This window comes from Plectropomus leopardus, chromosome 7 (assembly GCF_026936395.1).
Source record: "Plectropomus leopardus strain MGB_pleo_1.0 chromosome 7, ASM2693639v1, whole genome shotgun sequence".
In the NCBI taxonomy this organism is placed as follows: Eukaryota; Metazoa; Chordata; class Actinopteri; order Perciformes; family Serranidae; genus Plectropomus; species Plectropomus leopardus.
In genome coordinates, this window is record NC_142182.1 from 25,748,382 (window position 1) to 25,820,470 (window position 72,089).

The 72,089-nt window shown below is 38.3% G+C and overlaps 2 protein-coding genes across 3 annotated transcripts; one reads left to right on the forward strand and one right to left on the reverse strand.

Annotated features, from left to right (window-relative positions):
* Positions 1-6,966: 6,966 nt before the first annotated feature.
* On the reverse strand, positions 6,967-9,096 carry LOC121950375 (cyclin-dependent kinase inhibitor 1C). Its single transcript, XM_042496356.2, has 3 exons — positions 8,396-9,096; positions 8,120-8,237; positions 6,967-7,669 (listed from the first exon to the last, which is right to left on the reverse strand). The coding sequence occupies exons 1-2, from the start codon at positions 8,925-8,927 to the stop codon at positions 8,122-8,124; spliced, it is 648 nt and encodes a 215-aa protein (XP_042352290.1). The 5' UTR covers positions 8,928-9,096; the 3' UTR covers positions 6,967-7,669; positions 8,120-8,121.
* A 6,084-nt stretch (positions 9,097-15,180) lies between these two features.
* Positions 15,181-48,125, forward strand: ptdss2 (phosphatidylserine synthase 2). Of its 2 annotated transcripts, none has more exons than XM_088080317.1 (13): positions 15,181-15,297; positions 17,108-17,454; positions 22,515-22,616; positions 27,154-27,236; positions 31,625-31,692; positions 32,740-32,874; positions 33,978-34,028; positions 35,523-35,636; positions 37,366-37,484; positions 38,197-38,311; positions 38,882-39,027; positions 40,079-40,264; positions 44,138-48,125. In XM_088080317.1, the coding sequence occupies exons 2-13, from the start codon at positions 17,228-17,230 to the stop codon at positions 44,289-44,291; spliced, it is 1,500 nt and encodes a 499-aa protein (XP_087936443.1). In that variant the 5' UTR covers positions 15,181-15,297; positions 17,108-17,227; the 3' UTR covers positions 44,292-48,125. The 2 variants fall into 2 exon arrangements, with proteins under 2 accessions (XP_087936443.1, XP_042351891.1); XM_042495957.2 differs by lacking the exon at positions 15,181-15,297 and adding an exon at positions 16,314-16,561.
* The last annotated feature ends 23,964 nt before the right edge of the window (positions 48,126-72,089 follow it).

Here is a 72,089-nt window from a genome sequence, read left to right on the forward strand (position 1 = left end):
TGATTTGATGATGCCATATAAACCTGATGCCAAAAGATATTAATATATTTTAATCTAAATATAACTGATATCTAATAATAAAGAAAAGCTTTCAAGATGCAACATGGAACAAATGTTTACAAACCTAAATTCAAAGACCTCGGTTTGTTTGAGGTCAGTTGCCGAAACTTTTCTTTCAGAAAGAAATTTCTTACCATCAATAATCACATAGCATCACTGGCTGTAGTGCTTTCTAAGGGAATGCAGCACTCATAAACACACGCACCATATGTTCATGGTAATCTATTGATGGTTCCACAACGAGAGGGCAGTGTTTGTGTGACTGCAGCTCAGGGTCAGCTACAGGATCAATCAAACTGAAATCAGTGTCTTTCTCAAGGACATATTGGCAGCTCAGACACTCACTAACATAAATGACCAGGTCCTTCAACTGATGATGTTTGTTCAGTGTTGAAAGAGGGAAAAAAAAATGTATGTTGACTTTCACGAAAAGTTCCTGCTCTACATGTTTACATGTACTTGTGTTAATAATTATTAATTAAGCTGTTGCTATAATGTCTCGTGGTGCAGGAAAATATCGGTAAACAAACGCTTAAAATAGCGTAAGAATACGATGGGTGTCCATAAATTATTGTAAAATGTCTGACTTCAGGGCACAAAGATTGCAGTATAAAAAAAAAATAATAAAGCCTAATCACATGAAAGATGATGATGCACACGTACTGTTATCCATGGCTGCATTTTAGACTAAAGATATTTGCACTGCAACTGCAACTTCTTCACAAATGTACTATCCCTCCATTGCACCTTCTGTACATACATTTTATATTCTTTATATTCTATTTTTTCATTTCATATTTTTAAACTGCTTCTATATTTTTATCTTATGTCTTATTCTATTTAAATTCACTACTTTTATTCTTCCTTTATGTTAATTGTTTTACACCAAAACACAAAGTCAAATTCCTTTTATATGTAAATGTACTTGGCAATAACACCGAATTCTGATACAGATTCTATTTCAATCATAAAGACTTTTTGTACTTGTTAATTTTTTTTTCTTGTTCTTTTCTCTTTTTTTTGACATTTTGGACATTTTGGATATTCCTGTGGTGGAATGAGGATGATGGAATTTAGTGCTGTTTGACATCAAATCAATAGCATGACCTTTTAACCTGTTCAGGAGAGAAAACTGGCAGGCCCTTAGAGAATAGACATCCTTGAATTGATGGTCTTTACATTGGAGGAAATGTCCACCTTAAGTCAATTAGTCAAATGTTGTACCCTAAAAATTCAGCAGCAGTCAATGTTTTTGGGGTGAAGTTTATCTTTAAATGCTTTTATCATATTTTTTGTGTCATGTTGTTTCTCACAAACAAGAAACTGAATGGTACAATGCAACAGATTCAACTAAATGTTTCAGGTAAATATTGGGCCAGATTACTTGTTAAAAATTGTATTTTTTATTTTATTTTTCATTTTTGCAATGTGCTTCCATTGATTGTCCCAAATTCTTGAAAGCCTCTAAAAGCTGCAGGTCAATAGTGAATTCTTTCATATGCAAAGTCCACAGACTAAATGCTCACTGTACTCCTGCTGAAAGAAAATTAACATTTTGGCTAAAAGATTAAAGGCCTAAAAATAATAATTTTAGCAACTTAAAAATATGGGGGTGTAAATGTATCTCACTGTGTCAGTTTTCGGTCACTTTCCCAATCTAATTTAGAAAAATAAGTAATGTTTACAGCCGGACCCTCACCAGCTTTCTAATAGGCCTATTCTACATTCGGCTGTATATTTTTGCAGTGCAGAGTGGACGCAGTCCAGGCATTAAGCCGCTCGCTCCATCACGTTGTGAAACATTGTAAAGGATCTGCTTTTCTTCTGGGCAGTGTTAAATCCGATCCCCTTGATGCGTGGGGAGAGCAAAGTGAATTAGAGATTGAGGTGGGAGGCTGATTAAGCCCCCCTCCCCTCCCTCCCTCCTCCTCCCTTCCAACTGAGACCAAAGTCGCGATGCAAAGAAAAGGAGGAGACGGACAGAAAGAAGATATTTGAAAAGCTGCCACGAGTTCCCTGTCACACCGCCTCCTGCGTGGATTGAGCCGTGCTCTTTGTTATCCACAGGCATGAATACTGAGTGGATGTAAAGAGAAAAAGGCCCAGAAGAAGGAAAAAAGGAAAACGTTGGGGCAAGTCTGCATTTAGAAGAACCCAAAACAAAAATAAGATGATCTACAAAATGTCTGTAGGGCCTAATAGCCTATTGGTCAAAGGGCCTTACTTAATTTGTTGACTGTTTCATTTGCTCTTGTGTCAACATGACGTTCATAATATATGGCATATAATTTAAGAATATAATGCTAATACTGACTGATACTGAAGCCCTTATATTATTATATACAGTTTCTAATCAACTTTGGTATCGTTATGACATCATAGCGCTATATACCCGCGTAAGACCTGTGTCTTTTATGCTCAGATAACTTTTACTTCGAATTCTCTAAACCCTGCTGTCTACCAACGAAATTTTCGGGACCCAATCAATGATATTTGCTTAATGTGAGCTTTTTTATATGGTTTATTGTATTTATATTGTGATTCTTTTGTGCATTTTACTGTAACCATGCTTTGTGGTGATGTAGGCTAATAAGAGCACTTCGGAGGCTTCCTCTGCACCCCAAAAGAACAAGAGCTAATGAGAAATTAATACAAATAAACAACTTAACAAACAATTTGAGAATACCATATTTGCACTATTGCGAACAACGTTGTCTTCTTGTTATTGCACTGCACTCCTGATGCCGTTTCATTGTCTCAAATGCTCTCCTCATGCACTCAACTGGGCATTATGACATGCAGTCTTCCTCTTGGTGGTCAAATAGCAAGACGTTTTTTTGTCTATACCGGATCTCCCTGTGAAACATCCAGCCCTATTAATCAAAGTCAACAAGCGCAATTAAAAAACTATTTTTTAAAAATAAATCTTGTTTATAGTAACGCCAAGAGAGATTTTCTGGTCACATTGAGCTACTCATGTGACTCCTTGTGCTTTTGAATTCCTAAAACAAAATCTAATCAAGCCCAAACGAACCTCTGCCTGTGCTGTCATTATGTATTTTATGTTATTGTTTATTTTATGTATTTATTTAGCCTATTTAGAATAAGGCTGGTTTGACACGCACGCACACTCACACACACACACACACACACACACACACAGACACACACATAAAGACACACTGAGAGAGAGAGAGAGAGAGAGAGAGAAACACACCCAAACAACAGATCCTCCTCCGGATACAATCACCTTTATGCAAACACGTGGGCCTCTGTCTGCCCACTTCACTCCTGGAGCGGAGGTAGGGTGGGGGAGCACAGGTGTTCAGCAATCCAACAAACACCCCCCACCTCCCAAACCAACCTACACACACTTCCATGCCATTTAAAGATCCCAGGGCGCAGCTTCTAGACCCAAATAGAGAGAAACAAATAGGAATAACTTCAGAATTTTGACGAACTGTCTCATGAAGTCTGAATCGTCCTTTATAATCTACGTCAATCGAGAAACAATTCTACCCATATGCAGGAAGAGCGCCAAAGAAAAAACAAAAAAGGCTTTTAGTGCGTAAAGTAGTTCCACAGGCCCGTGCTTCAGGAGGTCAAAGAGGCTTCCAATAAAATATATCCAGATTAGTTTATAGTTTAGTCATTATGTTCATTCATTCCTTAAATCAACTAAAATAGCATAGCAAGAGGGAATAATTAGTTAACTCGCCTTTATTATAGAAAATATCTGAAATGAATATTGTAATCTATCTCATTTCAAGAAAATCTAATTTTACGTGTTTTAATGAGACAGGCAGCCCTGTGGGGTTACATTGTTTGCACTCTCCAATAAGTCCTCGATTGTTTTGATCTGCAGCTCTCTAAACACACTCAGACCTGAATCCAGGCCTCTTATTCGTTACGCCATAGGTTAAAAAAAAGAAGTCTTTTTTGGGGAGGGGGGTAAAGGGGGTCAGGGAGCTTTAACTCGGTGACAAAGCCTCATTTGCAGGTCAATGCGATGGCACACTCGCCTCTCTTCTCCATCCAGCTCGCCATTGTTCCCTGTCGCCTGCGCCGATGCCAGATGGTCATGGAAAATGCTAATTCCCCCTGGCTGATTTTCCTCTTTTCTATATTTAATTGCAGCCTTTGCAGGCTGGCCCGTTAATTGTGTGTTTTCAGAGGAAAATGCTATTTAAGTTTGGTTTTTTTTTCTGCCTGAAATTATATAAAATTTGAATCAAGCCTGAAAGCCACTGTATATGTCAAAGTGGCTGAAAACTGCAAACCCAGAAAGGAGAAACGTTTTGGAGGAACCGAAGACATATTTGCAGTCAAAGTGATTAATTACTAAATATAGAACAGACTCTGTACAAACTCACACAGAGGACGCATTGTGCCTGAAATAGATTAATTTTGAAGATCAACTCCGACACTGACTATATTTATTTAGCATTACGCATCACTTTTTTGAATAGAATAAATCTAATTATCCACCAGGGTGGACATTTGTAGTAGTAAAACGAACATATATAGAACAGATCATTAGAATAACTTTACACATTAGATCAATTCATGTCGGTGTCTGACTGAGGTTTAAAAGTCATCAATCACCCTTTTCAGTTAAAAAGATAGATATATTGTAGATATAAGAAACATTACTAGGTGGATATTATTTTATTCGTTCTTTTTTTTAAACTTCAAATGCCTTTTAACACTTTGTTTCTAAACAAATCTCACCGAATAACTGTCTGCCTTCCTGTTTTATTTGTACACACTTTTATTTTGAAAATGGAATGCCTGTTTACAAAATCTCATAAAGTAAATTAAAATTAGATCTAAATGAAAGAAATGAAGGCCCTTTGATATAAAGTGCTGTACCTTCAATGTAAAAAAAAAATATTGTACTTGTTAAGGTTTTATTGATGCATTTATGTGTTTTCACAAAAAGTCAACTTAATTTTTATCACTGAAAACAGCACCTCTCAGTTATAATACATGCACGGTTTATGTACAGATTTTGAATCTTAATTTAACTTATGAAAGAAATTAAATTTGTGTTTTTACTGATGACTTAGACAAATAAAACTGAGGTTGTGAGTTAAAGGTCAGATGGGAGAATGAAGGACTCATGATGCTGATTCTCTCCATCAGCAGCTGCTTGTTTAATTATATTCTATTGTGGTGGACTTGTTAATGAGGTCTGTATGTTAGCTGTCATCTCTTTCCTTCATGTCCATCATACACACTGCAGGACTCAATTAAGTTATCATACAGAATATTCTGCTATTTAAACTGTAAAAATCCATGCAGCCAAAAAATATTAAGGCCATGGCACATAAAGTAATATTATTTATGACAGATCTCACTTATTGTGATGCATGGTCAGTATGCTTATAATGCTTTATTGTTTAAAAAACAGCTAGATTATTATTTTTTTATTTTAAAAGGAAAGCTTGTTGAGTTGAATTTCAGGCCTTAACCTATGACCTCTACAGCAATGGCTCAAATTCAATACCTTTTTGAGAAAACGAAGTTCTATTTATTGGTACAAATTTTATATAGTTTCACAGCTGTAGAGACAAATAAAGGAAGATGACCCTTTTAACTCTGAGGGGGGACTTGAGCCCTTGAATGTGTCCAGTCTCCAGCACAGGGGGGACTTCATTAAAGTAACACATGAACAGCTGTTGTCTTTAACATGTAAACTATTGAGATTTTAAAACTACACTGAATGGCCTCACAGCTCCCCGTGGGCATATGGGCGTTAATTAGCTGGATATAGCCATAGATTAATTATAATATTTTTTTCGCCCATTCGTAGCAATAGAGCAGTCAGACAAAGTGTCTTTTGTTCTCTGATGCAGGACATTCTGTGGCTGACTGAATGGGTCTTGGCTATGTCTACATGGATTTGCCATATGGCAACAAAAAGGAAAGAATGGAGCCGGAGAGCGCTTTGTGTTGGAAATCAGAACAAGCCCGTCAGAGCTTATGGGCTGCATAGAGCTGACAAAGTCACTCTGGCCATCAAAAGTCTCCATTTTCATCAAAACATTCATGTCACACAGTCAAAGCAATTCAAACAAATGGTGGAAACTTATGGAAAATTATGAAATGTGCCTTTTGTTTCCGTGCGCACTGAAAGTCCAGGCCCACGGCGCATGCATTCACACACTGCTGCATTTCTTTCAATTAAGGGTAAACTTGCAAGTATGACCTGTTGAATGGTGTGTTTCAATAGACGAGGACAATTACAAAGACTAGTAGTTTTCTTTTTCCAGCTCTGGCAGGTGGCCTCCACGCCCGGTGTATCCACGGCGGGGTAAACAGTGTGTGTGAGTGGGTCTTTAGAGGGCTTGTTGAGTGCGGGTGGATGTGGGGGTGTCTTCGTGGCGGACAAAGCGGGGATCCAAAGGCAGCTGCTGCTTCTTTAGAGGGGCGAAAGGGCCTTTAAATCCTAGCCTATATCCCGCAGCTGCCATGCGGCCCAAGGCTGCACGTCTGAATGCGTTTTCCCCCCGCAAGGTACACGAGCGCACAGAGGCAGACGGATACAGGCGGAGCTCTATGAAAAGTAATGTACCTGAGCCCCCGGGGCAACTGAGTCATAAATGTCGGTAACACTGCGTGGCTTGTAGGTGGTGTTTATTGAGCTTTCTTTGCAGAAATGTGTGTATAAAAAGCATCTGAGATTAATATTAATACCTACAGCTAATAAAGTGAATACAGCCAGCTTTCACTGAATGCACAATAAGGCTGTTATTTTTCTAAATTTAAAAAAATCACGAGGCAGAAGGCAGACAGCACAAAGTCTCTTTTCTCAGTTTCAAGATTAATTTGACTCACATCTAGTTTCAGTACAACCACAACTAAGCAAGTGTCAACTGGACAAAAACACACCAAGAAATCTGCTTCAAAGATGAAGTGAAAAATATTTTATTCTCTTTTACCAGACATAATTAGGGCACTTGTATGAAACCACAAAAAACGGCTCAGAAACACAATGACACCTTATTTTTTCAAGTGTGGACTACTATAGGAAAGCTACATGATTGCAAAACCTCACAAAAATAACACGAAGAAATAATAAAATAAAATAAAAATATGCCCTTTGGCTAAATCAACAAGGCATTTAACAAATATAAAGAAACATAAATAAATTATAAGTTAGAATAGTCTTAAAATATACATTAACAGAGAAAAGACAGAACAGAAATAAACGTTTATAGGCTATTGTCTCTATAAAGCTGTACACTTTTGGCCAGTGTAGACAATTCTTTTAAAGTAATTTAGGATTGCACAGATGTTAAAACATTTAACACTGTCGAGTGGCTGTATGCAAAAGCAACAATGAATGCTACATTTGTACTGGATAGAAGTCATTCGGCGTAATGTCCTCTCTTCTTCTTCTTCTCCCTTCAACCGTTCAGTCCTGAGAGTCTGGTCCGGCGTTCAGGCTGCGCTCCGCCGGGGCGCACCGAGCCCAAGCCACCGGCCGGTCGGGCTCTTTTTTCCCCCCACACACCGTTGTTTCTCTTCTGCGGCGCTTAAAACGCAGGGAGAAACATCCTCGTCTCGATCCTCAAATTTCGCAGGCAAATAGTGCAAAAGACACCTGGGGGAGGAATAAAGCACGATGAGATTTCAGAGGAATCAGTCATTCCGGGTAAAAAGACACGAGTCAGCTTTCTGAGGAAATAGGAGATGTAAGCTCAGCGGCAGGCGTCACCCTTTACCAGAGCCTTTTCCCGCCACATTGTGACGCACATCCCCCTCCCCCAACCGCTGGTGTTACTACAGCTACTACTATCACTACAACTGCGATTTCACCACCACAAACTCTCCCCACCCCCCTTCCGAGATAAGACTGTCTGCGCTTTTTTGGCTAATCATTTCCAGTTAACAGGAAAAACAAAGCAGTTATTATTTATCATAAGGCGCCCTTTAAAATAACTGTTAATAATAATTAACAGCCGTATCATATAAGGCATAACAAAGCAAGGCTGTCCAATTGGGCGAGATTTATCCATTTTTAGCAGTTTCGAAAACACGATAATCTTCATACCTTCAACGGATCCTCTTTCGTGGAGTCTGTTCCACCGGGATTGGAGACTTGGATTGTTGGCAAGCGTTCAGATCATTACATTTTTTATCAGCAGGCCTCTTTCGTTTGACGAAGAAGTCTGCGTGAACGGGAAAGACAACACACAAATAAACACATAAATCCACTTGAGCCAAAACAACGCACATAAGAGAGCAGCATATGAGGTAATGTGGATACAGAGCGCAACCCTGAAGCCGACAGTACACGCAACCTGGACATTTCAATGTTTTTATTTACCTGTAATGTGTGTGTTGTTGTTAGTAGTGGCCGTCCTCTTGCGTCTGACACACGGGACCTGTTTATGAGCCGGCTTCCCTGAGTTCAGCTTGTCTGTGCGGTTCTCCTGGTTAACTTCCACCGGGCAGGGAGTGCTGCTGCTCTCGGGCACGGCCAAGCGCTCCTGTACATCCATGTCAGGGCTCTCCGGGAGAACAGAGTCCATGGATGGCATGTGCTTGACGGGTGTCTCCGGCACCCTGGTCCTGCCACTCTGTACAGAGTCCTGATAAAACACCGGGGTCTTATCCACAGGCACCTCTTCCCACTTGTAATCCCCATCCAGCGGGGTGTTTGTCTCGAAATTAAAGTTCCATCTCTGCTGGTCTCGTTCAGAAATCTCCCGCAGCTTGGATTTCATCTCCCGGCTCAGTTCGTCGTGATCCACCGGTCCGAAAAGGTTGCGGCAGACGCTGGTGCGTCTGTGGAGAGGAAAGGTCCTCCTGGCCACCAGCCTATCCAGAGCGCTGCTCGATAACTGGACGTTGGACATCTCCAAAATCTTTCCAATGAAAACACGAAAAATGCAGAATAAGATGCCTTATTTAGCTAATTGATCCCTGATGAAAAAAAAGTCGGGTGTTGTTGTGCGTGATGTGTCTCTTTCTCCTCTCCTTTAACTCGTCTTTCTTCACCCTACAGCTCAGTTTAAATGTACCTTCTCCCTGAGATGTGAAGTATATAAACTCCCAACTACTCCTGAGTTACAGCAGCCACCTCGGGCGGCTTTCTCATTGGTTGCTTTAAGTCCAACCCTCTCCAAATACACGCACAACCCCCACCATGATTTCCCATCAGCCCCTGTTGTCCATTTGGCTGTGCGCCGAGCAGAGCGCAGCGTTTTGGTTTTTCTCTCGGTTCTCTGATAATACTGAGCGGACTCTTAACCATTTCAGCGTCAAACTGATGGAGCTGCAGATTTAGGGTCGCCTTTGGGCAATTACACAAGCAGCTGGTGGTTGTGCATCCATGATCGGACACGACTTTGTTGTGTTGTGCGTTCGCTAACTGACTTATAGGTGATCTTAGAGTTGAGTTGAGAGAGTTGTAACAGCCTTGATCAGCAGTTAAATGAAAAGAAATGTAGAGGGGAAAAAAAACTCACCGGTTGCATTCTTTGTCCGATATTTGACCTCATCACGTAAAGTAGCCTACATGCACCCTCTTGTCCCAACACACACTCCCTTCTTTTCTTTCTCTCGTCACAATAACACTCCTCGGGTTATGAAACGTCCTCGCTCAGCTGTCTGCGAGGATTTTGCTCTGAGAGAGCTACTTTTTACGCACATGGGTAATGTAAACAACAGTAAAGGAAGACTGGTTCACAAATAAAACATGCTTTCTGCCCAGCTGAGCAGTAAACACGTATTAACCAGCACTGTTCTGAAATTGTGCTGTTTTTTTTTTATCTCATTGCCCTCTTTTATGCTTTAAAGACATTACTACAGTCGATTTTAATTGTGATAAACAACCAGCTACCTTTCAATACTGCCAAGAAAATTAAGTGACAGAAAAGAAAAATACATGCTCAACTTACAGTAAGAAAAAGGTGTCTGCAATATAGGATTAAAACAGGTGTTGACCTTCAGTGTGGAGGAGTAAGTTTACGCACAAAGGTGTAAATCACTGCGGCCATGACACAATCAGGCTAATATGTACGTGCGTGTGTGCGCTTAGATGATTATTCTTATTAAATTATAGGTCATGCATCATTATTAAGTGTGTACATTCAGTTCAAAATGAACTATCAATGTTCTTACTGACAGAATAATACCATCAATAACTGCAGTGCGTGGTATCTCCTGCCTGCTCTCATCCTGATCCAGTTATGACAACGCCTTTTCAGTGGATATTGGGTTTACATTGACCCCTAGTGGCTAAAAATTAATACTACAGTACGACCTTGTTAACCCTTTAAAACTTGACCAAATCTGTTTGATTTCTTTCCAAAACACGAGAAGAAAGCAATGACAGAAGAAATGACCCGAACATTAGCAGGAAATTAGTAAAAAAATAAAAAATAGAAAATAGAAGAAAAGTAATAAATTAAAAACAAAACAAAAAATGACATGGAAAAAAAGTACTTAAAATGATACTAATTCTGCAACATAATTTTAAATACGTAATTAAGATGGTTAACAACAACAACAACAACAATAATAATAATAATAATAATAATAATAATTAGCTTTTGAACCTTGGGCAAATTGGTGTGTCCTTCAAAGACATTGGAGAAAAAATGGGTAAGAAGTGGTTCACAAATTGTAATAAATAAGCAGATTTAGACTATTGTTTCCACTGTTTTTTATGTTCCGTTCAAATTCTACATATATATCACATGATGTCATACTTGTGAGCTCACTTTGCCACTTTTACATTAGAGTGTTAAACATAGTTGCACAATGCCCAATGTTGACACTTAAAAATACTAAATAAGCATATAACTCATAAGTTTATATTTTAAAGTATTTTAGATTCTAGTGATAAACATTTTAGCATAATGCTTTTTTTTTTTTTTTTTTTACATTTTTAGATGCTTATCATTTCATTTTTACTTAATATGCCGACCTCTTTAAATCATTTTCACTGTAATGTGACTGTGAGGAATTCCGTTTTCCCTCTAGGCTTGATTAAGTATTTTTGACACTTATTTTGATTATACAGCTTATCAGATTTGATTTGATGTCTTTCAAATAAATTCAGATATCATTTAAAGTTGTTGCTGATCTACACATGTTTGGCCTATTTAAAGTTGTTGCTATTCTTTAATCATGAAAAATGACAAGATCGACATTGTTAGTGTCTTATGTAAAGGTGAGCTATGATTAATGCCACACCTACAGAGTGATCATTGTCACTATTTTGGCCCTGATCAAAAACATGACACCAAAGCATTCCTTCTCTGTGATCGAGGCAGGCAGAACTCTCCATGTGTTGTTCGTTGGCTCCCTCTAGTGGCGAAATACACTCACTAAAATTTAGCCTTTTACAAGCAGAAAAGAGAAAGATATGCATGCAGAAACCCAATTTCTCTTAAATTATTGGGGGGAAAATCTGCTTTTATCTCATTGATATTACTTTTGTTCTGAGATCAAAACATCCCTGAGCAGAATATTATCTGTACTTGTCATATCTCATTACTCGGTTTGAAACTGGTTACAGATGTACTTTGTCAGGTTGGAGAAAGACTCATGTTCCTCAGGCATATTCTTTCAAACAAATCCTATCAGCTAATACTTTAAAGGCCATGAAAATGCAAAGAGACATTTTTCATTAGTTATCTAGGGACAATAATCTCACAGCTTTCATCAGAGCAGCAGGTGAGTCAACTGGAGTGATGTATTTTGGCCTGATTCTCTCTGACAAATGCAGCAGTATGATTCTTTTATCTCTCTGGTTCAACAGGTTAGGGAGTATATTGCAGTCACTCACACTCACACATATGTGCATGCATGCACGCACGCACGCACGCACACACACACACACACACACACACACACACACACACACACACACACACATTAACCTGCTCTTTGACAGAAATGGAAATACCTTGAGGACTAAATGCAAAGTTTTAAAGGCTTTCCAAAATGTTTTTGGTTTTAACTGACAAAGACAAAAACAGGTTTGGACAGCAGCATGTCATTGACGTCCAAGAGCCGTTGAATGTGCTGCAGCTTCTGTCAAAGATCCAACGCATCACTGCAAAACCTGGACCCAAGAAAAAAATGATAAAGCAGGATTAGATGCACACAGTGTCTCTATCAAATATACACAGTTTTTCTTCCTGTGAATAACTTTATTGTGTATTGGACAAATAAAATAGATACATACAATTATATTTACAACACATAACTAATTCTAGAGGTGGGACCAAATCATAGTTTGCAATTCATGAGTAAGTCTCAAGTCTTTGCATTCAAGTCCCAAATCAAGACCCAAGTGTTAAAGGTTGAGTTCCAAGTCCTAAACAAGTCATAATATCCTCTTCAACAAATGTAATTTTCAACTTTTCCCAATGGCCCCAGTAACTTGAACTTCATGGTTCTCTTCTTCAATTTCATTGAAGTGTCAGCCTCAATGAACAACATTACTGTTAGTTTAATCAGGGATAGGGTAAGTATTCATGCACATGTTTTAAATAACAGACTTTTTAAAAAAATATTTAGGACTGGTGGAAGGTATCACATATTTTCAAGTCAAAGTTTCCAGTCCAGGTGAAAGCAGGAGTCACAGAAGTCCAAGTCAAGTTGCAAGTCTTTTTTGTTTTGTCAAGTTGAGCCTATTTTCAGCAGTTTCACACCTTTTCCTAATTTACATAGGACAAAACATGTCACAAATGACATAGTATATCTAATTGATATGACAACAGACAAATTTTATTTATATTTTTCTGGTATTACATTATGTTTAACATGTACATACATGTACACTGTATGTTTGTACCTTGGCTTGTATCATGTTCTCTATCTTTGTTTGCACATCATCTTTATTTGTTTACTCTTTTGTTTTGCACCTGGACCTGAGAAACACAATTTAAATTCCATATGTACTGCACTGTGACGAGTGACAAAAAAAGTCTCAGGTGTCTCCTTTTTTTCACATTTTTCTTGCCTGCTTTTAAAACACATGGTCAGTTTCTAGATAGGTGATTTGTACTCTTTGCAGAAATACTACTATAGTTGGACATTGTTTTTATTTGTTTGTTTAACTGAAAGCCCACTACACCTGGACAATTCACCTGAGCAAACTCATCCTTTTGATGTCACAGAGGCACTGCAGGCGTCACCACAGGGACCTTTAGAAGGAGGATGAAAAGTAATTCGATCCCACAGCCACATTACACCTATAAAACAATTTTCTCTGCATGCTGCCTTTAAGTTGGAAACTAGCCATTGTTTGACACACCCAGCTGGAGTGATTTCCTGAATGAGTTAGCCACTGTTTCCTACCTCATGGTCCGCCCTGCCAAATTACACATTTTTATCTGTAAGCTCATAAGACCTTTGTTTTAGCAGCAACAAGCTACACAAACACATGAGTAATTACATCTTTTTGATGATGAAACTGCAGTTGTGCCAAGAGCAGAAACAGAAACAAAACAGGTTAATTTACACCCTAAGCTCATTTATTTTATATAATACATGATGCTGATATTTTTACAAACTTTTAGAACGGGAGTGTTTGTTATTTATGAGGGATTGGTACAAAAAGGGGGAGGCATGTCAAATATCTTTTTAAGCACTAGGGAGGGGTTAATGGTTTTTATTTTGGTTTAGGGGAGGGGTGTGCAAATTTAGATGATTGTATTTATTTTGTGTCTATTTTACCACCTATGTGGTAAAAAATGCAAAATTTATCATAGCCAGAAACTGTAAAAATGGAAGTTATTGTTGGGTTACCACATTTATTATCATTTCTGTCTTTGGACACATCATGTGCAATGAATGCTTTCATTAGGGGGATTTTTTTTTTAAAAATCACTTTACTAGTAATAACTTTAACTAGTAAAAAACACATCTATGGCAACCTAGAATATTAGTTTATAGTCTGAAGCTGTTATAGCCATTGGTTAGTCCATTTCCAAAAGCTGTATATCAGTCATCCAGCAGAGTTATATTTCAGCCAAAACATGCCCTGGAATGCAGTAACCTGTGCCCAGTGCTTTAGACATATTTTTACAGAGTTGCTTGTTCAGTAGCTAAAAATAGCACCTGCATGTTTTCATACTTCCACTCAAGTAAAGACCTAAATTGAAATAAACTGTGAAAAGGCACTGTTTGCCCCTGACTTATGCGGCTCTTTTGAAGATAAGACTTTATAGATATGTGTTTTTGTCTTGCTTGCCTTGAGCTGGATTTGAACTCTGCTACTCTGCAGTTTGTAGTGTGTAAAGGGCAGATTTGTTTGGCGGGAAGTTTTGTAGGCCCTGTTTTCAAATCTCTTTGTAAATATACCGTGTTCTGATTGAGAAAGATTGTCAATATATGAAAAGAATATTATTTGTTTGGCACCAATAAATGTCTTCAAAGGAGTAGCATCGCTCAAGGGGTTTTGTGTGTGAGTGCTAAGTGTTTTATATGCTATGCAGTCAAACATTATAAACTGAGTTTAAACAAATACAGAAATCCTTAGGCTACTCCTGCCATTCATTTACCTTTACAATAACAAAACATCTGCCCTTACAGTTTATGACCCTCAGTGAGCCTCGTCCACACTTCAGGGAATGTTGCCATTGGCAGTTGACACTTCTTTGCCAATCATTTCCTACTAACACCAAACAAACAGATGTACTCACCTTTCTTCCTTTTCCTTAAAATAAACTCAAAGGGTCAACTTTGGTATTGGGCATTTGAATACTATAATAGCAATTGATATAACTTCCACACTGTTTGATTAACAATCAATCATAGGTCATGACTGAATGTCAAACCTAATTTTACAAAGACCAAGCAGGGCCCATGTATCTGAGACAGATGTAGTATGGCAAAAATTGCAACAATTTCCCCTGATATGTTACTAAGAAAAAGTATGAAGTTTTCCTAAATAGAAATACTTTAGTATAGAAGAGACTTTTTTTCCTTTTTACCTCTGGCCTGGAGTCCCCTTGCTCTGGTTACACAACAGCAAGATAAAGTTGGTTATGCCATGTGGTGTCAGCTGAGGGATTTTTCCAGCTGAAAAATAAAGTCTTGCAGAGAATCTTCTGGGCTAAATCTCTGCTAACAAAACCTGTTAGTGTAGTCTTAGCAACTGTTATGACTGCCTAACATTGAAAAGCTCTTAAAAGTGCATCTTTATAGTTGTTCAAAAACAGAAAACTGCTGCTCCATTTGTGGGCAAATCAAGCTGTTGAAGATTGGGTGAGTTTAAGCCACACTGCCTGACAGAAATTACATTTAATGCATCTTACATTAAAAGCAACCAGGGTCTCCAAATGTCTATATTTTTTAATTGAATAAATGATATGATTACAGTGCTATAAACATGAGGTTTGAGGATAGAAAGGTGAAAAAAAAACATTTCTAAAGGGTTTTATATTATGTAACTAACTTATGGATTGCCTGGTTGTGGAAAACTGCCTGTGTCTGTCTTATGTTTGCCATTTGTGTACATAATCATGTTTGCTGTATGTTTTGAACAGTGTTTCTTTGTGCTAACTAAAATGTGAAATGCATGTTAAAAAAATGTGTTACTTGTGTTATGTTTAATTATTGTTTTCAGAGGTGTTGAATTGTGTGGACTTAATTGTTCAATGTAGTAATGTGCTTTAGGGAACAGCTAATGGAGATCCAAACAAATAAACAACTGAATCTCCTGAAAAAAAAATGGGGTTGTTAAAATCCTAATTATGAGATTTTATCATAATCATCATCATCATCATCATCATCATTATTATTATCATTGTTGTTGCTGCTGCTGTTGTTGTTGTTAATAATAGTAGTAGTAGTAGTAATAATAATAATAATAATACATTTATTTATTTCTGCTAATGACAACAGAGACGTCGTCAAAGCGGAAGTGACGACATACAAATTTACCCCAAACATTTTAGCGTGTTTTTGAGAACATGGTTTCACATTAGCTCATTCAACAGCTTCCAGAGGTAAAGTAACCTGCATATAACCTATTGCTACTATGGGATTTTAAAACTTTAACTGACTCATCAACTGTTATAAACAAAGCGTCTAAACAGATGATCGTCAGCTAAACCCGCCAGATCGGTCATACTGTGAAAGTAACGAAAGTAAGAAAAGTATTAAAAGCCACACTTCCGAGTTGGAGATTTTTATTTCAAAATAAAATTATTCTCGTGTCAGGCTACATGGCATCTTTTATTATGAAGATAATAAACCGGATGCGGTATTGCTGCTGCTGTTAGCTTGATACCAAATACACTCCATGCCCATGTGTGTCTGGAGTGTAGCCTGCATAGTCTGTGGTCTGGCGCGGTCTGTGTGTTTGTCACTTGACTAGAGGCAGTCTCCAGGCGGAGTGTGACACTTTTTACAACGAAATTGTTTTTTTTCCCACTAACAAAATGGATTTTAAGCGTTCGTACCGATGTAGCGCTAGCAGCTACTGAACTCATCCGGACCTCAGTCAGTAATCCCATAAATTCAACTGGTAAGCAATGTTAGCTTAATTGAACCGAAACACTATTAGCTAACGTAAGGACAATATCTAACGCATAAAAGGTGAAATGCTGTCTCGACTACGGGTGGTTTTAGTCGGTTAATTGTTAACAAGCTTGTCTCTTAACTTAGCCTTGTTAGCAAGGTCAAATAGCCTGCTAACGTTACATGTAGTTAGCTAACACAGTTAGCCTTCGCACTCATCGGAGTGCATCCGTCGCTAACGTTACTGTGATTTGCAACAGCAGAAAGTCATTTTTAAAAAAAACCATACGGTGGTTATGTCAGAGGGTAGTCGTCATTGTTGACACCTGACAGTCTTGCTGCACTCATTTTTGTTGAAATGGTTCAGGTAGGCGGTACTAGAGAAGAAGTCCGGGCAAACTAACGTTACATATCTCATATGAATCCACATAACTGTACAGAGCCGTGCTGGGCGGTGTTTAGGAGCCAGCCGCCGAAACTACAGGACGTGATTTTCAGGTTATTCTGTCCTTCCTATAGTCTTAGTAACGCTCATTTCCTCCGACCACCTCAGGATGCTGACAGTCACTTGGGTGGGGCTGACGCAGATGACAGTACACCGGAGCAGAGCCCAGGGATAAACCCACCGCACAGGATCAGTTTAAATCACCGAGGGCGGTTGGCGGGTAAAGTCATGACCAAGCCCGAGTCGAAGAAAAGCGGTGTGGCAGCGATCAACGCTACCGGCAAGTGCGCCACATCCGCTGCCCAGCAGATCAAGAACGGCTCCGTCGAGCCGGGCTGTCCGGACCAGAGTACGCATATCAAAGCTACTGTGATGAAGCAGACTTCCAGGGAGAGCATCCATCGGAAAAACACGGAGTGTGAAGTCTATGACGACGGGACCAACACCTTTTTCTGGTGAGAGCTTTCTAGCAATGTCAACAATTCAAATGCCAAATACTGAACGCTGCAGCATCTGAGGTGACAGTGTTGTCGATCAGTTACTGCAAGATAATTCTTTAAAAAAAATCACAGTCCCTGCAGAAAAAGACATGACAGCAAGGCTCTGTAGCTTTCAAGGTGAACTGAAAGACAGGCCTAAGTGACCTCCATTAGTCACAACAAATACTGTGACCTTGTGCCAAATATTCAGATGCACTGTGATTGAAAAAGTCTGAGATCAAGCTGAAATGTGATTTGGTTGAATTGTTCAAATGCAAAGAATCACCGAGGTGCACAGTATGTCTGTTATGAAGGTGTTCTGCTGCCAGGCTGATTTAGAAGCTTACATTGCACATCCGAGAACAGAGCTTGTTGTTGACAAGCAAATAGCCAGTACCCCAGCCTGCACCTTCAGCAGTGAGAGGTCCACGGCAGAAGATATTCTGTCCATGCAGTAAACTGGAGGAGTGAGTTCTGCATGCAACCACTGACACAAATGTACACACACACACGCACACAGAGAGGCGGAGGATGTTGACATGTGCAGGATGCAGGTGTTGTGATGTGTGGACTTGAAGCTAGTCTGGAAAAGTGACATTCTGTTTTGCAGCCTTCTTTAATGTATCACTGCCATATCTACTCAACCTGTCGCTCCAGGAATATTTAAGCCCTCTTAGGTCTATGTGTGTGTGCCATCACTGCTTTGTGTGTAAAGCAAGGGGCCGGAAGAATCTGCTATGCTATCCAATATCTTTGACCGGTCCTCCCAGAGAGAAAGCTTAATGAGAATTTCTCATTACTGTGTTACGGCTTTGACATCCAGGTTACCTGTTATTATAGTAATGGAGGCAATAATGTGAACCAAGACGCTAAGATACTTTGTCTATTACTGTTATTAAAGTAGACTATCAACCCTGCAGTATGTAGAGGAGTTTCTAATACATGGCTTCCCTATTTATATATTAGACTAAAGACTAGAAAAACAGCTTAGTTTATGCAGTATGATACTACAGCACTGCAAACTGCAGCATCCAAAATGACCATATAGTTCAATCAACACTATATACACTCTATAAAACAATTCAACTCATACTAAATATCGTAAACTTTTAGGGTTTGATGTTGTGTTGTATTAAACTGCATTTGTTTTAGCTTGGTGTACCTTATTAAGTGGCAACTACAATATGATAGATGCAATATAAAGATATAGTATTGAAACATTATAACCTTGGCTAACCAGCTCTGGTTAATACTTCTGGTGATATATGTGATTACTGGTAAGGACTTTGGCCTTAACAGTGGTGTTCAGCACTTCCAATTCAATGTCTATCATCAGAGTCCTTCCTTCCTGTTATTAAAAATGTACATTCAGCAGTTACTATTTTTCAGAACTGTTACATTGTGATTGAAAATTTTTCGGAGCTAACTGTGATCAATCAACTATCAAATTAATTTGCAATTAATTTTATGGTTTACAACTAATCCATTAATCATTGCAGCTTTAGAGCCAGTATCTTACTGTCTCGTGCTCTTTGTTGTTAATTGATAACTAAAATTTAAATCTGTTCAAAGGCAAGTAAGAATTGACTTAAGGCAAGTAGATTTCTGACCCATTTGCCCGACTGTGCAATTGAAAGATTCATTAATGTTTAACCCTGACATTGATTGTGTTGTGGGAGTCTGTCTCCTAAGCATTGCACCAAAGAACTCTTTGTTGATTGTAACAGCTTCCTCTGGTTGTTAAGGAGGGTAACCATGGGGCATGCAACCTGCCTTATTAGCACTCAGTGAAGGTTGGGGTTAAGTGTTTTTTTTCCTAAGAAAAGAGGAATAGCTTGGTAAGACCCTTATATAGAAGTCCGGCTTGATGAAACAAAATTTTGTGCTGGCACACCATTTTTGATTTTTCCCTAAATAGCATGGCTGCCCACACATTTCAGAGGCTTCTGAGAATGATATGTGAATTTTGACTGCAGACAGTGTCTTGGAAAAAATGTGGGGTTGTTTTGTTTTAAGAAAAGAACTCTTCAGTTATTAGGTTATTATCGGTAGTCATTAGATTAGTAACACCCCCTGAAAGAAAATTGAGATCTTAACAGCATATAACAACTGTCAGAAGATAAGTGAACCTGTGATTTATAACAAACGGAGGTCTTGGAAATCAGAGGCTGCTGTGGTCAAACACATAAAACGGACAGTTGAGCTTGTTGCATTACTCAAGTCACATTTTAAGCTCAGCAAGTCACAAATTATTCGTCACGTCTATCTCAACCCTGCAGTCAGCCTCAGGACAACTTTAGGCTATTTTTGCGTGCTCTGATTGATATTCTGACTTTTATTCAATCTGCAGCTTGTTTTATCTGGATGTTCAACCTCTGTCTTAGTGGTAAATGTTGCTCTAAGCTTAGTCTGCCTCTCAGTTACACGAGGCTGGTATTTCCGTTGTGTCTTTTTACTCTCCGTGGAGTTGTGGTTGTGTGGTTGTTAGGCAAGAGAGAAGCAGGCCCTTCCCTTGTGTCTCCTGCCAAACAGGTTGGATAAGGAGGTGGAACAGGGAGAAAATGCTAATGACACCTGGCATGCCGTCTCCGTGACTCAGACTCTGAGCCACAGGGTTGGCAGAGGGGGTGACGTTATGCAGTTTGACTGATGACAGCAGAAATCTCATACAAAAATAGCTCTTTAAAAAAACAAAACAAAACATTGCTATATTATTCACTCTGAAATAATAAGACTGGTGTGGGTTTTATAATTTTATTCAACTCTCCAGAAGAGACCACTGTGTGTGTAACTGCAGTCTTATGCTCTTGCCTCTGTGCCATTGACCTCGATTGCTGTCCCCAAAGTATTAAAACCACATTTAAAAAAAACCACATTGTTGTGTGGGGTGACATTTTCCTTAATGACAGTAAACATGAACAGTGTATTATGAAACAGCTCCATGAGTGCATTATCAACTCTCCAGAGAGGCAAATGTCACCAAGCATGCTCGGGGACGTGGTTTCATGATTATGCATTGCTTTGCTAGTGTGATGAGCTCTGAGAGAAACAAACTACACTGTGTCAATTGTAAAAACCCCTTGCCCCCCTGATGAATGGAAGTCCAATATTCAGAATCCTTTTAGTGCTGGTTTAGAATCTTAACCAGAGCCTGACCAAAAAAGCATCACTGACACTGTCAGCTGATTTGAGTTTATTATTTTATTGCAGGTTAGGGCTGGGCAATATTTTGATAAAATAATGTGAGACGAGATAATATATAGAACATATCTTTGGATTTTCCAGTGTGATCTCAATTATTAGTGTCAGGGCCAATCAAAGCATTTTTTAATTGATCGGGACTGACTATATTAAGCTTATGAAAGCCTGATCCAATCCTTTGTTTCACGTAAATTGTCACACAGGTACTTTTTTACTAGTGAAGGTTTTTTCCACAGCAACGTGGAGTAAAACCATTGTTAACACTACAGCCCCCCAAAACACCCCTCTGATTGATTCTTGTTACTCAGATTGGGATCAGGGGCAAAAAAAAAACTTTAGTAGAACATCCCTAGTAATATCATGAGTGTAGTCCCCCCCCCCACTGATTTTGAAAGCTTCATAACAGTGAAATGATGTTATTTACTTAACTTACTAGATTGTTCTAGCTGTTCTGTTACTTACCTTTACCCACTTATTCCTTATATTCACATTACTGATGATTATTTATCAAATATCTCATTTTGTAAAATATTTTGTGAAAGCATCAGTAGTCAACCCTACAATATCCTTGCAACATCAATATTGAGGTAACAGTTAGCCCTGTCCCTGTGTGTACGCATTTGGGTGGACTCTCACAGACTCCCCTGAACCTGCAACATGTTGCTGAAATGCAAGTGAAATTGCTTTGTAATTGACTTTACCTAAAGCGACAGTGCTTGCATGCAATTTTGCACATTGTCTTGTCATTAGGTTAACTAACACTGCTGGCTGCAGTATGTTCAGCATGTTCCTCACAGTGAGATTTCTAGTTTACTTTAAAGTCACATGCTCAAAATGTTGTTTGGTGTCTGTGTTTTAACAAACATCCATGGGGAGTTTTCAACAGCTTTTGTACCCTGAGCAAACACAGAATAGGCAATAGGTCAATCGTTTGAAAGTGCTTTGGTCGGCCCTGATCCTGACATCATAGACTACCTTTGGACAGCACAGGAAAAAATAAATATTTGCTGATTTCAATGGCCTTCTGATCGAACTGATCATCCAAAGTATAGTAGTAAACCTTGAACTGACTTTGCCATTGCGCCAACCTTAGACAGACTCTCTCCCTATAGATAATCTTGCGATTATGTCCTTGTCATTTTTCCAAAGTTCATCCAAGTGCTTAATCCTTTGCCCTCTTGCTCACTTTTCCCCTTGAGTTAAGATAGCATAGATGTATATCTGAGCGTGTAACTTTCATGCAATATAGGCTGAGGTTTGTTCCCTGGTGATTTGGGAGATACGAGCCTATGACCAACATTGCCACCTTTAAACTTAAGTTTAACTTGTTTATCAAAGTATGCAAATGTTAGAAATTTAACAGTCCTGATACACCCTGCTGAGGTTTTTACAGTTCAGTCAGGCAGTCCTCCAGAAAATTCATGCAAAATCTATTTTTGACTTCTGACGCTCCATTTAAGTGAAAGAAAATGAACTTATTTACTGTTTTGCACAACCTCTTTGTATCTATTTTCAGCTGATGTAACCCAGTTTCTCAACAGTTTCTCAGTTTGGACTGATTTGTTTCATCTCATCTCCACTCCCTTAATTTTATTCACTTCTGATTATTAAATAGCGAAATGCAGGAAGCTTTGTTAAGACGCTTTGTTTAGTAATCATCATGTGTTCTCTGCTCAGACTGCAGTGCTTTCATATTGCTCGGCATTGTTCTCTGATGACCTCTGATATCTATCAGCTGACTGTTTTCTCTCCTCCAGTGGCTTGTATTGAATTTTCCTCTTTACTAATGTTATTAATAACCCTCTCTCTGTCCCCTTTCTCCCTCTTTCCTGCAGGCGAGCCCATACTGTGACCGTGCTGTTCATTCTGACCTGTGCTCTGGTCTACGTTACGCTGTTGGAAGAGACCCCTCAGGACACAGCCTACAACACGAAGAGGTCAGTAGACTACACACGTCATTTCCTCAGTGTCCTCAAAGCCAAATTCTGCAGGAACCAGGAGGCTGTCCAAATAAAACCCACTTAATCCACTGAGACCCTTTGATTAGACTAAAGTTTGAAAGTCCTTTAGCAGCAGTTTATCTTGACAGAAAACTTGTTGTGTTAGTGAACAGCACCACTAATCATTTCAAGGTTTTTTAAAATTTTTGCTTTTGAATGTTCAGTCATCCTTGGTTTAGATTTTGATTTGTTTTCCTGCTCCTTATAACCAGACACTTGTGTCTTCATGTAATATTTTGTCAGTGCAGTTTCAAAGAATTTGCCCCTGTGTGTGAAATTCAAGGGAAAAGATAATAATGTCAGTCTTTTGTGGGTCATGTCACATTGCCATTCAAAGTCAGATGAACAGGTCACATAACAAAACCACCCAATGAGCACCACAGTTTTAATCTCACATTTAACACCGTTTGGCATGAAGCCACACAGCCACAGCAACATGGGTGACGTGCAGAATTCATCGTTTCAAACTTCTTTGGTAACATTCACCTTGAACCCAGTTTGCTGTTTCAAGACCAGGTGTAGGTTTTCATGGAAAAATCAAACCCTGATGACCATACAAGGAGAAGCATGAATGTCAGATCACCATTTGTTTAGTAAAACATTTGAAGAGTAGCTGTTTTGCTTCACTCTTTCAACACATAGAAAATATGGGATCCAGTATATTACATTTGCAAATACCCAATAGTACTAAAAAGTGATACAATGAAGTTGGTTGTGTTGGAAACTTGTTGGCGACTGTACTGACTAGTCAATGCTTCCTTAAACAGGGTGTGGAAAATAAAAGGCAAGACAGCAGAAGTCAAGTAAATTTATTTATTTATCTCAATAGGTTGAGAAATGTGCTATCTGTCTCCTTCTTATATAAAGCAGTGCTTCCCATACACTGATTTATTTGTGCCAACCAGGCAATATCAACTGCTGCATATATTTTTTTTGTTTAACTATTAATAAACCAATAGCTAAGTAACTATTCTGACCATGTTTGTCGCCACTGTCATAAAGATTTGCCAATGTTATTGATCAACATCTGCTCACATCCACTGGGATGATGCCATTAAAAAAAAAAAGTGTAGTTCAGTGGTATAAACATATCATGAGCTTTGACTGATGGGTCAAAAAGTAACAAACAAGTGTCCTTAGTATGTTATTAATAACTTAGTATGGATGCTGCTCAGAGGTTGAGCGAGTTTTGCTCTCAGAAGATTGGATGTTCGATCCCCGGCTCCTCCTGTCAACACGTCGAAGGGGTTGAACTGAAATGTGACGAAATCTGTGTCTGCTGATTACAGCATTATTTGATCACGCTTTGTGGTTACCACTGTTGCCTCACAGCAAGAGGGTCCCTGGTTCGAATCCCAGTTGGAACGGGGTTCGGTCCGGGCGGAGTTTGCATGTTCTCCCCGTGTCTGTGTGGGTTCTCTCCAGCTTCCTCCCATAGTCCAAAGACATGCAGCTCAGGTTAATTGGTGACTGTGAGTGTGTATGGTTGTTTGTCTATATGTGTCGGCCCAGGGTGTACCCCGCCTTCCGCCCAATGACAGCTGGGATTGGCTCCAGCCCCCCCACGACCCCTACGAGGACAAGCTGTACAGAAAATGACTGACTGACTGATCACGGTCACAAATGTGCCTGGATGTTAGAGTGGTCTGACATCACTTTATTGTAAAACACCATAAAAGTACATTTGATTGTTACTAGTTTTGGCTTGTTATACTAAGCTCCCGTTTTCAAATGTGATGTCCTTCCACTGCCTCTTTTCAATGTGGTATAGATAGATTTATACCTGACCTGGATTTGCTTATTTGTCCTGAGTTTTATTTCATCATGTTGTTCAGGAGTTGACAACAGATTTACACTAGTCTGATGACAGCTATCTGAGCTTTGATACAGGAGAAGGCACGCTTTGTTTAATGGCTCATGTGAACTGGAAGTGTGGAGAAAAAACAACTCCGATAAAGAAGCGCATTCATTTTTTGTAAGTTAAATTTGCTTGTAGAAATAGTGAGTTGTTTAATTTGAACAGCACGAGGCAGGCCAAGCACAAGAAGGCTGCATGAATGATGTGTGTGTTTGTGACAGAGAGTGAGTGATCGTAGGTTGTTTGTGTGTATGTTGGTGCTTGTGAGGGATTGTAGGATGGTTCTTAACAGGATTTGCTGCAGTCAGCACAGTCTGGCTCGTCAGGATAAAGGCCCGAGAGCTTCTTCTCAGCAGAGGAGTATACTCTCACACACAGTCCAGATCTCACTAATGTACTCATTCACACACAGTTGGATACACTCATCCTCTCACACTAGTTCGCAAACACTTAGCTTCACTTTGACACATGATTGTAATCACATGAACTCACTTTCCTACCTACACACAATCACTTAATCACACACACTCATGCACCCACCCTTGTTGGCACGCACAAGCGGAAAATCCTTGTTCATTTGTAAGTTCAGAACAGTGTCCTCACCAGGTTTTCCAGTTTTTAATCCCAGCAGAGCAGGGATTAAAGGCAACTTGACCTGATAGCAGCAAATTCAGATTGGCCTCATCTCTTAGTAAACACAGAGGGAATTGTAAAAGGGAGTAATTGTTAATGGTCAGCTGAGACAGGTCACCAAATCACATTATGCCCCATTACGTTCCCCTTCCTGCCCATTGCTTTGTTTAGGCCACTGTTATCACAGATTTTTTAAAAGAGTTTGGAATTGTTTTCTGTCCACAGAAAAAAACGCGTATTATATATATATATATATATATATATATATATATATATATATATATATATATATATAGTAGAAAAGCTGCTATTGGCATCTCTCCTGCATGCAGCACTGTAGTGTGTTTCACTTTTTGAGTGCTTTTGCCAGAAAATCTTTGTTGAAAATGTAGTAATTCCTTTAAATCATATGTTATAATCTACAAAAACTTTATAACTAAATTTAGTCCACTTTGAACAGACAGCTGGCTGTCTTTTTGTGGCTGTGGTGTTATCAGCTGCTCCCACTATAAACGGACACTTCTGGGGAAAAAAAGCAGAGTAAAAGCCACAAGTCTCTTAAAGCACTGTTATTATTGAATCCTCGATCCTTGTGTTTTGCATTCATATACTGAGTGGCTTGCCAACAAAGGACTGAGAAGCTCTTGCTAGCTTTATACTTAGTTTCCTGGCTGAAATGACACTCTTACAGTATTGCACATATCTGAATCTTTCTTCTGATTACAGGGCAAGGCATCATGGAGTGTAATGTTTTCAAATATTGAACTAGCACATAATTTCAGCTGGTTTTAATCAAGACGCAACCTCCAAGTCTGAAAAATGATGGCAACATGGAAGTGCCAAAAACTTTAGTTCATCAAATGGCAACTTGAGGCTGGCTCCAAAACAGAGTTAAACCTTATAAACTCCCATGTTTAAATTTCCAACTTTACAGCAGAAATTAATATAACAGCCTGGTACCAAAAAGGTTTTAGTCTCTTCAGCTAATTTTAAGATCCTCGCCAACTGTATAGGGGTGACTTGTTATAAAACTCGCCCATTTACATTTTATTATGGCCCAAAGTTATGCAAAATTAGGGCCTGCGGGGCTTGAGTGACAGGCTGTCTGCCAATAGTGTCCTTGGTTGCTTAGATCCACCCCTCTCTCCTCCACAGCTTCATGCTCTCATCCAACTATGGTCGCTTTTGGCTCCAAAAAAAACCAAAGTGGCAACGTTCGTAATACCAAAGTCCACAAATCAGTGGGTGATGTCATAATAGCTATGTCCATTATTTATACACTCTGTGGGTTTTTAATTAGCTACTCTAGTACATAGCACTGTCCCATCCAAACTGGAGTTTGGACAGAAGTGATAGTTTAATCTACATTTTTTTTCATAATTCAGTTTGACCAATTTTAGGATATTGATTGTTGATTGTTTTGAAACTGAAAAACTGAAACTGAAAAAAAAGACATTCACACAGACTACCTCCATCTGTTTGAAGAGGTTAAATCAAGCACCTCTGCTTTCACTCACTGTAAATCATAAAACATAGTGGACTTAGCTACCATGACATCACCTATTGTTTTGTAGACTCCTGTTTTGAAGCCTTTAGTTTGGCAGTCACCATCTTGATTATTTGGAACAAAAAGGGACCGCACTTGTGTGAGAGGCTGATGCTGTAGATGAGCAAGGGGTGGATCAGGCTGCAGAGCCAAGGTAACTACCGTCCGACAGCCTGTCACTCAAAGTGGCCCACCCTGTATTATTTGTGACTTTAAGCATTAATAAATATGTAATGAATAGCCAAATTAGCTTTAGAGACCAAAACCTTTTTCTGTACCAGGCTGTAAACATGTTTATTTCTGCTGTTAAGTGTTTGCTGCTTGCTGTGAATATGTAAAGTTCCACTGCAGTAGTGGTCTTATTACTTGAGAGCTCAACACATAAATCAGCTGCTGGATTCATGTACTTTTCTCTGTTTTTAACTGTGGTCCACTAGGGGGATTGTGGCGAGCATCCTGGTGTTCCTCTGTTTTGGAGTGACACAAGCGAAAGATGGACCCTTCACCAGACCACATCCAGGTAAGAATTGCACTTTAAGGGAACATTTCATTTTCTTCAAGCCGTGTATCTTAGGCAAAGCACCACTGTCTTTTTTATTTTTTGAAAGCCACAGAGTATGAGCATATAAAGAAAGGCAAAAAGAAGGCAAAATTTCAAAAGATTTGATTAGGTCAAGCTTTTGCAGAGCTGTTTTATTCCATTCTGAACTATACACAAGATTAGGGCTGGGTAATATGACTTTAAAATAATGTCAGAATGTTTTTAGGCTATATCAGGATACATATCTCGATATTTTGAAATCTCCTCTAAACCACAGTAAACTACCAAAATACAAAATTATTAAATGTACAACAGTGACAAATAACATAGCTACTGCCACAAAATAAAGTTACATATACTGTTGTAATAAAGTTTAATAAAATACTGTTATGATGATAATTTAAGTATAAAGTAGAACTGTAAAGTACTGTTACATTAGAGTTAAATAAAGTATTTTTAGTAATAAGTTTTTATTTTTATAACTAAACAAATCAAAGCGGAACCCATGGTGATTTTATTTTGAAGGACCTGGCTCATGTCAGGCTGAAAGTGAGAGGGTTTTTGCTGTGGACTTTTGGTCAATATTAGGTCAGCAGCATTAGCAGAAAGTTAAACTGTAACCGCAGCGTGAAAATTCCTCTAATGCCGGCTGGAAACAAACAAATGTGCTAACAGGACAGTTCAAATATTGCAAAGATTTCTAAGTCACACAGGTGCTCCGTGGTCGCAAAATGTGAATAAATAGTCACGATCGGAGCTCTGCAGATAGAAAAATACAAAAACTTACCTGCTCGCACTACCCCCACTACCACTCATTATGTAAGACTGTTACTGCAAAGCTCTGAAAGCTGGAAACAAACTAACAGCTCTCCAGTTCATATATTAATAGTATTTGCAAGTCATAGTGGTGCTCCACGGTCGCAAAATGTGACTAAATAGTCAGGGTCTAGAGCTCTGCAAAAGCCCTGCTTTTTGTGTGTGTGTCTGTTAGAGGCAGAGAGCCATAGGAAGAGAGGAAAAAACAAAACACCGAAGCGAGGCTCATGACTGTGACAAGAAACAAAAAAACAAGACAGTTTATACTCACTGTTGTGCTAGCCATTTCATACAACCCACATGAAACAAGCTGCGATGCCTTGAGTATCTTCACCTACCCGTAGTTGAGTGCCTAACTTTTCATTCCCAAACCACGTCCAAACAACAGAAGTAGCCCCTATTTTGGGTACAAGCTCCTCCTTGTTTTGATTAGGCTGGTCAATGTTCAGTATTGCTTTCCAGCTCCTCTATGTTTGTTTGTTTCGGTGCCGCGCATTGTGTAGACACTCCCTCGGCCACGTTGACAGATGCAAAGCCTTATCAAATGATATAAACGAAATAAACAATATAGCATAATATGAAACGATCAATTTTTTCATCTTCAGACAATATATTTTGTCATATCACACAGCACTGCACAAGATATGTCATACTTGTTTGTGCTGATAGAGTATAACTTTCAAATAAGTTAAAAGTTAATAGGAATCTATGCACTTAAATGCACTTGTCCTGCGATATTAAAAATATATTTGCCATTACACTAATTGACAGGAACTTTACTGTTTATATAGCTCGCTGTTATCAAGCGAAGCCCAGGTTTGAATTAATTTTTTTTGATGGTGTATATTATGTCTCCATTACCTACTGTGTAGATTGGTAAGAGTACCTGAGAGCATTTACCAATAATAGCAGCATTTGAGAATCTCATGTTGGCCTCGAATATAAAACAAAGAAGCTCTGAGTGCTCTAAATCAATACACACAATGGCTAACTAAATTTAATTGTCAAAATTAAGGAGACATCTGGGTAAATGAAAGGGGGTGGGGCATTTTCCTGGCATGGTTTAGTTCAGAGCAAGTGGACACCAACATACAAGCTCACACTGGGTTAACATCACAAGTCTCGCCTGGCTCATAGCAGTAATATCTAAAGGACCACAGTGCTTAGTAAGCATGAATGAATATGACAGTGAAGCATGCCATTTAACAGGAGTTGTCTCAGTCCACCTCAACACGTAAACCTTTCCCACTGATCAGCGAACAGCTGTTTAGATGCAGAAAAACAGACATTCAACAACATGCATAAATGCTCTGTTCCTTATGTTTTTATTTCTGCCATACCACTACCACTTTTCATTTATTCATGACACTCTACTGAGAAAAATGTACATTAATACATCGTAACTAAACACCAGCCCTTGAAGATAGTTGGCACTATGGCATGCCCACAGTGAATTCTTGATTGTAATTGGCTGGCAGGTGTCTAGTAGCGGAATAGTGTAGCCGGACACCTCTGGTACAGGTGTTAGTTTCCAGTTCTACCTCATTGTGCTAGTATTCAAACTGTAGGTAGGGACAGTCATGGGACTTAAAGAGCGTGTGCAAGGGGGTGGGAAAGCTGTAAGCTAAACTATATGGTCCCTAAATGCAGCAGGAGCACCATGGCATTTGGATACCTCTATTAACAGTTGATATGAGTTTGCATCCTTCTGTGTTTTTTCACTACTCAAGGGTTTAAGCTTATTGTTGCTTGCTTTATTGATTGCATCAGCTATGTACTTATAGTTTTCATCAGTGGTGGTGGCAGTATATATCAAATGGCAAACCATTTTTGATGTTGCTTAGTGCATTAACTGTGACACTACCTTATAAAAAAAATGCTTTGAACAGATGTTGCTATTTAAACAATGTAGCTCTTAAAAGAAGTTTGCTATTTGGGTTTTTAACCAGGTCACCCATGCAGGAAATTCATTGCGTCTCTTACACAACATGTTTCCTACCAAGTTTAGGGGTTAAGGAAGGAAGGAAGGAAGGAAGGAAGGAAGGAAGGTAGGTAATAGGGTGTGGAGATCAGATTGAGACAGACACTGAAAGTTGTCGGTTGTTGGAGGCGTGAAGTGGCCAAGCAAGAATTTTGGCTGCTGTTATTGCATTACTCGTGCCTTCTTGCCCCCTCCTTTTGTAGATTGAAAGACAAGGGTTTATTTGTGTGTGTGTGTGTGTGTGTGTGTGTGTGTGTGTGTGTGTGTGTGTGTGTGTGTGTGTGTGTGTGCGTGTGTGCGCTTATGTGTGTTTGTGTGTGTGTTTGTGTATGTGAGTGACTGTGTCATACTCCCTGACCTGTTCAACCAGCCAAGTAGGTTCAGCTGTTGTTCACCTTGATGCAGTTTTGTTGAAACTCCACAGGTTTGTATCTTGGGGAAAGACCCAGAGGGACTTCAGGAATTACAAGCTGCTACTCCCAGCTGGGAGTGAGACAGCAAACTAAGCTCATAAACATCAATTCACAAGAAATAACAATAACAGTGGCCATTGACTTTAATCCTTTTGTGGGTCATTTTTTACAAGGTGCTGCTACAAAGGCTTAAGGCTTTTACCACATCCGCTACGGGCGAGTATCCATTAAGCATTTTTTTTCTGTCAATGAGATACATCTTGAAATGAATCCATCTTGAAATGCATGTTTCTGTCTTTGTTGTTATAGTTTCTGTCTGGCATACAGCTCATCGGGAAAGACAGATATGGCCAGAACAAGCCTCTCCAATATTTCCTTGGTTACCAGGGGGATGAGTCCCGCCCCATTTAATATATAATCGGTTGTCTGAAAAGAAGCAACAGAGACAACACTAGCTTTTTTCTGAAATGTTCGGAGACTCTCAGCTAGAAGTGCTCAGAGGGGTCAAACAAGAGGCTCAAAGCACTCTGAAAACAGATGCTGGGTGCAGAGCTTACTCTCTAGATGGTCACATGCAGCAGCATATGCTCTCTCAGTGAAAACCGTTGAAAACATACATTTGCGCCTAGGTAAAAGCTTGAAGCTAAGCTTTATTGGAAGCCCGATTATTAGTTGCAGTCCCCCTGACAGTAGTACTAAATAATGGAGGGAAACACAATATTAAAATCATCACATCATGATATGTATTTGTACTAAAACCTGCACCAAAAGCAGCTCATTGTATTCAGTCATGTTTGTTGAAAAAGTTCTTACAAAAAGCTTCATTACCCATTTATTCATTGTATGTTGTTCTGCATATAAAGATTATCAGTGAAAGGGCTAAATGTCCAATTAGGGCAGGAACATAAAAGTCAATATGACATAACCTTGTAAATTCATAGTGAGACATGCTGGTACTCAACATAAAATACATCATCAGTTAGATTCTATTGAGACTGTATAACATGTACTGTACATGTGTCTTTAATCTGCCCCCTTGAAATATCAGAGGAACAAAACCGAAGTGATATTAATTCCCACGCCATCCAACATGTTTTGTTTTTCAGAAGTAACTTGCTTGTACAACTTTCACCATCACTTTCTCTCTCTCTCTGTAGCTTACTGGCGGTTCTGGCTTTGTGTGACTGTTGTCTACGAGCTGTTCCTCATCTTCATCCTGTTCCAGGTTGGTGTGCTGATGATCCGGATGCCTTGTTTGACTGAAACTCTCCCATCCCAAAACAGATGTGCAGAGGGAATAATAATACCAAATACTATTCATGCAAACATAAAAAATGTTTATTACTCCACATGCTCGTCTTTCTTGGGTTTTATACTTAGTCTCCACTGGCAGAATAAGGCAGCAGGAACCTTTTTCTGACAGAACTGTCAGTTTTCTGTACATTCACATTGATCATTTGGTAAAGCTCTTGAATGTGTGTCCACAAACCAAAGCAAAGTAGCTACATCCTGGAAAACCTTGTGGTGGAGATCTACAAGTTATCTTAAAATCAGAATTTAACACTGGCCAAATAAAGGATTTTATTCAGAGCTCTGCTTCACTCTCTGATACTTCTTCTGCTGTCATCCCCCTACATCTGCAATCCTGGAAGCCTCTCTCAGTTTAATTAAAATGACACTAAGCCAGACCCAGCTGGCAAACTGTATCTAAAATAAGACATAAACACTGTTTAAAAAGTTTATATACTTAGCCATCTTCCTCCTTGACTTGTGCAAGGAATTAAAATTGTAGCTTGGTAAAATCCTCCTCTAAAAACTGTAATATTGTGCCACAAAGATGTACAACTCACAGAAGCAAAAAAAGGAAGTTTTCTAACTAAGTAACTTGTTATGGTGAGTTCCCAGTTTCACAAAATCCATGTAAAAAGATTAAAGAGGTGTGCATTTTTGCTGTAATTGTTATTTTTAACAATTTTGTACAAACACTGTAAAAAATGATTTGCAGAGAAAACTAACATGTCTTCTATAGTTTTCTTTATAGTGCACAGGTACAGTGAAACAATCTTTTGGTAGAAATTGTAATCATGGTTGTTTAAAAACATTTCGATATTCTGAATATGTCAGTTTTCTGTAACAGTCAGTAGTGGGAAGTCAAATTCCAACACACGCCTTTCAGTCTTGATATGGCTCTGTGTCTCCATATGAGCTCCCTTTTTACAGAGAATAACAGCTGATAGTGTTTTTACTTCTCCTCTAAACCCCTGTTATCCAGACGGTGCATGATGGTCGACAGTTTATGAAGTACATTGACCCCAAGCTCGGGGTACCCCTGCCCGAGCGTGACTATGGAGGAAACTGCCTTATTTACGACCCAGGCAACACCACCGACCCCTTCCACAACATCTGGGTAAGAGTTTTTATTTATTTTATGTCACCTGTGTTTTTTCCAGTTATGGAAGGTTATATGAATCATTTGTAGTGTACAGACATGCCCATTTAAAAAAAATATTTTGAATATGCAGTTCCATTCATGCTCATTGCTGACATTTGAAAATTTCCTGGCAATAAGCCTCCTTCCAAGAAGTAACATTTTTGGCTTGTTGTGGCACACTTTGCCCTTAGACATTACTAATGAGGAAATGACCCAGATCTCAAATCAAATAGGGTGCCAGCTTGAATGACTCTCTCCCTCATCCTTTAACACACTCATTCTCTGTTTTGACACAAGTTCTCCCTCCCTGTGTCTTTCTACTTTGCTTTCTCTCTCTTTTTTCTCATATACACACATGCACAAACTCACAGTTAGTGTGGCTGTGTGCTGACTGCCTCTAGAGCCTTGCGTCTGGTGCAGATTATAGCCGTCAGTAGAACCCGGCCTTCTTTTCCCCGCTGGGGAGGCAGTCTGCTTTCATCGGCAGAATGACCCAGACCCCATCTCTACTGTCTGTCTGTCTGAGTCTCTGAAAGTGGATCAGACTCACCACAGCCTCCTCTAAATTACAGCTAACCTATGTGAATGACCTTTTTAAAATGTCAAATTATTACCACATATTTAGGAAATAGTTGAGGTTGTAGACAATCTTGGACTTCAGGGTAAAAAAACCCCCAAAATGTTCTAAAATAGGAGGCAGAAAGAAGTGAAAACAAATGCTTCTATGGGGTTTAACTATGCTATAAAAAACACAGTGGAAAGCTGGTTTTAGATGTATTTTATACCTGTGTGCAAGTTTTTGTCTTGTTCAGTGACCCAGTACTCACTGTGCTCATTTCTCTGGTTGGTACAAATGTGAACTAGATGTAGTTCATGTCTTGGACCATTGGAGGGTTGCAGTTAAGAGTAGGGCTGCAACTACTGATTATTTTGTCAATGAATGGTTGAATCTGTCAGAACATTTTGAAAATGTCTATTATATTGTGTGTCAGTACCAACGTTATAATGATAAATATAAATTTAGTAAGACTTTATAAAGAGAACTTGTTATATTAGCAGTGTGTTTTTTTTCTCTACAGGACAAGATGGATGGCTTTGTTCCAGCTCACTTCCTCGGATGGTATATGAAGGTATGTATGGAGTAGTGACTGAACACTACACCTGTGTGCACTAATTGATATGCTTCAACCTTATTGTTACTACCCAGTGGTGGCTTAGAGAACAGCTGTCAGCTTTTTAACTGCTCAGTTGAAACAAAATAATTTTTAGTTGCAGTATCATGAAAGCAGCTGAGCATGTGACATTACAACAAAAAAGTAGATTTGTGGCAGTCAGTCTGGATGGCATGTTTCCTAGCCAATGATTACAAAGAAAATACATGTTTTTCTTATGTTTATGTTCCCACAAATATATGAAGACGACTATGCAAACTTGCATCTGTGCAATGTTTGTCATTAGAGAGGCGTTTTCACATTCCTCTACTGAAGGGGGCAATGTCTGTGAATTTCCCTGAAAGCTGAGAATGAAACTTAACATGGGCAAGCTATCTTAGGGATTTCAGTGCAGTGCGCATCAAGTAAAGTCAAGTTAATTTTATTTATAAAGCCCATTATCACAAAACACAGTTTGCCTCAGAAGACTTTACAGCATACAACATCCCTCTGCCCTTAGGCCCTTACATCACCCAAGGAAAAACTCCCCCAAAAAACCCTGTAACGGGAGAAAAAAATTGTAGAAATCTCAGGAAAAGCGACTGAGGAGGGATAATCTTCCAGGACGGACGAAGATCAAGATGGCTAGCTTACTAGAACTGTGACTTGCTAAGGGCCTGTGTCCACATAGCATTTTTCTTCAGCAGAAAAGTGGTGGCAGGATGCTGGGGATAGCTGCATCCAGGCGCTTCTTAAAAAAGCACCCCCAGCATATTTTTTTTTCAGTGATTACTTTGTGTGATTACTTATGTTTTCTTGACACTTATGTGAGCTGGGTAGCTAATGCGCCGCTAAATTAACGGTGGTTAAATACAGATAACAGTGGTCAAATACAGTAAAAAACAAGCTTATAAAGTTACAGTGATAAAAGCACAACACTTACCAGCAACATCCAGTGTCTGTCTGCTGATTGGCTCCCACAAATGGGCTTTTCTGTTTTGTTGTGACAATAATCAAGCTAAAAGAGTGACATCAGCACCACCCCTCTGAAAAGTTCAGAGATTTTTACCTAGAGCACCTCTGAGCAGCCACCCAAAAAAAGCCAAAGTCCTCTGAAAAATGCACAGGGCACTGTGCTTTTACTCAAGGCAGCTGTATAGGCTCTCTCTTCAAACAATTGTAGAAAAAGATGCTAGTGCTAAGGAAAAAAAAAAACAATGTGGACACAGGCCCTAAGATTGCAAGCACCTCAGTCTTAACCTTTAATATGATCACTATGTTAAAAAAAACTGTCATTTAAAACATGATCAGTCTTTTCTGTCATAAATTGACAACCAGCCCTCTGTTGTATGAAAAAGACTGACAGCACCACTATGCTGTGTTGCATTTTCAGGTAGGATAAATGTTTCTTTCTGTGGTATCTTGCTGACCTCCCCCCACTCACATCCCTTTTTGTTCTCTCCTCTTCCTCAGACTCTGATGATTCGCGACTGGTGGATGTGTATGATTATCAGTGTCATGTTTGAGTTCCTGGAATACAGCCTGGAGCACCAGTTACCTAACTTCTCAGAGTGCTGGTGGGACCATGTACGTACCAATATTACGGTTCTTCTTCTAAGGGTTAACAGGTGTGCCCTCAGAATGGTGTTCAAAATAGACATACTGCAGAGAACAAACAGCATTATGACCCTGGGTGTGTTTGTCTAAATGTGTCCACATATGACTGAGATTCTTGTAAGTCACGATGAGAACAGACGTGACTTGCAGTTGTGTACAGACTTATTCAAAAGTAGTGTAACAGAAGCAGTAAATGAAAAAAAAAAACATGTTGCATGATGTTGTTTAGCAGTTGCAGACATTGAGGGTTAGGGTGCAGTGAATGAGGCTGGTAGACATTTTTTAATAAGTCTGGCAAAGTCTGCTACTCAGCCCTGTTTTCTCAGATGCTATTCAGCAGCACAGATTGGTAAACTTCTCTCTGTGTACTGACTTTCCACAAGTTTACTAAGGTCACTGTCCCTCTGAGCTGCTGCTCTGCAGTGCAGTGACTGCTGAAAGCACAATCCAAAGCCTTGTCTTGCATGAAGAGTTGAGGTAGTTGTCTTGCATGAAGAGTTGAGGAAGACGTGAGCACATTCAATATTTATTTGTCCTTACTTCAAAAAAGACAACATTCCTACTAAGTTGTTTACATGTCTAATGAAAATGATTATTCTTGTTTACTTGCAGCTGTGTTTACTATGATTAACATGCTCTAACATGCCGTTTATCACATCAAAATATGGACTTGTATAACTGCTTTTGCCATTTTGTGTCTTTGCAGCAAAAAAAGATTTTTTCAAGGTTCTCCAACAGTGCTGAACATTTCCTTTACTTTTATTCCATCAAACACCTTCTTTAAAAGGCCAGTGTTGCAATAATTGTACATATCTAAAAAACTGTTTGTATGCAAGCCTTTCATGATGTTAAAATAGGTGTGTTTTTCCTCCTGACCAGAAATGTGGGCTATTGTTTTGGGCATGCATCTTCTCAAAACCTCAGTTAAGACGCTTATTCTGAATGTGCCATATATATATATATATATCAAGAGAATGCTTCTAAACCCCCCAAAATATCCCACTTTTCTTAATCAGAAAATGCTTCCATCAGAAAAAAGGCCAAATGCAGAAGATCCAATTGGAATATGTATGCTGTTGACATGAGCCATATTAAATTCAGAATATTGTCATATTTTGGAACAATACTGTAATTTTAGTGTTCATATAAATGTAGTCACTGTGATTTTGTAATATCCCAGAACCTGCTGCCTGCTTGTGCCTTATTAAAGCTGTTTCATTTTTGCCTTTACGCTTTATAGTAGCAAATAAGTAACTATTAAGCTACATAATAGATTGTAAACAGACAAATAGTGGTGGTATTAAAGGACAGACTGTTGACAGTTAAAACACATAAAGTAGACTGTATCAGTTGGAAGTAACGGGTATTATTTAAGTTATTACAAAACAATAACTTTTTTACTGTAAATTTGGAATACAAATTAAACGTAGTTTATACATAAAAGCATGTAAACATCTAGTATATATGTATATCATTTTAATAAAGAGAAACAATTGTGACAACAAGTTGTTATGCTGTGAGATTTCCCTCCCAGGTTGCAACAAACTAATATGAGATATACCAAGGAAATCTGTCCACTCCCACTCAGTCCTAAGAAAAGGTCTGACTTGTGTAGGTGGATCACAGTAGGGTAGGAGCTTTACTGTGGCTATTTTTTTTTTACTCTTTAATAGAATAATATGTTTTTCTCTCTTTTTAGTGGATCATGGATGTGTTGGTGTGTAACGGTCTGGGGATCTACTGTGGGATGAAGACCCTGGCCTGGTTATCAATGAAGCCCTACCAGTGGCAGGGCCTGTGGAACATTCCTACATACAAGTACGACTTAAAACTCAATACACTAAACGCAAAAAAATCAGCCTTTCTAAAGCAAGATTGTATATGTAGATGTATAACACATTATCAGAACTAGAGTTGTACCCATCAATTGGTTGGTGATTGGAATCGTTGGATTTTCAGCTTGATCTGCTATGACTAGTGACTGATCAGTCAGTCTCTGATTTAGCTGATCCTATGCAGCTCGCATATACATGCACACGCTGCACCATGGTTCAGGCTAATATTATTTCAAGCCATGTTTCCAAGTGCTCTAAGAAAAGTTATATGTATGTTTGTGTATGCTGTAAATTACAGTTCTTAGGAAGAAAGAACATTGGAATCGGCTAAAATCTTGGATGGTCAAGCTTTTAAAAAATCAGAAAAATTGGAATCAGCCAAGACAGTTGCTATGGGTGCATCTCTAAAGAGAATAGTACTTTTATAGAACCGATACCCTGACATTTGAACAAATTATACTAATTTTAAAGGTATATTTCTTCAACTGAACTTCTCCTATTTATTGTCTCTAATTCTCTTGTGTCACTGATGTTAGATCAAAGGATAATGTTCACGCTCAAAAGTATTTTCCTCTTTGACCTTTGAAATATTGTGTATTAGTATTGCTACCTTTGATTACAGGAGTACCCACTTTGCTGTTTTATAATACTATTAATGTTATTTCTATTTGTATCTCGGCCGTGTCTTCTTACAGGGGAAAGATAAAACGTATAGCTTTCCAGTTCACTCCCTACAGTTGGGTAAAGTTTGAGTGGAAGCCTGCTTCAAACCTTCGTCGCTGGCTTGCTGTGTTAGGCATCATCTTTATGGTGAGAATTATCCTGTTCTTTATTGACACGAAAAAGGGACTTTTGGTCATTATGGCAACAAAGAATGAGATTACAATACATTGAAAAATTGTAAAGATATTAACATCTGTGCCCTGCCTAAAAGATTGCTTTCTTTCTACATTTCCTTTTGTAATATGATTACATTTGTGTTCGTTGGTTTTCTTAAAGGCTTATATAAACTATACAATATAGGCTTTTTTAGGCATCACTTTGTGGTCAGATTTTTTTTTTTCTGAAGCTATCTAGCAAGTACCTTGATTCTGCATTTGTTAAAATTTAGAGTAAAAAGCAATTTCTGTTTTGACAAGTCCTTACTTTGATAAGGTATGTTAAGAAAATATAGAATTTTTTTTTCTAAAATAAATTCTCAGTACCAATAAAATTTGACATTTTATTAAAAGATACATAGGAATAATTTGAGTCAAGACCTACAAATGTAGGTACACTGACATACCGTTGAAGTGACGTCCTATTCTGTTACCATTGATGTATTTTATTGTTAATGCCCCGAAATAAAGACACTTGTTATTTTATCTCCTCCCTTCCCAGTTCCTCCTGGCAGAGCTGAACACCTTCTACCTGAAGTGCGTGTTGTGGATGCCTCCAGAACACTACCTGGTGCTACTCCGCCTGGTGTTTTTTGTTAACGTCGGAGGTGTAGCCATGAGGGAAATCTACGACTTCATGGATGACCCGTGAGTAGCAGCTACATCAAGTTGGCTTGTGGGGGGTTGCAGGGGTTGGTTGAGTTCATAGGTCGATCACATATACAAATACAGTGAGTAAAACCATACAGCGTCTGGAATACTGATCAACATCAGAAATTGTTGATGCACTAGAAACTTGGTGGCATTAAAATTTTTGTGAGCGCACCACATACAGCTGAAACATGCTATAGCTTTTACTCAAGATTTTTGTGTTTACAGTTTTACGTTTGAGAGGCTGCTAAATGTGAGAAAGGGTAGTGTTGCTACATTCTCAAAAAGAGGAAAAAAGTAACAATAAGTAACACTCCAGTGAGGGAATGACTGGTCAAAAAAATGTGCTCACAATTACTGTATGTAGATGTATAGTCTGCTGGTTATCTGTGTGGGCCATTGAAACTTTCCAGTTCAGTTCTACTTTATGTGCCAGTATGTGCTGCATGTGAGCTTGTTGTTAGGAAACTCGGAGCAGCTTAGGGAGGGCGTTTATTTATCTGACTGATAGTATAAGCTTCTTATCACATCCGCCTATGGAAAGCAAATATATCTGACAAATATGCAAACACTCTTGTGTTCACTTCAGCAATTGACAACACTTTCTTGTATTAGAGGGGTACTGGCAAAATGGTTTTAGTCATTTGTTTGAGGTCGTCATTGAGGAAAGTCTTAAGTTGACATATGTTCGTCATTCAGAACATAGTCCAACTTACTACAGCACAGTGACTTGGTTTTAGAAACAGTGGGGCGAAACTGGGGTACAAAGACGAACAATCAGCTGTACATAGCATGACATTTTTGTCTTATTAATGGGTATAACTATTCTGATGCTTTCAGACAACTTACAGACTAGCTCTTCTATTTGTAGGTACATAAAGGACTATGTATAATGCTTTTTATGCAGCTGTGTAACCTTAATACTACTATGATATAGAGTGTTTTTTTATGTGCTGCCTGCATCACAAGCCTACCAACTAACAGTGAAAACATTCTCCCATTTGTATTTCTTTTCCATGAAAACACCTTCTTGTGATTTTCCCTACAGGAAGTTCCACAAGAAGCTTGGCCAGCAGGCGTGGCTGGTGGCTGCAATCACAGTGACTGAGTTCCTCATAGTGGTCAAGTACGACCCCAACACCATCATGCTGCCCATCCCCTTTTTCATCATGCAGTGCTGGTTCTTAGGAATCCTCCTCATCTTTACCTGGACCCTGTGGCGGTTCTTCATCCGGTAAGAAGCAGGGTGGGGTACAGGGCAGGGGGGGAGCAAGTAAATGGTTTGGGAATTTAAAAATAAAAATAGTTATAAAGCTACTTAAAAAAACTTTGACATTGTATGCCTAAAATAATTACAAAATGCTTTGCTCATTCAAGTAAAGATATTTTTTGCAATCAATCCTTTGACTTAAAGTAAATTACAAAAGTAGTCTACAGCTATGACTATTTAAAAATCCAGATTTTGTGTTCAGAGATCTATCAGTGCAGAATGTGATAGCTGTGTTTTTTCTTTGAGTGGGATTCAAGACAGGTGTCAAAAGAAGAAAAGAAATAATTGATCTATAAATTGCTTTTTTCTGTCAGTCTGTTCTCAGTCACTGTTGCGCTGCAAAAAGTACAGTTTAATCACAATAATCAACTGAGTTTCATGAATGTGGTTTGAAAGATACCCACATATTTTTACCAATGAATAGTCAGAACCTTTCTATAACTTATCATTTTTTCCCCCATTTTCATAATCTTATTTAGGTAGATAGAAATATTTTGGCTAATGTACAGGCCACATCCAGTCGTACATTACTAAACACGCACTCCCCAGGCATTTGCGGATAAGCACTACTGCTAGGACTTACTAGCTTTAGACCTTCCGCCAACTAGTTTCATACCCCAATCAACCAGACTGGCACATACATCCAAAAATGTCATGGCCGTTTCCCCTGTAGTTGGGATAGAAAACTGAAGATCCTGTAGATGTCAGTGCAATTTGATGTGTGTTTGGATTCTAACTTTACAAATATTTGTGCATTTATTTCTTATTAATTCAAAAGTCTGGTCTACGGACATGTCTAATAATTATTTTGTAGCCTTACCTGAACCTGAGTGTTCAGAATACCTTAAGTTATGGTTGATCGCCCGCATGTCCTGTCAGTCTTTCTCCGTCCAATGACCCAACACTGTCACCAAATATTGCAGATTCAGATAGTCATACAAATATAGACGTATACCTCAATATTTACCTTTTCCCTCCTGTTTGAGAGCACATTTTCTCTACCAAAAGCGTGTGCAGCCGTGGTGATGACAGGATGCCGGTCTATATGTATGATGTCATATTAGTATGTTTCAGCGGTTACGCAGCTTAGCCCTAGACTTTAAATTAGTAATACAAGACATGCATTTCATGTATGTTTTGGAATTTTTAGGAACGTATTTGAAACAATATCCAGAACACTCTCAAATCTTTTCTGAAACATTCTGTCAATTCACTTGTCTGTTGCCTGGAAATGGTTTTACTATTTAATATTTACTTTACTATTTTAATAAATTTTCCAGGAATTTCATGACTGTCGGAGCCATGGGTTTATGTGCATGTGATCCCATCCAATTAGATTTTTTTCATCGATAGGCCCTGTTTCTGATTTTCTTTTTTCCTTCTGACCTCATGCAGCTATATATTTTAGGTTACTTTTAGTTTGATTTGCCTTCTAGTGTTCCTGTTAAGCGTAGCCATGCCCCAGCATGCTAAGCTTCTTGTCTATTTTCTCCTCCCCCATCCTACCTTCCTCTCTCCCTCCCACCTCCTTCCTGCCCATGCTCAACAGTTATGTCCATGTCCAGTGAGGTAGGTATAGGAGAGAGGCGGTCCCTCCTATCAGCAGTGTTGTATTTTGTTTTATTTCCCCTCTGATACACCACTGTTTGGATCCATAATTATATTCAGAAGATCTCTGGGATCCTCTAGACAGATATTACTCCACATGGGTCCTTCTGCATGGCACTTTTTGTTTTTGTTGCTGTGAAATGTATCATCTTTATTTTTAGCATTCCCCTTCACATCATTTTTATTCTTAGTTGCAGTGAGTCAAACACATGATACGAACGTCAGCTTTTGCTGACAGTGTAGAAGTGATAGACAGGAGACATGAAGACTCATTGAATGTCACCCAGAGGAAATGTTTGCACACCTCACACACACATTATGTGCCCGTCGGCATGCCAGCTCCTCGGACTGAATTGCCCATCACATGATGAGAGCCAATCAAATCAGCTTCCCCACTTCTCATGGTGCACCTCCTCCAGTCAAACAGCACAGTGCATCAACGACACCAGACACCAAAGCATGCCATTTAATAGTTAATTACACCTGGGTGAAATTGTATTTGCAGATAGTTTTAATGCTTTGTATTAGGTCTCTATGGTTACAAATAGTTTGGCTTTATCTCCCAAAATAGCATTTTAACCTTCATTATGTGTTTGGTGGGAAAAAATATATATATATATATATATATATATATATATACTTTATGTCATTGTTAGTCTCACCAATCACAGAATCTGTATTTACCTGGTATTAACTTGCGTTTCGGTGATCAAACAAAAGTGGACAGCTGAGACACATCACCGTCTACACCTGTGTCTTTCATGTGTCTCAAGTTTACCACTTGTGTTCAGATTTTGTTGCTGCCTTGGTTACGCTTGAAGGCCAAAGGGCCCTGCGCGCAGTTATTACTGCCACACTCATCGCTGTCAACAGAATTCAACACTTAGATTTTGTAGGGTAAAATAATGAGTGGTCATGCAACACTGTCCATTCAACATACCCATGTCCTCGGCTTGCCCTGACATTGTTACCCTAACCCTAACCAATCATCTTACTCACCGAACCAATGAATGCAATAAGCCAGTCAGAGGAAGAGTAGGGCGGGTCATTCATTGGTGATCCTAGGAAACACTTGCATTTGCATCAGGGCGCATTAGCCCAGGGTTTATACTACAAAAGGTACATGGTGAGTTGCATCCCAGACCACCTTAGCAAGTGGTTTGAGAGATGACTATGTGACTTGGTGGTTTACACTTTTATTTTGCGGTGTCCACCTGTGATCAGCCATGACATATGTTGATACCTAGTATGAACAGGATCGAAGATGCCACTGTGAACCAGACTTAAAACAAACAGCAAAGAATTATCTTCAAATATCATTTGACCCAGCTGTACAGGTTTAGGTGCGTCATGTCCCTCTCCCTCATCTTATATATTGCATTTGGCATCCACAGACCATGGTTAGTATTGTGGAGATGTATCACTTCATCTTTGAAGACACTGAAGAATTTTGGTGCTCCACTATTAATCGTGCTGCAGATTGTTGTTAACATAAATGATTAATCCCCCCTCAGTCTGTGTCATTGATTGTTGTCAGACTGACCCATGTCTTGATCTGTAACACATAAATGGTATACAACTAGGACTTACACATACGAGAGGTAGCCAGATTAGACATTTTAATTGATTTCTTGATATTGAATTGATTGAATTAATATAATGCACTGCAGTAAACTTACGTTTTGTTGTGAAATATTTCTCTTTTTTTTTAACCTTGCAATTCAGGATCTCTGTCACTGTAGAAGAGACTGCCAAACTGAACTTTTGGCTCTTCTGTCCAGGTGGATTTAGAATGTTTCCTGCAAAAAACAGCTATAATTGATAGAGAGGGACAAAGTGAGGTAGCTTATCATTACCCTAAGAAAGTAAATGTATCAGCAGCATCAAAGTACCATTTCAACAAAACAAAAAAAACAACAAAATGGTTCATATATAATGTTAAAGCTTACTGGTTATTAAAAAAAAACTGAAACTCTTAAAAGAACATCCTTACTAGCAGATATTTAAATTTAAGCACCTTTTTATCTTTGTTGTGAAGAAGTTTAAACGCAAGAAGAGCATTTAGCGAAGAAATGGACAGAAAACCAAAGGAGCATGTCTCATATATTCAGAAAGTGTCCTGCTGTGGAATAACACATTGATGCTTATGGAACAGAAAACAGAAAAGTGTTTCCGAGGCTGTTTTTTTTAAATTAATACTGTTTCTGGTTTTCTTCAATCCTCTCACAGGGACATCACACTCCGTTATAAAGAGACCCGTCGACGCAAACAGGAAGTCCCCACAGACCGGGACCGTCCTCTGGGTAATGGCAGCACAGCCACCCCATCCGGGCGGAGCAAACTGAACGGCAGCTCAGAGATGGTGCGGCAGAGGAAGTCCTGAGGGGGGAGTCGTAACCAGTTAGTCAGCCACAATCGAAGGAGAAAAGACAAGGTTTGATGGGGGAAAAATTGAGACTGAAAGAGTCTGACACAAAGACACTTGTAGAGACAAACGGATGGACACATGTAGGTGCTGTGTAGACTTTTTTTGTGCCTACATGAACCAAGTAGTCATTCAGCAGAGGCGAGGGGTGTAAAAGGCAAGTTTCATTCAGTGCATTGCCTAGTTATTGTCTTACTACAGGGATTTACCTCATTATATTTTTAAGAGCATTTGGGGAATTCTACACAGGACCAGATACATTTTTTTGTTATTTATACTTTACTTTAGATGTTGGGTGATGAGGGGAAAAGTGGAGGGGGGTAGTAACAAGGGAAGAAGGTAACCAGATAACCAGGGAAGAAGATAGACTCGTGACCAAGAATTGACAGCAGTTTCCCGTTTTCTCAGCTGCATACATAGAAAAAGATTGCGGAAACATGTCTACCACTGTAAATATGCGTCATTTTGTGTAGTCGTATCAGTGCAGATGAGAAAAAGGAGAAATTCAGAGCAGTGATGCGTCTCTGTAACTTAACTGATGTTCAGTATCTTGCTGAGATTTTGGGCACAGTATTGCCAAGCAGCAGTTAAAATGGAGCCTGGTCAATAATGACACATTTCTGTTATGTTCAGTTAGATTTCCACTTTTTTTTTGTCCATTGATTCCCATGCATTTTTGACAGTTAAGAGTACTCTTTTCTTAGGTTTGGTCGCAAGTTCCTGATACATTGTTTACATGTAGGCGACAATATGAGCTTTTCATTTACAATTCAGGGTTCTCGTTTCTAGAAGCACTGAGCCTTGAGGTCCTTGTAACTGCTGGGGTCCTCACTCAGTCTGACACAGAGAGGAGGAACTGGCCAGGCAGTTCTTTTCTCTCAGACTTTGTTCTTGAAAAGAACGACAAGTTTGTTAAATAAAAAAAACCCTAAGATGTACCATATTCTAGTTATTTAACTGCTGATTATACGTGATATATGGGGTAGAGTTCGGGTGTTTTTTTAGATGTTTTGTTATCACTATTGTTATTTCTTTAGGGTAAAACAATTCTGAACACTAGATTGTACTTCAATTTCTTTTTGTATAAATGAGGTTCTGAGAAATCTGCAGCACTCTAATGAACACATCCATGACAATCACACTGATAGAGAGATGTGCTCCGCCCTGATGGAGACATGATGGCTCACACACAGCACAGTAACGAATGGCAGAGATCGGGATGTCCTTCCACTGAAGCAGGACTGTAATGCAGGGCTCAACTGATTCAGTCACATCACAATGTGAATTCAATATCCATTTTTTTATGCTAAATGGTTTTTTTTTATTATTCAATGCTTTGATTTTTATTCAGATATCACGTTGTGTTGTGTCTGAAGTAGCTGAAACAAAATGAAAACAAAATTAACAGGGGAGAAGTACAAATTTAGGCCCCAGTCAGACAGAGCGTGCTGCTTCTTTTTTTTCTTCTTGATGCTCTTCTTCTCTTATTTGTTTTTTATTATTATGACTTTTAACTTACAGATCTGTACCTTAAAATCTGCATAAAAAATTAACAGGCTGAGGGCACTTGCTATGGCTCGGATTAAGGGTGACAGGCTGTTCTCAAATGTCACGTATGTCACAGGGAAACAGATCTGTATGGTTATATGAGACTCTTAGAACGAGAGAAATCACAGGGCGTAACATCACCTGGTCCTGATCCTTATTTTAGGACAAGTCAGGAACAGTTTTACAATGTACTCTCAATTGTCAGGCCTTGTGGTTTTCTTGCTTACCTTAGGTGATGTTAAAGTGGGGTAACAGCTTCACACAAACTTATCGCCACCACAGAAGGCCCTTAATTGATGTGATTTGAAATGGGTAAAAAAACACTGATGATATCAGGTTCTTATTCTGCTCTGAGTTGAATTTTTTTCAACTCAAGGTGTTTATAGTGCTCCTGCAAAAATGTGAGGTGCTCAGCAAAGCCAAAGCAGCGAGCAAAGTGCTTTACTCACATTAAAAATGATTACAAAAAGCCGTCCAGGCTGCTAAAACAAGCTCTGTCTGATCGGGTTTTAGATATGTTTTGGAAGAGAACCATCTTTTTCCAGCTCTGCAGGGTTGCCATATTGCACATGCAACAAGCCAAAGCTTAGATGTCATTCTTGCTAAAGCCATAAATGCCTCTCAGACCCACTTTAGCTGCTCAAACAGCTGTTGAACCTCATAAAGATTCCTTTTCATTTCAACTAAAGCAGAATCCCAAAGCCATTGGGATCAGTCACGGCAATTTTTATGTTGCAAAATTAGATTGATACCTGAAGGTCAGAACATGGAAACAGTACTGAAACCAAATTTATTTGTGGCAAAAAATTGGAGACCTCCACTTCCTCATTTCCATAACATTGTCTCTCCATCTAAATGTATCATGTCAGTAGTTTTTGATTTCCTTGCCAATTGCATTATCCTTAAATGTAGTTATTAATTAATTCAAAACTATTCTAATATTTAATTAATTGTTTGTGATATTTTTTCAAGCAAAAACACCAAACATTTTACGGTAGCTGCCTCTCCAGTGTGCTGCTTTCTTTTTTGTCATATGTGATAGTAAATGAAATATCTTTGTATATTGGGGAAAAAAAACAAAGAATTATTAAAATAAGTATCTCATAATGGCCATTTTTTCGGATCCTCTCTAAACAAAATGGCCAGTTAGCCGAAAAAATACGTTAATCAATAATTAAATTAATAGTTAGTTGCAGCCTTAGTTAGATGTTCTGAACTTTTCATAATGCTCCAAAAAATAAACTTTACATTGAAGTCCAAATTGGGAATAGCACTCTTGTGTTCCAGTCTGGATATTCACTGTTCCCAAAAATGTCCCACAGAAAGCTTTAGTCTTTGTCCTGTTCAGGTCTTGTGACTGTCAGCGAAATCAGCTGTAAATTTCTGTCACTCATTGTGTCACAGTGGCTACATACTGCATAGTTGAAGACAGAGTAGACGACATTTGTGAATCTAGCTCCAAATTTTCCTGTTGTAAACTAGGCTGATGTTTAATGACACTATCGTAATTTTCTTGTGAATGTTATGCAGCAGAATCTGATGTTCAAATGAGAGGGTCTGGTCATGTTTATTTTGCCATAAACACTAAACAGAAGTTCGCTGTTTTTCAAGACTCATTGTCATGTCCTCCGGTCTGTTAATGTTTGCATCGTTCACCCTCTTTTTTGAATACAGTGATTGCTGTGCAAATTTGAAACCCTAAAATTATGTTTAGCTGATTTGTCAGTTTGTACTCGTTATCCTGTGCTGTGCTAATTCAGTTGCTTGTGAACTTGGTAGAAGTTCAGGAAGTTTGCTTTTTTCTCCTCCTTTCTTAAATTAAAGCTTTTAGACATGGGCTGGGGGTCCACTGTGTACCTGTGTCATACCTTGGATTGGTGCAAGCGATTTTGAAACCAACCCAAGTCATGAATTTGCACATCAAAATACTGAAATCAGGAGCTGTGCTCATTAATGAGCTGTTAAACGAAATAGGAACCAGTCCCAAAAAAGGACCTCTTGTATAAGTGTGCTTTAGGGTTCAGTGTAGTTTCACCTGCAGCCACATGGGGGTGGTAGATGATCTGTTAAGATCTCTGCACTGTGTTTTGTTCTGTGGACAGTGATCATTTGCAACTTGCTGTAAAAGCCATTTTCAACTTGGTTTGTGTAAATGTGAACATGTTGAAGATCTTTAAAACTGAAATATGCTGCTGCAACACATAATTTTATAATGTTTTCAATAAAATCAACAGAAAACCTAAATTTAGTGTGCTTGCTTGTCAGCAAATCACAAAGAGAGGCAAGTGTTCATAAAACTTTTCTAAAACGGCATTTCATGTATTGTAGTTATGTGAAAGTATAGAGTTTATACTTAGTCTTGTAACTGTTAAATTTTGCTCCCTAGAGGCAAATCCCTAATCAGTCTACAGTGTGCTAAACTAAGACACTAAACCACCAATGCTCTTAATGGGTAGGTTGCTTTCATTGAGATGGTGAGAGATTGAGAGCATGTGGTCCGAAAATGCATAAAAAAGGTCGTACTATAGCAAATTGTCAAAAAAAGCATAAAGAAGTCACACCATAGCATGTCGTCCAAAATAGCATAAAAAAGTCATGCTACAGAATGTTGTGCTAAAATGCATAAAAAAACATGCCACACCGTGTCATCCAAAATCACCCTGAAAAAGTCATATTATAGCATGTCGTCCTATATCGCATAAGAAAAGTTTTACAATACCATGTCGTCCAAAATAGCATAAAAAAAGTCACACTATAGCATGTCATCCAAAAACGCATAAAAAATTTAAATTAAAGCATATTGCCCAGCTACACGGGGGACTTCACAACACCCAGCTCCATGGGGGTCTTCACGTCGCCCAGCTCCGCAGCTTCTCGGTCAGCTTCCGACGATGCCTCGTCTGCTCCCGGCTTGGCCTCCGACGATGACGCCTCATCTGCTCCTGACTCGGCCTCAGGCGACACCTCGTCTGCTCTCGGCTCAGCCTCTGACAACGCTTCATATGCTTCCAGCTCGGCCAGAGCCCCTCCCAGAGCTCCTGTTGGGCATGGTCCACACCACCTAGTGACTTTGAGAATGTCTGTGGGTCAACTGAAGCCTTTCCCTGTGCTCCTCGAATTGTTTCCTGCCTGGCTGGAGCTCCTCCCCATGTACTTCTTTGTACCTCTGAGACTGTTGCTAGCTCAGCTGGAGCCACTTCCAGTGCTCCTGCTTCTGGGTCGTCCAACGCCATAACAGCTTCTGGGTCGACCGATGCCACTGCAGCTCCTAGATCGACTGACGCAACCGCTGCTTCTGGGTCGTCTGACGACACTGCTGGACCAGCTGCCCTGTCTCTGGCTGGGATGCGCCATAACCCTCCGGGCCTTTTTCCGGATGGGACTCACATCGCTATCCGGGCCTGTCTCCAGATGGGATGCGCCTTGGCCATCACCTTTTAGCCCCAGCCATCGCCCTTCAGCCCTGTCTCCAAAGGCGACATACGATAGCATGTCGTCCAATATAACAGAAAAAAGTCATACTATTGCATGTTGTCCGACAACACAAAAAAAAGTCAGTCTAAAACATGTATGATACTATAGCATATTTTTCGAAAATGCATATAGAAGTCATACTATAGCATGTCGTCCAAAATAGCATGAAAAACTCCTTCTTCCAAAAGATCATGACAGTCATACCATAGCATGTTTTCTGAAATAGCATAAAAAAATCATACTATAGCATGTTGTCCCAAAGTGCAGGAAAAAGACTTAAGCATTTTGTCTGGAATAGCATAAAAAAGTCATACTATGGCATGTTTTCTGAAATTGCATAAAAAAGTCATACTATGGCATGTTCTAAAATCACATTAAAAAAATCATACTACAGCATGTCGTCTGAAATAGTATAAAAAAGTCCAACTATAGTATGTCGTGTGTAGTATTGTATAAACAAAAATGTCAAAATATGGCATGTCCCAAAAACAGCTAAAAACTGCATAAAATAGCGTGCCGAGACACACCATTGCATAGACTGTTACAAAAAACACCATAACATGGCATACTTTAAAAATGACCAAAAAAAGCAAGGCTATAGTATGGTGAAAAATGACAAAAAATGACATATCCCAAAACAGCCAAAAACATCATAATATGGCATGTTAAAAAAATTACCCAAAAAGCAAGGCTATAGTATTGTGAATAATGTTAAGTCAAGTCAAGTCAGTTTTATTTATAGAGCCCATTATCACAAAACATGGTTTGCCTCAGAGGGAATTACAGTGTATGACATCCCTCTGCCCTTAGACCCTCACATCACCCAAAGAAAAACTCTCGAAAAAGAACCCCTGTAACGGGGGAAGAAAAAAGGAAGAAACCTCAGGAAGAGCAGGAGAGGATGATGAGGGATCCCTCCCCCAGAATGGACAGACGTGCAATAGATGTTGTAAATAACAAATGAAATACAATCATAGCAAAAAGGAAAGAGAAAGAGAGAGGGGAGAGAGGGGGAGAGAGGCACAGCAGTAATGGAAACAGATGCATGTCATTTTACATTAACAATAGGTGTGAAATTATTAAATGCACTTTATGATGATGCTGAGGGTGATGATAAGAGTCTCATGCGTATATTGATAGGGAGGTGTCCAAAGGCAAGATCACGACATCGGCGCAACCAGGACGAGACCACAATCAGCACGAGCAGAGGGCACAATATCAATGCAGCCACAGCACGAGCACAACCAAAGGCAGGGTCACAGCATCAGCATAGCTATCACCACGATCAGGCACAGCCAAGGTTACGGCCAGGATTCGGGAAAACTAGGAAACAAGGGAGCAGGAATGCTCCAGAGAGGCAACGGGATTAGCGTAGTGCAGTTCAACAGACCCAGGCTCCGTAATCGCGAGCCCCAGGTAGTGACACTACCACATGGCTGTCACAGATGCAAGGCTAAGTTAAACTACTGTGGCTAAGCTAAGCTTACAAATGGCTGTCACAGATACAAGGCTAAGCTTAGCAGTGAGGGTAATGCAGTAAACAGACATGCATGATTTTCAGATGGCAGGAGTAAGAGAAGAAAAAGGAGCTCAGCGTATCATAGGAAGTCCCCCGGCAGATTAAACCTATGTTTAGTCTGTTTAGTTTACCCTTTTTTTTTGGTTTAGTCTACCCTGAAAAGTAGAGATGGTGTCTGCCACCCTGACCAAAACTGGAAGATCTGTGGTAGCTGAAGGCTCTGGTTCCTATCCTACTTTTGTAAACTTTGGGAACCACAAGTAATCCTAAATTTTCAGAGCACAGTGATCTTGAGGGTTGGTAAGGAATTATGAGCTGCGACAGATAGGATGGAGCCTGACCATTTAGAGCTTTGTAAGTAAGGACGATGGTTTTAAATTCAATCCTGGATTTCACAGGGAGCCAGTGCAGAGAAGCTAAAACAGGAGAAATATGATCCCTTTTCTTGGTTTCTGTTAGAACACGAACAGCAGCGTTCTGCACCAGTTGGAGAGAACTAAGAGATTTGTTGGGGCAACCGAATAATAAGGAGTTACAGTAATCCAGCCTAGAAAAAACAAATGCGTGAACTAATTTTTCAGCATCTGTTTAGGACAGGAAATGTCTAATTTTTGTGATGTTATGCAAGTAAAAGAAAGAGAAATTAGATCTAGAGAAATTACATTATTAGAAAAGGAGCTTCTGAGGTGTTTGGGGCCAAGAACAATAACTTCAGTTTTGTCAGAATTCAACATCAAGAAATCATGGCTCATCCAGGCTTTTACATCCTTAAGACATGTTTGAATACTAGATAGCTGATTACTTTCATCTGGTTTCATAGATAGAAATAATTGCGTATCGTCAGCATAACAATGGAAATTTATAGAGCGTTTTCTAATGATGTTGCCTAGAAGAAGCATATATTAAGTAAAAAGGACTGTTCCAAGCACAGAATCCTGTGACACTCCGAAGCAGACGTTAGTTTGGAGGATTGATCATTGATGTGAACAATTGGAACAATCTGATAAGTATGATGTTAAAAAAATTTTAACATCATTTTTTCAAATATCTGGAAAATTTTCCAAAAATATCTGGAAAATGCTGAAAAGTGGATGAAAAAGGGACATATAGAATGTTTCTAAAACGACCAAAAACACCAAAATATGGCATGTTGAAAAAACGACCCAAAAAGCAAGGCTATACTGAAACAAAAATGTGAAAAAATTGACATGTCCCAAAAACAGCTGAAAGCAGCTGCAAATTGCATACAATCTTGTGTTGAGACACACCATTGCATAAAATGATGCAAAAATGGCCAAAAACACCATAATATGGCATGTTGAAAAAATGATTCAAAAAGTAAGGCTATAGTGAGGCAATAGTACCAAAAATAACATGTCCCAAAAAGAGCTGAAAACACCTGAAAACTGCATGAAATAGCTTGGACATGCCATGGCATAAAATTTTGCAAAAATGGCCAAAAAACCCATAGTATGGCATTTTGAAAAAACCACCCAAAAACCAAGGCTATAGTATAGCAAAAATTATAAAAAATGAAGTGCCCCATAAACAGTTAGAAATAGCTGGCAACTGCATAAAATAGCATTTAATAGCGTATTTGGACCCGTCAAGGCAGAAAATGTTGCAAAAATGGTCAAAAAGACCATAATATGGCATGTTGAAAAAACCAACCCAAAAAGCAAGGCTATAGTAAGACAAAAATCTCAAAAAATGACATGTCTCAAAAACAGTTAGAAAAAGCTGGAAACTGCATTAAATAGAGTGTTTGGACCCGCCATGGCATAAAATGTTACAAAAATGGCCAAAAACACCCTAATATAGCATGTTGAAAAAACAACCCGAAAAGCAAGGCTATAGTAAGGCAAAATGTCAAAAAATGACATGTCTCAAAAACAGTTGGAAATAGCTGGAAACTGCATAAAATAGCATGATGACACACGCCATGGCATAAAATGTTGCAAAAATGGCCAAAAACACCCTAATATGGCATGTTGAAAAAAATGACCGAAAAAGTAAGGCTATAGTAAGGCAAAAATGTCAAAAAATGACATGTCCCAAAAACAGTTAGAAATAGCTGGAAACCGCATAAAATAGCGTGTTTGGACCCGCCATGGCATAAAATGTTGCAAAAATGGCCAAAAACACCCTAATATGGCATGTTGAAAAAAATGACCCAAAAAGCAAGGCTATAGTAAGGCAAAAATGTCAAAAAATGACATGTCCCAAAAACAGTTAGAAATAGCTGGAAACTGCATAAAATAGCGTGTTTGGACCCGCCATAGCATGAAATGCTGATAAGAGTGTCAAAAACACCATAACATGGCATGTTGAAAAAACCAACCCAAAAAGCAATGCTATAGTAAGGCAAAAATGTCAAAAAAATGACACGTCCTAAAAACAGTTAGAAATAGCTGGAAACTACATAAAATAGCATGATGGCACACACCATGGCATAAAATGTTGCAAAAATTGCAAAACACACCCTAATATGTCATGTTCAAAAAATGACCCAAAAAGCAAGGCTATAGCAGGGCAAAAATCTCAAAAAATGACATGTCCCAAAAACAGTTAGAAATAGCTGGAAACTACATAAAATAGCATGATGGCACACGCCATAGCAGAAAATCTTGCAAAAATGGCCGAAAACACCCTAATATGGCATGTTGAAAAACCCACCCCAAAAAGCAAGGCTATAGTAAGGCAAAAATCTCAAAAAATGACATGTCCCAAAAACAGTTAGAAATAGCTGGAAACTGCATAAAATAGCGTGTTTGGACCCGCCATAGCATAAAATGCTGATAAGAGTGTCAAAAACACCATAACATGGCATGTTGAAAAAACCAACCCAAAAAGCAATGCTATAGTAAGGCAAAAATGTCAAAAAAATGACACGTCCTAAAAACAGTTGGAAATAGCTGGAAACTGCATGAAATAGCGTGTTTGGACCCGCCATAGCATAAAATGTTGCAAAAATGGCCAAAAACACCATAATATGGCATGTTGAAAAAAATGACCCAAAAAGCAAGGCTATAGTAAGGCAAAAATCTCAAAAAATGACATGTCCCAAAAACAGTTGGAAATGCTTGGAAACTGCATAAAATAGCATGATGACACACACCATGGCATAAAATGTTGCAAAAATGGCCAAAAACACCCTAATATTGCATGTTGAAAAAAATGACCCAAAAAGCAAGGCTATAGTAAGGCAAAAATCTCAAAAAATGACATGTCCCAAAAACAGTTAGAAATAGCTTGAAACTGCATAAAATAGCATGATGACACACGCCATGGCAGAAAATGTTACAAAAATGGCCAAAAACACCCTAATATGGCATGTTGAAAAAAATGACCCAACAAGCAAGGCTATAGTAAGGCAAAAATCTCAAAAAATGACATGTCCCAAAAACAGTTAGAAATAGCTGGAAACTGCATAAAATAACGTGTTTGGACCCGCCATATCATGAAATGTTGCAAAAACTGCCAAAAACACCATAATATGGCATGCTGAAAAACCAATCCAAAAAGCAAGGCTATAGTAAGGCAAAAATGTCAAAAAATGACATGTCCCAAAAACAGTTAGAAATAGCTGGAAACCGCATAAAATAGCGTGTTTGGACCCGCCATGGCATAAAATGTTGCAAAAATGGCCAAAAACACCCTAATATGGCATGTTGAAAAATGACCCAAAAAGCAAGGCTATAGTAAGGCAAAATGTCAAAAATGACATGTCCCAAAAACAGTTAGAAATAGCTGGAAACTGCATAAAATAGCGTGTTTGGACCCGCCATAGCATAAAATGCTGATAAGAGTGTCAAAAACACCATAACATGGCATGTTGAAAAAACCAACCCAAAAAGCAATGCTATAGTAAGGCAAAAATGTCAAAAAAATGACACGTCCTAAAAACAGTTAGAAATAGCTGGAAACTACATAAAATAGCATGATGGCACACACCATGGCATAAAATGTTGCAAAAATTGCAAAACACACCCTAATATGTCATGTTCAAAAAATGACCCAAAAAGCAAGGCTATAGCAGGGCAAAAATCTCAAAAAATGACATGTCCCAAAAACAGTTAGAAATAGCTGGAAACTACATAAAATAGCATGATGGCACACGCCATAGCAGAAAATCTTGCAAAAATGGCCGAAAACACCCTAATATGGCATGTTGAAAAACCCACCCCAAAAAGCAAGGCTATAGTAAGGCAAAAATCTCAAAAAATGACATGTCCCAAAAACAGTTAGAAATAGCTTGAAACTGCATAAAATAGCATGATGACACACGCCATAGCATAAAATGTTGATAAGAGTGTCAAAAACACCATAACATGGCATGTTGAAAAAACCAACCCAAAAAGCAATGCTATAGTAAGGCAAAAATGTCAAAAAAATGACACGTCCTAAAAACAGTTGGAAATAGCTGGAAACTGCATGAAATAGCGTGTTTGGACCCGCCATAGCATAAAATGTTGCAAAAATGGCCAAAAACACCATAATATGGCATGTTGAAAAAAATGACCCAAAAAGCAAGGCTATAGTAAGGCAAAAATCTCAAAAAATGACATGTCCCAAAAACAGTTGGAAATGCTTGGAAACTGCATAAAATAGCATGATGACACACACCATGGCATAAAATGTTGCAAAATGGCCAAAAACACCCTAATATGGCATGTTGAAAAATGACCCAAAAAGCAAGGCTATAGTAAGGCAAAAATCTCAAAAAATGACATGTCCCAAAAACAGTTAGAAATAGCTTGAAACTGCATAAAATAGCATGATGACACACGCCATGGCAGAAAATGTTACAAAAATGGCCAAAAACACCCTAATATGGCATGTTGAAAAACCAACCCAAAAAGCAAGGCTATAGTAAGGCAAAAATCTCAAAAAATGACATGTCCCAAAAACAGTTAGAAATAGCTGGAAACTGCATAAAATAACGTGTTTGGACCCGCCATATCATGAAATGTTGCAAAAACTGCCAAAAACACCATAATATGGCATGCTGAAAAACCAATCCAAAAAGCAAGGCTATAGTAAGGCAAAAATGTCAAAAAATGACATGTCCCAAAAACAGTTAGAAATAGCTGGAAACTGAATAAAATAGCATGATGACACACGCCATGGCAGAAAATGTTGCAAAAATGGCCAAAAACACCCTAATATGGCATGTTGAAAAACCAACCCAAAAAGCAAGGCTATAATAAGGCAAAATGTCAAAAATGACATGTCCCAAAAACAGTTAGAAATAGCTGGAAACTGCATAAAATAGCATGATGACCCGCCATAGCATGAAATGTTGCAAAAACTGCCAAAAACACCATAATATGGCATGTTGAAAAAAATGACCCAAAAAGCAAGGCTATAGTAAGGCAAAAATGTCAAAAAATGACATGTCCCAAAAACAGTTGGAAATGGTTGTAAACTGCATAAAATAGCATGATGACACACGCCATGGCAGAAAATGTTGCAAAAATGGCCAAAAAACACCCTAATATGGATTGTTCAAAAACCAACCCAAAAAAAGCAAGGCTATAGTAAGGCAAAAATCTCAAAAAATGACATGTCCCAAAAACAGTTAGAAATAGCTTGAAACTGCATAAAATAGCATGATGACACACGCCATGGCAGAAAATGTTGCAAAAATGACCAAAAACACCCTAATATTGCATGTTCAAAAACCAACCCAAAAAAGCAAGGCTATAGTAAGGCAAAAATCTCAAAAAATGACATGTCCCAAAAACAGTTAGAAATAGCTGGAAACTGCATAAAATAGCATGTTTAGACCCGCCATATCATGAAATGTTGCAAAATGGCCAAAAACACCATAATATGGCATTTTCAAAAACCAATCCAAAAAGCAAGGCTATAGTAAGGCAAAAATGACATGTCCCAAAAACAGTTAGAAATAGCTGGAAACTGAATAAAATAGCATGATGACACACGCCATGGCAGAAAATGTTGCAAAAATGGCCAAAAACACCCTAATATGGCATGTTGAAAAACCAACCCAAAAAGCAAGGCTATAGTAAGGCAAAAATGTCAAAAAATGACATGTCCCAAAAACAGTTAGAAATAGCTGGAAACTGCATAAAATAGCGTGTTTGGACCCGCCATAGCATGAAATGTTGCAAAAACTGCCAAAAACACCATAATATGGCATGTTGAAAAAAATGACCCAAAAAGCAAGGCTATAGTAAGGCAAAAATGTCAAAAAATGACATGTCCCAAAAACAGTTGGAAATGGTTGTAAACTGCATAAAATAGCATGATGACACACGCCATGGCAGAAAATGTTGCAAAAATGACCAAAAACACCCTAATATTGCATGTTTAAAACCCAACCCAAAAAAGCAAGGCTATAGTAAGGCAAAAATGTCAAAAAATGACATGTCCCAAAAACAGTTAGAAATAGCTGGAAACTGCATAAAATAGCATGATGACACACGCCATGGCAGAAAATGTTGCAAAAATGGCCGAAAACACCCTAATATGGCATGTTGAAAAAAATGACCCAAAAAGCAAGGCTATAGTAAGGCAAAAATGTCAAAAAATGACATGTCCCAAAAACAGTTAGAAATAGCTGGAAACTGCATAAAAAAGCATGTTTGGACCCGCCATAGCATGAAATGTTGAAAAAACTGCCAAAAACACCATAATATGGCATGTTGAAAAACCAATCCAAAAAGCAAGGCTATAGTAAGGCAAAAATCTCAAAAAATGACATGTCCCAAAAACAGTTAGAAATAGCTGGAAACTGCATGAAATAGCGTGTTTGGACCCGCCATAGCATGAAATGTTGAAAAAACTGCCAAAAACACCATAATATGGCATGTTGAAAAACCAATCCAAAAAGCAAGGCTATAGTAAGGCAAAAATGTCAAAAAATGACATGTCCCAAAAACAGTTAGAAATAGCTGGAAACTGCATAAAATAGCATGATGACACACGCCATGGCATAAAATGTTGCAAAAATGACCAAAAACACCCTAATATTGCATGTTCAAAAACCAACCCAAAAAAGCAAGGCTATAGTAAGGCAAAAATCTCAAAAAATGACATGTCCCAAAAACAGTTAGAAATAGCTGGAAACTGCATATAATAGCATGATGACACATGCCGTGGCATAAAATGTTGCAAAATGGCCAAAAACACCCTAATATGGCATGTTGAAAAAAATGACCCAACAAGCAAGGCTATAGTAAGGCAAAAATCTCAAAAAATGACATGTCCCAAAAACAGTTAGAAATAGCTGGAAACTGCATAAAAAAGCATGTTTGGACCCGCCATAGCATGAAATGTTGAAAAAACTGCCAAAAACACCATAATATGGCATGTTGAAAAAAAATGACCCAAAAGCAAGGCTATAGTAAGGCAAAATCTCAAAAATGACATGTCCCAAAAACAGTTAGAAATAGCTTGAAACTGCATAAAATAGCATGATGACACCCGCCATAGCATGAAATGTTAAAAAAAACTGCCAAAAACACCCTAATATGGCATGTTGAAAAAAATGACCCAAAAAGCAAGGCTATAGTAAGGCAAAAATGTCAAAAAATGACATGTCCCAAAAACAGTTAGAAATAGCTGGAAACTGCATAAAATAGCATGATGACACACGCCATGGCAGAAAATGTTGCAAAAATGGCCAAAAAACACCCTAATATGGATTGTTCAAAAACCAACCCAAAAAAAGCAAGGCTATAGTAAGGCAAAAATGTCAAAAAATGACATGTCCCAAAAACAGTTAGAAATAGCTGGAAACTGCTGGAAATAGCATGATGACACACGCCATGGCAGAAAATGTTGCAAAAATGGCCAAAAAACACCCTAATATGGCATGTTGAAAACCAATCCCAAAAAGCAAGGCTATAGTAAGGCAAAAATGTCAAAAAATGACATGTCCCAAAAACAGTTAGAAATAGCTGGAAACTGCATAAAATAGCATGATGACACACGCCATGGCATAAAATGTTGCAAAAATGGCCAAAAACACCCTAATATGGCATGTTGAAAAAATGACCCAAAAAGCAAGGCTATAGTAAGGCAAAAATGTCAAAAAATGACATGTCCCAAAAACAGTTAGAAATAGCTGGAAACTGCATGAAATAGCGTGTTTGGACCCGCCATAGCATGAAATGTTGAAAAAACTGCCAAAAACACCATAATATGGCATGTTGAAAAACCAATCCAAAAAGCAAGGCTATAGTAAGGCAAAAATGTCAAAAATGACATGTCCCAAAACAGTTAGAAATAGCTGGAAACTGCATGAAATAGCATGATGACACACGCCATAGCATGAAATGTTGCAAAAACTGCCAAAAACACCATAATATGGCATGTTGAAAAACCAATCCAAAAAGCAAGGCTATAGTAAGGCAAAAATCTCAAAAAATGACATGTCCCAAAAACAGTTAGAAATAGCTGGAAACTGCATGAAATAGCGTGTTACGACCCGCCATGGCATAAAATGTTGCAAAAATGGCCAAAAACACCCTAATATGGCATGTTGAAAAAATGACCCAAAAAGCAAGGCTATAGTAAGGCAAAAATGTCAAAAAATGACATGTCCCAAAAACAGTTAGAAATAGCTTGAAACTGCATAAAATAGCATGATGACACACGCCATGGCATAAAATGTTGCAAAAATGACCAAAAACACCCTAATATTGCATGTTCAAAAACCAACCCAAAAAAGCAAGGCTATAGTAAGGCAAAAATCTCAAAAAATGACATGTCCCAAAAACAGTTAGAAATAGCTGGAAACTGCATAAAATAGCATGATGACACACGCCATGGCAGAAAATGTTGCAAAAATGGCCAAAAAACACCCTAATATGGATTGTTCAAAAACCAACCCAAAAAAAGCAAGGCTATAGTAAGGCAAAATCTCAAAAATGACATGTCCCAAAACAGTTAGAAATAGCTGGAAACTGCATAAAATAGCATGATGACACACGCCATGGCAGAAAATGTTGCAAAAATGGCCAAAAAACACCCTAATATGGATTGTTCAAAAACCAACCCAAAAAAAGCAAGGCTATAGTAAGGCAAAAATGTCAAAAAATGACATGTCCCAAAAACAGTTGGAAATGGTTGTAAACTGCATAAAATAGCATGATGACACACGCCATGGCAGAAAATGTTGCAAAAATGGCCGAAAACACCCTAATATGGCATGTTGAAAAAAATGACCCAAAAAGCAAGGCTATAGTAAGGCAAAAATGTCAAAAAATGACATGTCCCAAAAACAGTTAGAAATAGCTGGAAACTGCATGAAATAGCGTGTTTGGACCCGCCATAGCATGAAATGTTGAAAAAACTGCCAAAAACACCATAATATGGCATGTTGAAAAACCAATCCAAAAAGCAAGGCTATAGTAAGGCAAAAATCTCAAAAAATGACATGTCCCAAAAACAGTTAGAAATAGCTGGAAACTGCATGAAATAGCGTGTTACGACCCGCCATGGCATGAAATGTTGCAAAAATGGCCAAAAACACCCTAATATGGCATGTTGAAAAAATGACCCAAAAAGCAAGGCTATAGTAAGGCAAAAATGTCAAAAAATGACATGTCCCAAAAACAGTTAGAAATAGCTTGAAACTGCATAAAATAGCATGATGACACACGCCATGGCAGATAATGTTGCAAAAATGGCCAAAAACACCATAACATGGCATGTTGAAAAAACCAACCCAAAAAGCAAGGCTATAGTAAGGCAAAAATGTCAAAAAATGACATGTCCCAAAAACAGTTAGAAATAGCTGGAAACTGCATAAAATAGCATGATGACACACGCCATGGCAGAAAATGTTGCAAAAATGGCCAAAAACACCCTAATATGGCATGTTGAAAAACCAACCCAAAAAGCAAGGCTATAGTAAGGCAAAAATGTCAAAAAATGACATGTCCCAAAAACAGTTAGAAATAGCTGGAAACTGCATAAAATAGCATGATGACACACGCCATGGCAGAAAATGTTGCAAAAATGGCCAAAAACACCCTAATATGGCATGTTGAAAAAAAATGACCCAAAAAGCAAGGCTATAGTAAGGCAAAAATGTCAAAAAATGACATGTCCCAAAAACAGTTAGAAATAGCTTGAAACTGCATAAAATAGCATGATGACACACGCCATGGCATAAAATGTTGCAAAAATGGCCAAAAACACCCTAATATGGCATGTTGAAAAACCAACCCAAAAAGCAAGGCTATAGTAAGGCAAAAATGTCAAAAAATGACATGTCCCAAAAACAGTTAGAAATAGCTGGAAACTGCATAAAATAGCATGATGACACACGCCATGGCAGAAAATGTTACAAAAATGGCCAAAAACACCCTAATATGGCATGTTGAAAAACCAACCCAAAAAGCAAGGCTATAGTAAGGCAAAAATGTCAAAAAATGACATGTCCCAAAAACAGTTAGAAATAGCTGGAAACTGCATAAAATAGCATGATGACACACGCCATGGCAGAAAATGTTGCAAAAATGGCCGAAAACACCCTAATATGGCATGTTGAAAAAAATGACCCAAAAAGCAAGGCTATAGTAAGGCAAAAATGTCAAAAAATGACATGTCCCAAAAACAGTTAGAAATAGCTGGAAACTGCATAAAATAGCGTGTTTGGACCCGCCATAGCATGAAATGTTGAAAAAAAACTGCCAAAAACACCATAATATGGCATGTTGAAAACCAACCCAAAAAGCAAGGCTATAGTAAGGCAAAAATGTCAAAAAATGACATTTCCCAAAAACAGTTAGAATTAGCTGGAAACTGCATGAAATAGCGTGTTACGACCCGCCATAGCATGAAATGTTGCAAAATAGTGCCAAAACACCCTAATATGGCATGTTGAAAAATGACCCAAAAAGCAAGGCTATAGTGAGGCAAAATGTCAAAAATGACATGTCCCAAAAACAGTTAGAAATAGCTGGAAACTGCATAAAATAGCATGATGACACACGTCATGGCAGAAAATGTTGCAAAAATGGCCAAAAACACCCTAATATGGCATGTTGAAAAACCCACCCCAAAAAGCAAGGCTATAGTAAGGCAAAAATCTCAAAAAATGACATGTCCCCAAAACAGTTAGAAATAGCTTGAAACTGCATAAAATAGCATGATGACACACGCCATGGCATAAAATGTTGCAAAAATGGCCAAAAACACCCTAATATGGCATGTTGAAAAAATGACCCAAAAAGCAAGGCTATAGTAAGGCAAAAATGTCAAAAAATGACATGTCCCAAAAACAGTTAGAAATAGCTGGAAACTGCATAAAATAGCGTGTTTGGACCCGCCATAGCATGAAATGTTGCAAAAACTGCCAAAAACACCATAATATGGCATGTTGAAAAACCAATCCAAAAAGCAAGGCTATAGTAAGGCAAAAATCTCAAAAAATGACATGTCCCAAAAACAGTTAGAAATAGCTGGAAACTGCATGAAATAGCATGATGACACGCCATAGCATAAAATGTTGCAAAAACTGGCCAAAAACACCATAATATGGCATGTTGAAAAATGACCCAAAAAGCAAGGCTATAGTAAGGCAAAATGTCAAAAATGACATGTCCCAAAAACAGTTAGAAATAGCTGGAAACTGCATAAAATAGCATGATGACACACGCCATGGCAGAAAATGTTGCAAAAATGGCCAAAAACACCCTAATATGGATTGTTCAAAAACCAACCCAAAAAAAGCAAGGCTATAGTAAGGCAAAAATGTCAAAAAATGACATGTCCCAAAAACAGTTAGAAATAGCTGGAAACTGCATAAAATAGCATGATGACACACGCCATGGCATAAAATGTTGCAAAAATGGCCAAAAACACCCTAATATGGCATGTTGAAAAACCAACCCAAAAAGCAAGGCTATAGTAAGGCAAAAATCTCAAAAAATGACATGTCCCAAAAACAGTTAGAAATAGCTGGAAACTGCATAAAATAGCGTGTTTGGACCCGCCATAGCATGAAATGTTGAAAAAACTGCCAAAAACACCATAATATGGCATGTTGAAAAACCAACCCAAAAAGCAAGGCTATAGTAAGGCAAAAATGTCAAAAAATGACATGTCCCAAAACAGTTAGAAATAGCTGGAAACTGCATAAAATAGCATGATGACACACGCCATGGCAGATAATGTTGCAAAATGGCCAAAAACACCATAATATGGCATGTTGAAAAACCAACCCAAAAAGCAAAGGCTATAGTAAGGCAAAAATCTCAAAAATGGCATGTCCCAAAAACAGTTAGAAATAGCTGGAAACTGCATGAAATAGCGTGTTTGGACCCGCCATGGCATGAAATGTTGCAAAACTGTCAAAAACACCCTAATATGGCATGTTGAAAAAATGACCCAAAAAGCAAGGCTATAGTAAGGCAAAAATGTCAAAAAATGACATGTCCCAAAAACAGTTAGAAATAGCTTGAAACTGCATAAAATAGCATGATGACACATGCCATGGCAGAAAATGTTGCAAAAATGGCCAAAAATACCCTAATATGGCATGTTGAAAAACCCACCCCAAAAAGCAAGGCTATAGTAAGGCAAAAATCTCAAAAAATGACATGTCCCAAAAACAGTTAGAAATAGCTTGAAACTGCATAAAATAGCATGATGACACATGCCATGGCATAAAATGTTGCAAAAATGGCCAAAAACACCCTAATATGGCATGTTCAAAACCAACCCAAAAAGCAAGGCTATAGTAAGGCAAAATGTCAAAAATGACATGTCCCAAAAACAGTTAGAAATAGCTTGAAACTGCATAAAATAGCATGATGACACACGCCATGGCATAAAATGTTGCAAAATGGCCAAAACACCCTAATATGGCATGTTGAAAAAATGACCCAAAAAGCAAGGCTATAGTAAGGCAAAAATGTCAAAAAATGACATGTCCCAAAAACAGTTAGAAATAGCTGGAAACTGCATAAAATAGCATGTTTGGACCCGCCATAGCATGAAATGTTGAAAAAACTGCCAAAAACACCATAATATGGCATGTTGAAAAACCAATCCAAAAAGCAAGGCTATAGTAAGGCAAAAATGTCAAAAAATGACATGTCCCAAAAACAGTTAGAAATAGCTGGAAACTGCATGAAATAGCGTGTTTGGACCCGCCATAGCATGAAATGTTGAAAAACTGCCAAAACACCATAATATGGCATGTTGAAAAACCAATCCAAAAAGCAAGGCTAAAGTAAGGCAAAAATCTCAAAAAATGACATGTCCCAAAAACAGTTAGAAATAGCTGGAAACTGCATGAAATAGCATGATGACACACGCCATGGCATAAAATGTTGCAGAAATGGCCAAAAACACCCTAATATGGCATGTTGAAAAAAATGACCCAAAAAGCAAGGCTATAGTAAGGCAAAAATGTCAAAAAATGACATGTCCCAAAAACAGTTAGAAATAGCTGGAAACTGCATAAAATAGCATGATGACACGCCATATGGCATAAAATGTTGCAAAACTGCCAAAAACACCTAATATGGCATGTTGAAAAACCAACCCAAAAAGCAAGGCTATAGTAAGGCAAAAATGTCAAAAAATGACATTTCCCAAAAACAGTTAGAATTAGCTGGAAACTACATAAAATAGCATGATGGCACACGCCATGGCAGAAAATGTTGCAAAAATGGCCAAAAACACCCTAATATGGCATGTTGAAAACCAACCCAAAAAAGCAAGGCTATAGTAAGGCAAAATGTCAAAAATGACATGTCCCAAAAACAGTTAGAAATAGCTGGAAACTGCATAAAATAGCATGATGACACACGCCATGGCAGAAAATGTTGCAAAAATGGCCGAAAACACCCTAATATGGCATGTTGAAAAAAATGACCCAAAAAGCAAGGCTATAGTAAGGCAAAAATGTCAAAAAATGACATGTCCCAAAAACAGTTAGAAATAGCTGGAAACTGCATGAAATAGCGTGTTTGGACCCGCCATAGCATGAAATGTTGAAAAAACTGCCAAAAACACCATAATATGGCATGTTGAAAAACCAATCCAAAAAGCAAGGCTATAGTAAGGCAAAAATCTCAAAAAATGACATGTCCCAAAAACAGTTAGAAATCGCTTGAAACTGCATAAAATAGCATGATGACACACGCCATGGCATAAAATGTTGAAAAAACTGCCAAAAACACCCTAATATGGCATGTTGAAAAAAATGACCCAAAAAGCAAGGCTATAGTAAGGCAAAAATGTCAAAAAATGACATGTCCCAAAAACAGTTAGAAATAGCTTGAAACTGCATAAAATAGCATGATGACACACGCCATGGCATAAAATGTTGCAAAAATGACCAAAAACACCCTAATATTGCATGTTCAAAAACCAACCCAAAAAGCAAGGCTATAGTAAGGCAAAAATCTCAAAAAATGACATGTCCCAAAAACAGTTAGAAATAGCTGGAAACTGCATATAATAGCATGATGACACATGCCGTGGCATAAAATGTTGCAAAATGGCCAAAAACACCCTAATATGGCATGTTGAAAAAAATGACCCAACAAGCAAGGCTATAGTAAGGCAAAAATGTCAAAAAATGACATGTCCCAAAAACAGTTAGAAATAGCTGGAAACTGCATAAAATAGCGTGTTTGGACCCGCCATAGCATGAAATGTTGAAAAAACTGCCAAAAACACCCTAATATGGCATGTTGAAAAAAATGACCCAACAAGCAAGGCTATAGTAAGGCAAAAATCTCAAAAAATGACATGTCCCAAAAACAGTTAGAAATAGCTTGAAACTGCATAAAATAGCATGATGACACACGCCATAGCATGAAATGTTGAAAAAACTGCCAAAAACACCCTAATATGGCATGTTGAAAAAAATGACCCAAAAAGCAAGGCTATAGTAAGGCAAAAATGTCAAAAAATGACATGTCCCAAAAACAGTTAGAAATAGCTGGAAACTGCTTAAAATAGCATGATGACACACGCCATGGCATAAAAAGTTGAAAAAACTGCCAAAAACACCATAATATGGCATGTTGAAAAACCAATCCAAAAAGCAAGGCTATAGTAAGGCAAAAATCTCAAAAAATGACATGTCCCAAAAACAGTTAGAAATAGCTTGAAACTGCATAAAATAGCATGATGACACACGTCATGGCAGAAAATGTTGCAAAAACTGCCAAAAACACCATAATATGGCATGTTGAAAAACCAATCCAAAAAGCATAGTAAGGCAAAAATCTCAAAAAATGACATGTCCCAAAAACAGTTAGAAATAGCTGGAAACTGCTGGAAATAGCATGATGACACACGCCATGGCAGAAAATGTTGCAAAATGGCCAAAAACACCCTAAAATGGCATGTTGAAAAAAATGACCCAAAAAGCAAGGCTATAGTAAGGCAAAAATCTCAAAACATGACATGTCCCAAAAACAGTTAGAAATAGCTGGAAACTGCATAAAATAGCATGATGACACACACCATGGCATAAAATGTTGCAAAAATGGCCAAAAACACCATAATATGGCATGTTCAAAAACCCACCCCAAAAAGCAAGGCTATAGTAAGGCAAAAATCTCAAAAAATGACATGTCCCAAAAACAGTTAGAAATAGCTGGAAACTGCATAAAATAGCATGATGACACACGCCATGGCATAAAATGTTGCAAAAATGGCCAAAAACACCCTAATATGGCATGTTGAAAAAAATGACCCAAAAAGCAAGGCTATAGTAAGGCAAAAATGTCAAAAAATGACATGTCCCAAAAACAGTTAGAAATAGCTGGAAACTGTATGAAATAGCGTGTTTGGACCGGCCATGCCATAAAATGTTGCAAAAATGGCCAAAAACACCCTAATTTGGCATGTTCAAAAAATGACCCAAAAAGCAAGGCTATAGTAAGGCAAAATGTCAAAAATGACATGTCCCAAAAACAGTTAGAAATAGCTGGAAACTGCATAAAATAGCGTGATGACCCGCCATGGCATAAAATGTTGATAATAGTGTCAAAAACACCATAACATGGCATGTTGAAAAAACCAACCCAAAAAGCAAGGCTATAGTAAGGCAAAAATGTCAAAAAATGACATGTCCCAAAAACAATTAGAAATAGCTGGAAACTGCATGAAATAGCATGATGACACACGCCATGGCAGATAGTGTTGCAAAAATGGCCAAAAACACCATAACATGGCATGTTGAAAAAACCAACCCAAAAAGCAAGGCTATAGTAAGGCAAAAATGTCAAAAAATGACATGTCCCAAAAACAGTTAGAAATAGCTTGAAACTGCATAAAATAGCATGATGACACACGCCATGGCATAAAATGTTGCAAAAATGACCAAAAACACCCTAATATGGCATGTTCAAAAAATGACCCAAAAAGCAAGGCTATAGTAAGGCAAAAATGTCAAAAAATGACAAGTCCCAAAAACAGTTAGAAATAGCTGGAAACTGCATGAAATAGCGTGTTTGGACACGCCATAGCATGAAATGTTGAAAAACTGCCAAAAACACCCTAATATGGCATGTTGAAAACCAATCCAAAAAGCAAGGCTATAGTAAGGCAAAAATCTCAAAAATGACATGTCCCAAAAACAGTTAGAAATAGCTTGAAACTGCATAAAATAGCATGATGACACACGCCATGGCAGATAGTGTTGCAAAAATGGCCAAAAACACCATAATATGGCATGTTGAAAAAAATGACCCAAAAAGCAAGGCTATAGTAAGGCAAAAATGTCAAAAAATGGCATGTCCCAAAAACAGTTAGAAATAGCTGGAAACTGCATGAAATAGCGTGTTTGGACCCGCCATAGCATAAAATGTTGCAAAAATGGCCAAAAACACCCTAATATGGCATGTTGAAAAAAATGACCCAAAAAGCAAGGCTATAGTAAGGCAAAAATGTCAAAAAATGACATGTCCCAAAAACAGTTAGAAATAGCTGGAAACTGCTTAAAATAGCATGATGACACACGCCATGGCATAAAATGTTGCAAAAATGGCCAAAAACACCCTAATATGGCATGTTGAAAAACTGACCCAAAAAGCAAGGCTATAGTAAGGCAAAAATCTCAAAAAATGGCATGTCCCAAAAACAGTTAGAAATAGCTGGAAACTGCATGAAATAGCGTGTTTGGACCCGCCATGGCATAAAATGTTGCAAAAATGGCCAAAAACACCCTAATATGGCATGTTGAAAAAAATGACACAAAAAGCAAGGCTATAGTAAGGCAAAATGTCAAAAATGACATGTCCCAAAAACAGTTAGAAATAGCTGAAAACTGCATAAAATAGCGTGTTTGGACCCGCCATAGCATAAAATGTTGATAATAGTGTCAAAAACACCATAACATGGCATGTTGAAAAAACCAACCCAAAAAGCAAGGCTATAGTAAGACAAAAATGTCAAAAAATGACATGTCCCAAAAACAATTAGAAATAGCTGGAAACTGCATGAAATAGCATGATGACACACGCCATGGCAGATAGTGTTGCAAAAATGGCCAAAAACACCATAACATGGCATGTTGAAAAAACCAACCCAAAAAGCAAGGCTATAGAAAGGCAAAAATGTCAAAAAATGACATGTCCCAAAAACAGTTAGAAATAGCTTGAAACTGCATAAAATAGCATGATGACACACGCCATGGCATAAAATGTTGCAAAAATGGCCAAAAACACCCTAATATGGCATGTTCAAAAAATGACCCAAAAAGCAAGGCTATAGTAAGGCAAAAATCTCAAAAAATGACATGTCCCAAAAACAGTTAGAAATAGCTGGAAACTGCATAAAATAGCGTGTTTGGACCCGCCATAGCATGAAATGTTGAAAAAACTGCCAAAAACACCATAATATGGCATGTTGAAAAACCAATCCAAAAAGCAAGGCTATAGTAAGGCAAAATCTCAAAAATGACATGTCCCAAAAACAGTTAGAAATAGCTTGAAACTGCATAAAATAGCATGATGACACACACCATGGCAGATAATGTTGCAAAAATGGCCAAAAACACCATTTTATGGCATGTTGAAAAACCAACCCAAAAAGCAAGGCTATAGTAAGGCAAAAATCTCAAAAAATGGCATGTCCCAAAAACAGTTAGAAATAGCTGGAAACTGCATGAAATAGCGTGTTTGGACCCGCCATGGCATAAAATGTTGCAAAAATGGCCAAAAACACCCTAATATGGCATGTTGAAAAAAATGACCCAAAAAGCAAGGCTATAGTAAGGCAAAAATGTCAAAAAATGACATGTCCCAAAAACAGTTAGAAATAGCTGGAAACTGCATAAAATAGCGTGTTTGGACCCGCCATAGCATAAAATGTTGATAATAGTGTCAAAAACACCATAACATGGCATGTTGAAAAAACCAACCCAAAAAGCAAGGCTATAGTAAGGCAAAAATGTCAAAAAATGACATGTCCCAAAAACAATTAGAAATAGCTGGAAACTGCATGAAATAGCATGATGACACACGCCATGGCAGATAGTGTTGCAAAATGGCCAAAAACACCATAACATGGCATGTGGAAAAACCAACACAAAAAGCAAGGCTATAGTAAGGCAAAACAGACAAAAAATGACATGTCCCAAAAACAGTTAGAAATAGCTTGAAACTGCATAAAATAGCATGATGACACACGCCATGGCATAAAATGTTGCAAAAATGACCAAAAACACCCTAATATGGCATGTTCAAAAAATGACCCAAAAAGCAAGGCTATAGTAAGGCAAAAATGTCAAAAAATGACAAGTCCCAAAAACAGTTAGAAATAGCTGGAAACTGCATGAAATAGCGTGTTTGGACCCGCCATAGCATGAAATGTTGAAAAAACTGCCAAAAACACCCTAATATGGCATGTTGAAAAACCAATCCGAAAAGCAAGGCTATAGTAAGGCAAAAATCTCAAAAAATGACATGTCCCAAAAACAGTTAGAAATAGCTTGAAACTGCATAAAATAGCATGATGACACACGCCATGGCAGATAATGTTGCAAAAATGGCCAAAAACACCATAACATGGCATGTTGAAAAAAATGACCCAAAAAGCAAGGCTATAGTAAGGCAAAAATGTCAAAAAATGGCATGTCCCAAAAACAGTTAGAAATAGCTGGAAACTGCATGAAATAGCGTGTTTGGACCCGCCATAGCATAAAATGTTGCAAAATGGCCAAAAACACCCTAATATGGCATGTTGAAAAAATGACCCAAAAGCAAGGCTATAGTAAGGCAAAAATGTCAAAAAATGACATGTCCCAAAAACAGTTAGAAATAGCTGGAAACTGCTTAAAATAGCATGATGACACACGCCATGGCATAAAATGTTGCAAAAATGGCCAAAAACACCCTAATATGGCATGTTGAAAAACTGACCCAAAAAGCAAGGCTATAGTAAGGCAAAAATCTCAAAAAATGGCATGTCCCAAAAACAGTTAGAAATAGCTGGAAACTGCATGAAATAGCGTGTTTGGACCCGCCATGGCATAAAATGTTGCAAAAATGGCCAAAAACACCCTAATATGGCATGTTGAAAAAAATGACCCAAAAAGCAAGGCTATAGTAAGGCAAAAATGTCAAAAAATGACATGTCCCAAAAACAGTTAGAAATAGCTGGAAACTGCATAAAATAGCGTGTTTGGACCCGCCATAGCATAAAATGTTGATAATAGTGTCAAAAACACCATAACATGGCATGTTGAAAAAACCAACCCAAAAGCAAGGCTATAGTAAGACAAAATGTCAAAAATGACATGTCCCAAAAACAATTAGAAATAGCTGGAAACTGCATGAAATAGCATGATGACACACGCCATGGCAGATAGTGTTGCAAAAATGGCCAAAAACACCATAACATGGCATGTTGAAAAAACCAACCCAAAAAGCAAGGCTATAGTAAGGCAAAAATGTCAAAAAATGACATGTCCCAAAAACAGTTAGAAATAGCTTGAAACTGCATAAAATAGCATGATGACACACGCCATGGCATAAAATGTTGCAAAAATGGCCAAAAACACCCTAATATGGCATGTTCAAAAAATGACCCAAAAAGCAAGGCTATAGTAAGGCAAAAATCTCAAAAAATGACATGTCCCAAAAACAGTTAGAAATAGCTGGAAACTGCATAAAATAGCGTGTTTGGACCCGCCATAGCATGAAATGTTGAAAAAACTGCCAAAAACACCATAATATGGCATGTTGAAAAACCAATCCAAAAAGCAAGGCTATAGTAAGGCAAAAATCTCAAAAAATGACATGTCCCAAAAACAGTTAGAAATAGCTTGAAACTGCATAAAATAGCATGATGACACACACCATGGCAGATAATGTTGCAAAAATGGCCAAAAACACCATAATATGGCATGTTGAAAAACCAACCCAAAAAGCAAGGCTATAGTAAGGCAAAATCTCAAAAATGGCATGTCCCAAAAACAGTTAGAAATAGCTGGAAACTGCATGAAATAGCGTGTTTGGACCCGCCATGGCATAAAATGTTGCAAAAATGGCCAAAAACACCCTAATATGGCATGTTGAAAAAAATGACCCAAAAAGCAAGGCTATAGTAAGGCAAAAATCTCAAAACATGACATGTCCCAAAAACAGTTAGAAATAGCTGGAAACTGCATAAAATAGCATGATGACACACACCATGGCATAAAATGTTGCAAAAATGGCCAAAAACACCCTAATATGGCATGTTGAAAAACTGACCCAAAAAGCAAGGCTATAGTAAGGCAAAAATGTCAAAAAATGACATGTCCCAAAAACAGTTAGAAATAGCTGGAAACTGCATAAAATAGCGTGTTTGGACCCGCCATAGCATAAAATGTTGATAATAGTGTCAAAAACACCATAACATGGCATGTTGAAAAAACCAACCCAAAAAGCAAGGCTATAGTGAGGCAAAAATCTCAAAAAATGGCATGTCCCAAAAACAGTTAGAAATAGCTGGAAACTGCATGAAATAGCGTGTTTGGACCCGCCATGGCATAAAATGTTGCAAAAATGGCCAAAAACACCCTAATATGGCATGTTGAAAAACCAATCCAAAAAGCATAGTAAGGCAAAAATGTCAAAAAATGACATGTCCCAAAAACAGTTAGAAATAGCTTGAAACTGCATAAAATAGCATGATGACACACGCCATGGCATAAAATGTTGCAAAAATGGCCAAAAACACCATAATATGGCATGTTGAAAAAAATGACCCAAAAAGCAAGG

Bases quoted from the DNA above. Each gene is read 5' to 3' on its own strand.
- LOC121950375 (XM_042496356.2), bottom strand. From the start codon at position 8,927: ATGTCCAACGTCCAGTTATCGAGCAGCGCTCTGGATAGGCTGGTGGCC. The intron at 8,238-8,395 runs GTAAATAAAAAC...CCGTTCACGCAG, and splicing joins CAACAACACACACATTACAG to ACTTCTTCGTCAAACGAAAG.
- ptdss2 (XM_088080317.1), top strand. From the start codon at position 17,228: ATGACCAAGCCCGAGTCGAAGAAAAGCGGTGTGGCAGCGATCAACGCT. The intron at 17,455-22,514 runs GTGAGAGCTTTC...TCTTTCCTGCAG, and splicing joins GGGACCAACACCTTTTTCTG to GCGAGCCCATACTGTGACCG. The intron at 32,875-33,977 runs GTAAGAGTTTTT...TTTTCTCTACAG, and splicing joins ACCCCTTCCACAACATCTGG to GACAAGATGGATGGCTTTGT.